The sequence below is a fragment of the Ceratotherium simum genome, chromosome X (genome assembly GCF_057802395.1).
Source record: "Ceratotherium simum simum isolate JZ-2026a chromosome X, ASM5780239v1, whole genome shotgun sequence".
Lineage (NCBI taxonomy): Eukaryota > Metazoa > Chordata > Mammalia > Perissodactyla > Rhinocerotidae > Ceratotherium > Ceratotherium simum.
In genome coordinates this window covers 59,002,454-59,074,542 of record NC_141940.1, presented here as the reverse complement: position 1 = coordinate 59,074,542, position 72,089 = coordinate 59,002,454, and the positions used below count along the sequence as shown (strand labels likewise).

The 72,089-nt window shown below is 35.6% G+C and overlaps 1 long non-coding RNA gene across 1 annotated transcript; it reads right to left on the bottom strand.

Moving 5' to 3' along the window:
• Positions 1 to 15,371: 15,371 nt before the first annotated feature.
• LOC147911864 (uncharacterized) lies at positions 15,372 to 70,970 on the bottom strand. The gene is made up of 3 exons (XR_015550369.1): positions 70,881 to 70,970; positions 21,423 to 21,474; positions 15,372 to 15,672 (listed from the first exon to the last, which is right to left on the bottom strand). It is a non-coding gene; the product is annotated as an uncharacterized LOC147911864 (long non-coding RNA).
• Positions 70,971 to 72,089: the final 1,119 nt, after the last annotated feature.

The window sequence follows — 72,089 nt, the reverse complement described above, 5'->3', positions numbered from 1 at the left end:
CCTGGAGCCTCTCATCTCAGGTGCCCATGTGATTCCTGGAATCGCAGGTCATAGTCATCACTGCCAGTTTGGGGCACCAGGGTCTTTGGTGCAGTCCCTGCTGCTGAGAGGGCTGGAGTGGGAGGTGCTGCCATTGGAGGAGGGGGAGGTGGCTGGGTCACAGGCACTGTCATGGTTCCTGGACCCTCAACTTGCAGGCCCAGCAGCAGTTCCTGGAGCTTCTGGGAGCATGGGCTGCCTTGTTTCATAGGGCCTCCATTTGAGAGCATTACCACAGTTCCTGGAGCCTCTGGCCACAGGTGTAGCCACAATTCCTTGAGCCTCCAGTCTCAGGATCTGCTGCCACTGCTCCCTGATTCCACTGACTCCATGAGGTCCAGTCCACCCAACTTCACATGTGTAGATGTATGGATCTCTCATGCACTCGAGTGGGCTGTGCAGAGAATCCATTGTTGGTCTATGGATATTTTACTGGTTGTAGATTAGAGGGGAGACACAAAGGGAGCAACTCACTCCATCATGATGCTGATGTTACTCCTTGAGATTACTTCTTACTGAAACTTATTGAAAACATTCACAGCTCATTGGAAACATTAACAGCTCTTCCAAGAAAAAAATCTATGCCTTAAATGACTATTATTGAGGAAGAAAGATGAAAAATAAAGAACTAAATGTGTTTTTCTCTTGTCTATGCATGTGATTTATGACTTGGTTAGTAGATATGCTGTGTTAGATTTCCCCCCAATAAAGCCATATGAACCAAAGAATATTTATGTGGCATCCATGGATCCATAAAATGGCCTTTGGGATTTTTGTAAACTCCATGAAAATGAATGCAATCTTTATTTTTCCTAAAAGAAGGTCCATTTTTCATCAGATTTAAAAGGAGTTCATTGTGTAATATTTTCATGGACATTTTGTTGTTGTTTTTGGATTCTTAACAATTAATTGAAATTATTATCCTATCCATGACTGATGTTGGCCCAAAAATAATGTGTAAAGATTTCCTTTGAATTATCTTACTGTATGCCTAGATGCAATTAGAATCATCTCTGATTTTCAGTGAAAAAACTAGTTGATTTAAATGTAGATTTTCTATTCATTGGCTGAAGCCTGAAAAGAATTGGGAGAATGGTAAAACTATGGACAAGATCAACTTTAACTTTAAATATTTTCTTCTCTAGTAGAATTTCTCATATTCAAGCACATTTCAAAAGTGCCAACCTCATATGTCTTCCTTAATTTCCTTATTGGCATTCAAGACCCTAAACCTCCAGATCAATAGTTAAATGCTGCCCAATTCTTCTTCCATACAAAGTGGACAGTGAGCTGTACCATTAATTTTATGCCAACTGGCAGCGTTTCCTTCCCCTGCTGTCCTTCAAAGATCACTCCAGAGTAGGACTGTAATGGCATAGCAATGTATCTTCTGATGTTTTAAGGCTGTTATTCATTGCCATTTATAAACCAGGCTTGAATGTTTGTCTCTGCATTCAATTAGTCCTTGGGAATTCTCTGTGAGGCCATTGAAGTAGGTTAAATGTATGGTGGCAATATAGTATGATTAGGCATATTGGGATACTACATACAAGTTTGAATTTTTCATATACCCGTGTTTTCAGAAACAACTTGGATATAGTCAGGTATGTACTACTTCCATTCGGAGTTCCTTATGGATGGCATGGATTAAATGGTCACCTGATGTTTGTTGTATGTCTAGGCATTCAGTCACTACCAGTGCCATGTAGCAAGACAAAAATTGATTCTCAAAAGGAAAATAGTTGCATGCTACATAGGATATGTTTTTTTTCCATAATACTCTGGGTACTTGAGCTGTAATTTTCCTATTGAGATATGCCACGTGCTTCATTCTGATTTGCCACAGACTGCTTATTTCCATTGGATCTGTTGGGCCATAAAGATTGGGTGCAGAGCTAGTTACTTACACTGCAATCTGGACCAGCTGGAAAGCTTTCTCTTGCTCTGTGCTCCAGCCAAAGTGGCTACCTTTAAGGTGGTATAGAATAGTGGTTCAGAGTGCAGTAACAGACTCCTTGAATTTGAATCCTAAATCAGTAAATTTCTAGATGTGTTAATTTGTGCAAGTTCCTTACTCTCTTTGTATCTCACTCCCTTTGACTTTTATGTAACGTGATTATGCCAAATATATCTATCCTAAATAAACACCATAGATGTGAGGAAATTACCATGGGATGGTTTTGAGATTACATTAAGCATGAGATGAGACTGATTCAGACCAGAACTCTATATATCACCTGACACCCTTCAGTAGAGTTTTGAATCCCAAAGAATTTTTATCAGCTCAGAGCCAATATCTAAAAATCCCCAAATGTATTGGTATTTTTTCCATACCTAGTGAAGATTAACTGATATCCTCATGTTCCTACAGAGAAGGCTAAGATGAAAGTTCTCAGTAGGTACTTGTAATGATGTTAGAAGCATGTCCGACACCTTCATTCAAAAGGCTATGTGTCTATGAAGTGACTTAGTTATTGGTTATGTGTGGGGGAAGCAAGATTTTATTTAGGTAGCTTAGCTTAGGCTTCTTTTCACCAGGAATGGAGGTTTTCCCATTTATATAAATAAAAGAATGCTTCAGTTGGATGCCTGTCTAATAAGATTCCATGGGTATCATGAACAATTTATCACCACCAAGCATCTCTCTGTGTCAAACCATTCTGACTATCATGCCAAACCCACTGCCTATCAGAGTAACCATACTCATTTTGACTCTAGGTCCTACTACTCAGCCTCTGCTACTCCATGATTCTCCAATAGCAATTGATCTACGGAGCCTATTTCAACTGTATATTCTCCCACTAACCATCAAAGTACTTTTCGAAGATGCTGATGTTTTCATTAACAAATTTTTTTCTCCAAGTCTCCTTGAAGGCAGGACCCTACAGATTTATGTCATAGGTAGAAAGTAGGTGGTCAGATCATACTTAATAAAAATGTTCTACCCTGTCTATAGTCCAGTGTTTTGGGAATCATTCATAAAAATTAAAAAGTAAAAATCACTCATAACATACTAAGGAAATTTGACATTTTAATGTTATTTAACAAGAGCCATCATTGAATCCAGGGTTCAGTCAAACAGCAGAGTAAATGATTAGAATCACTTTCTACTTTTACTTTTTGAGATAGCTACATTGCTTTCAGGAACTTTGGTAAGGGTATTGGTACTATTAAGTTTAGCCTTATATAAAAATATCTTCTTTTTTTGTTTGTGCTCCAGTCTATGAACATTCTCCAGATTTTGACCTATATGAATTGATAAAGTCCTGCAATTTTTTTTATAAACATTCTTATCCCAGATTTGACTGTATGATTTTGTCATTGAGCCATGATTGTTTGACTCTAGGCATAAGTCTAGATAATGCTCAAATGAAATGATTTCTTTTGCAAAGTAATTGACTCAGGTGAGAAAGTTAAAGACTTCAAACAAGAGAACAATCTCATCAGACAAAGGAGATGAGATTTCTTACACTAGCAAGAAAGCTCGATGAGGACTGGCAGTTAGGAGTACTCTACTTCTTCTGAATATATCCCTGTGGCCTCATTCTAGGTCATGAAATCATATTCTTCTTTCTAGCATTGTGGTAAGAACAGACAACATGAGATCTACCCTATTAACAAATTTTTAAGTATACAGTACAGTATTATTAACTATAGGCACTATGTTGTAAAATAGATCTTTAGAACTTATTTATCTTGAATAACTGAAACTTTTATCCTTTGAACAGCAACTCCTCATTTCTCCATCACCACAACCATGATTCTATTTTATGCTTCTATGAGTTTGACTATTTTAGATACCTCATATAAGTGGAACTGTGCAGTATTTGACCTTCTGTGACTCGCTAATTCTATTTAGCGTGATGTTCTCAAGGTTCATCCATTTTGTCACATATGGCAGGATTTCCTTCTTTTATGGCTGAATAATATTCGTTGTATGTATATACCACACTTTCTCTATCTATTCATCCATCAATGGACATTTAGGTTGTTTCCACATCCTGGCTATTATGAATAATGCTGCAATGAACATGGGGGTGCATATATCTCTTACAGATGATGATTTCATTTCTTTTGGATAAAGACCTAGAAGTGGGATTGTTAAATCATATGGTAAATCTGTTTTAAAAAATTTTAAAGATTATATTTTATAGCAGTTTCAGGTTTATAATAAAATTGAGAGGAAGATATAGAGATTTCTCATATACCACTTACCCCCACACACGAATAGACTCCCCCATTATCAGCATCACTGATCAGAATGATACATTTGCTACCAAGGGTGAACCTACACTGACACATCATAATCACTCCAAATCCATAGTTTACCTTAGGGTTCACCCTTGTTGTTGTACATTCTATGGGTTTGGACAAATGTATCAAAACATGTATCTATCACTGGAATATCATACAGAGTATTTTCACTGCCCTAAAAATGCTCTGTGCTCTGCCTATTCGTCTCTCTCTCCACTCACCTGCAAGCAATCGCTGGACTTGTTACTGTCTCTATAGTTTTGCCTTTTCCAGAATGTCATATAGTTGGAAATATACAATATGTAGCCTTCTCAGTTTGGCTTCTTTTACTTAACTACTACGCATTTAAGGTTCCCCCATGTCTTTTCATGATTTGATAGCTCATTTCTTTTTAGTGCTGATTAATATTCCATTGTCTGGATGTACTATGGTTTATTTACCCATTCACCTACTGAAGGACATCTTGGTTGCTTCCACATTTTGGTAATTATGAATAAAGCTGCTATAAACATCTGTGTGCAGGTGTTTTTGGATGTAAGTGTTCAACTCCTTTGGGTAAATACCAAGGAGTGTGAGCACTGGACCATATGGTAAGAATATGTTTAGTTTTATGTGAAACCGACAAACTGTCTTTCAAAGAGGCAGGACCATTTTACTTTCCCACCAGCAATGCATGAGAGCTCCTGTTGCTCCACATCCTCACAGCATTTGGTGTTGTAAATGTTCTAGATTTTGGACATCTAATAGGTGTTTAGTGATATCTCATTGTTGTTGTAATTTTCATTTCCCTAATGACATGTTTTAATTTCCATTTCCCTGATGAAAAGATATGGAGCATCTTTTCATATGCTTGTTTTCCATCTGTATATCTTCTCTGGTGAACTGTCAAGATCTTAGGCCCATTTTTTAATCAGGTTGCTTGTGTTTTTATTGTTGAATTTTAAGAGTTCTTTGAATATTTTGGATAACCATCCTTTATCAAATGTGTCTTTTGGAAATATTTTCTCCCAGTCTGTGAATTGTCTTCTACTTCTCTTAACATTGTCTTTCACAGGGCAGAAGTTTTTAATTTAATGAAGTACATCTTATTAACTATTTCTTTCATTAATCACATCTTTTATGTTGTATCTAAAAAGGTATCATCATACTCAAGGTCACCTAGGTTCTCCGTCTATGTTATCTTCTAGGAGTTTTATAGTTTTGCATTTTACATTTAGGTCTATGATTCATTTTGAGTTAATTTTTCTGAAGGATATAAAATCTATGTCTCCATTAATTTTTTTTTTCTGGCCTGTGGATATCAGTTGTTCCAGCACTAATTGTTAAAGAGACTATCTTTCCTCCATTGTATTGTCTTTGCTCTTTTGTCAAAGATCAGTTAACTATATATTTGGGGGTTTATTTCTGGGGTCTCTATTCTGTTTCATTGATATGTTTGTCTATTCTTGTGCTAATACCACACTGACTTGATTACCGTAGCTTTATAGTATGTCTTGAAGTCAGGTAGCATCAGTCCCACAATGTTGTTCTTCTCTTTCAATATTGCATTGGCTACTCTGAGTCTTTTGCCTCTCCGTATAAACTTTAGAATCAGTTTGTTGATATCCACAAAATACCTTACTGGGATTTTGATTGGGTTTTCATTTCATGAATCTACAGATCATGTTGGAAAGAACTGATATCTTGACAATATTGAGTCTTCCTATCCATGAACATGGAATATATTTCCATTTATTTAGTTCTTCTTTCATTTCATTCATCTGAGCTTTGTAGTTTTCCCCACATACATTTTGTATATATTTTGTTAGATTTATACCTAAGTATTCCTTTTATAGGGGGTGCTAATGTAAATGATATTGTGTTCTTAATTTCAAATTCAATTTCTTCCTTGTTGGTATGTAGAGCAACAATTGACTTTTGTATATTAACTTTGTATCCTGCATCCTTGCTATAATTGCTTATTAGTTGTGGCAGGGTTTTTTTTGGTTGATTCTTCTGGATTTTCTATGTAGATAACCATGTCATCTGTGAAAGACAGTTTTATGTCTTCCTTCCCAATCTGTAAAATTTTTATTACATTTTCTTACCTTATTGCCTTAGCAAGGATTTTCAGCATGATGTTGAAAAGGAGTTGTGAGGGGGACATCCTTGCCTTGTACCTGATCTTAATGAAGAAAGTTTTGAGTTTCTAACCACCAAATATGATATTAGCTGTAGTTTTGTTGATATATTTTAAATGTTTTGAGGAACCTCCATACAGTTTCCATAGTGGCTGCACCATTTTACATTCCCACCAGCAGTGTACAAGAGTTCCAATTTCTCCACATTCTAGCCAAAACTTGTTATCTTGTCTTTTTGATAACGGCGATCCTACCAGGTGTAAGATATCTCATTATGGTTTTGGTTTGCATTTCCCTGATTATTGGCAATGATTTCTTGGATATGACATCAAAATCACCAAGCAACAAAAGCAAAAATATACAAGTGGAACTTCATAAAAACTAAAAAGTTTCTGCACAGCAATGGAAACTATCAACAGAGTGAAAAAGCAACGTACAAAATGGGAGAAAATATTTGCAGACTATATATCTGATAACAGGTTAATATCCAAAATACATAACTCAACAGCAAAAACAAAAAAATACAAAAAACCAAAACAAACCCCATTAAAAAATGGGCAACAGACTTGAATAGACATTTCTCCGAAGAAGACATATAGAAGGTCAACAGTTATATTGAAAGATCATATTCTTTTCTGATCAATTACTTTTAACCTTAAATACCTAAAAGGCTGTGGATTCAGCTGATGTTATAATTTAGCAAAATGTGGAATTACACATTAAGTTTAGATTTTAGCAAACTTGGCCCTGAGCTGAAAGAGAAAGAATTCTTTTACCTTGGTCGTAAGAAGTCCCAGGGTTCCAATTCCTGCCTTGAACTGAGAATTTAATAATTTGAGCTTGTCATTTCTTTTCCTTTAAGCTGTGCAGTGTTGTCAAAAACAGCCACCCCAATCTATAATCCTTGAAGTTTCATCTCCTCCATAGTATTCTGTGGCACTGGAATAGTCTTGCATTCAGTGGACACTTTATTCCAGTTGAATATGGGTGATAAATTAACTACATCATCACTTTGTGCTGTGGTCTGAGGTGTTTTATACCTGAATACAAAATGATATTTTTACAGTCTTTATCTCTAGTGTAGTCACTTAACCAAGCCTCATTTCTCTATCATTTCCTCTCTGAGTGTCTATTGCCTGTAATCCACATCTGATACCTCCTTATGTATTAGTCATGTATTTTGGTTTAGACCACAGGAAAAAGAAATCAGCTAACTAGAGTGGAAAATTGATTTAAGTAGAGGGATAATTGAGAGCTCACATAATCTGTGAGAGATTAGAGAACTAGGTTCAGAAAATTGGCAGACAACAAAGGAGGCAAGGTTCAAGAAACAAAGTAATATTAGTCTTGTTAGAATAGTACCACCAAGAACACCACTGAACAACAAAAAAACAAACAACCCGATCAAAAAATGGGCAGAGGAAATGAACAGACACTTCTCCAAGGAAGATATACAGATGGCCAATAGGCACATGAAAAGATGCTCAACATCACTAATCATCAGGGAAATGCAAATCAAAACAACACTAAGATACCACCTCACGCCCGTTAGAATGGCTATAATCACCAAGACAAAAAACAACAAATGTTGGAGAGGATGTGGAGAAACAGGAACCCTCATACACAGCTGGTGGGAATGCAAATTGGTGCAGCCTCTATGGAAAACGGTATGGAGATTCCTCAAAGAATTAAAAATAGAGATGCCCTATGATCCAGCCATCCCACTACTGGGAATCTATCCAACGAACCTGAAATCAACAATCCAAAGAGGCTTATGCGCCCCTATGTTCATTGCAGCATTATTCACCATAGCCAAGAAGTGGAAGCAACTTAAGTGTCCCCCGACTGACGATTGGATTAAGAAAATGTGGTATATATATACAATGGAATACTACTCAGCCATAAAAAAAGACAAAATCGTCCCATTTGCAACAACATGGATGGGACTGGAGCGTATTATGTTAAGTGAAATAAGCCAGAAAGAGAAAGACAAACACTGTATGATCTCACTCATATGTGGAATATAAACCAACACATGGACAGAGAAAACTGGACTGTGGTTACCAGGGGCAGTGGGGCTGGGGGGTGGGCACAAGGGGTGAAGGGAGTCATACATATGGTGATGGACAAACAAAAATGTACAACCCAAAATTTCACAATGTTAGAAACCATTAAAACATCAAAAAAAAAAAAAAAAAGAATAGTACCACCATTCACTGAAAACTATAAAACATTGCTGAAAGAAATTGAAGAAGACACAAAGAAATGGAAAGATATTCTCTGCTCTTGGATTGGAAGAATTAACATAGTTAAGATGTGCATACTTCCTAAAGCAATCTATAGATTCAATGCAATCCCTATCAAAGTTCCAACAAGATTTTCCACAGAAATACAACAAAGAATCCTAAAATCTATATGGGACAACAAAAGACCCCGAATAGCTAAAGGAATCCTGAGAAAAAAGGCCAAAGCTGGAGGTATCACACTCCCTGATTTCAAAATATACTACAAAGCTATAGTAAGCAAAACAGCATGGTACTGACACAAAAACAGACACAGATCAAGGGAATAGAATTGAAAACCCAGAAATAAACCCACACATCTATGGACAGCTAATTTTCAACAAAGGAGCCAAGAACATACAATGGAGAAAGGAAAGTCTCTTCAACAAATGGTGTTGGGAAAACTGGACAGCCACATGTCAAAAAATGAAAGTAGACCATTACCTTACACCATACACAAAAATTAACTCAAAATGGATTAAAGACTTGAATGTAAGACCTGAAACCATGAAACTTATAGAAGAAAACATAGGCAGTATGCTCTTCGACATCAGTCTTAGCCACATATTTTCAACCACCATGTCTGACCGTGCAAGAGAAATGACAGAAAAAATAAACAAATGGGACTACTTCAAACTAAAAAGCTTCTGCACAGCGAAGGAAACCATCAACAAAACGAAAAGACAACCTAACAATTGGGAGAAGATATTTGCAAACCATACATCTGATAAGGGCTTAATCTCCAAAATATATAAAGAACTCATGCATCTCAACAACAAAAAAACTACCAATCCAATTAAAAAATGGGCAAAAGACCTGAACAGACATTTCTCCAAAGAAGATATACAGATGGCCAACAGGCACATGAAAAGATGTTCAACACCATTAATTATCAGGGAAATGCAAATCAAAACTACAATGAGGTATCACCTCACGCCCGTCAGAATGGCTATAATTATCAAGACAGGAAACTATAAGTGTTGGAGAGGATGTGGAAAGAAGGGAACTCTCATACACTGCTGGTGGGAGTGCAAACTGGTGCAGCCACCATGGAAAACAGTATGGAGATGCCTCAAAAAATTAAGGATAGAACTACCATATGATCCAGCTATTCCACTGCTGGGTATTTATCCCAAGAACGTGAAAACACCAATGCGTAAAGATACATGCACCCTTGTGTTCATTGCAGCATTATTCACAATAGCCAAGACATGGAAGCAACCTAAGTGCCAATCAAGGGACAAATGGATAAAGAAGATGTGGTATATATACACACTGGAATACTACTCAGCCATAAGAAACGATGAAATCCAGCCATTTGTGACAACATGGATGGACATTGAGGGTATTATGCAAAGTGAAATAAGTCAGAAGGAGAAGGTCAAATACCGCATGATCTCACTCATTTAGTAGTAGATAATAACAACAAACAAACACATACAGACAGAGATTGGATTGGTGGTTACCAAAGGGGAAGGGGGGAGGGAGGATGGTGAAAGGGATAATTAGGTACATGTGTGTGGTGATGGATTGTAATTAGTATTTGGGTGGTGAACATGAGAACATGATGTAATCCATGCAGAAACAGAAGTATAATGATGTACACCTGAAATTTATACAATGTTATAATCCAATGTTACCAAAATAAACCAAAAAAAAAAAAAAAGAATAGTACTACCATTGTTGGACACTGCTGCTCTGGACACACAAACTCACTGCCAATGAAATCTTAAGGCAATTTATGCCACTACAAACAATTTCTCAATTGATCATGCCTTTGCATCACCAACTAAAAACCGTACGGCCCAGATGGAAACATCCAGTCAGCTAAGCCTAGGAAACATGCCCATATGCTAGTCAAAAGTGATCAGAGTGACCCAGTTAGTTTCTGTCTTCAGAAGTGGGACCTGCCTCATACCAAGGATCACATAATGGGGAAGTCCCCAAAATTAGAAGTGAATTTGAATCCTGGATTTCCAAAAAAGCAAATTATAATAAATGCCCACCTCAACCAATCGCAGTCAGTCAATTAAATTAAACTAAAATAAATTAGGGTAGACTGAATAACAATTTCATAATGCTGTAATCATTTTTTACTGTTTATGCAAAATTCAGTTTCTCACATAACATTTCATCTTACAATTATGTACATTTTTCTTTAAATAATTTTACAATGAAAATAATTTTTCATAATTTAAAACCAAATGAAATGTTATTCTCTTTAATATAAAATATTGTCAGTTCAGGTGGGCAATGTGATTAAATTACTTAGTTGAATAAATGGACTTCATAATATTTTATAAAATAAATGCACATAAATTAATGTATATCATTCAGTTTATTGGATTTTACATATCTGGAAACTGGAGGCAAGGAGTAACAACAGAAATATCGTATGGTGACTATGGCTGACAATAAAACATCATTTGTTTATTTCCAAAAATATTGCAGCAGGAGACTTAGAGCTGTAAATTTGGTATCGGCAGACAGAGACACTAATAGGACATTAATGGCATTATAATTAAAACAATGTTTCCCTTGTGTGATAGCGCGTGTGTGTGTGTGTGCATGCGTACACACAAGTGCTGAAAGATAGATCTCCAAATGGGTAACAGGGAAAATACATTAAGCAATAAAGAAGCATGTAAGCTTAAAAATGCCAATTTTGGGAGGACCCAGCCTGGTTGCACAGTGGTTGAGTTCCCGCTCTCCACTTTTGCTGCTCGGGGTTCACAGATTCAGATCCCAGGTGCCGACCTATACACTGCTCATCAAGCCATGCTGTGGAGGCATCCCATATACAAAACAGAGGAAGATGGGCACGGATGTTAGCTCAGAGCTAATTTTTCTAGGCAAAAAGAGGAAGATTATCAACAGATGTTAGCTCAGGCCCAACCTTCCTCATCAAAAAGAAAAAAAAGCCAATTTTCATAAATCTCGAGAGATTTTCTTAAAGCTATGCTTTAAGACTTATGACTTATGACTTTTGACTTTATGACTTTTCAAGATTTTTTACTAAATTTACCCTAGAAAAATGATAAACTAAGGCCTATAATGGCCAGCGGATCAAGTTATCTCATTTCAATTCAAAAATAATACATGGTATTTACCTGGAGAAATTGAAAAAGAAAGGAGTTAATAAGGATAATTTAGGCTAATTATATTCTTTGAAATCCTGAATGGCTTTTAGTATATGTCTATAGTGTCCAAATTCACAAGACTCTTGGGACTTTCCTCTTACTTTTCTACTGTGTAGCCCTGGCCTAATTGGCTTATGTTAGTTTTAAAATAGAAAACAGTATAGAATATTTCTGAAAGGATTAAAACAAGAAAAATAGCTCCACAATTGTAATGCAACAGAACAGACTATGATAGCAAGGGCATTAAATCTATGGAAGGAAAATATTAACACACTGTAAATAGTTTAAATTAAATTACAAGAGCAATATAGCTTCTTGACAGGAAATAGCTGTACTGGTCATAAAAGGGGCTTGTTTCTGTACTATAAATTTTTCAAATGATGGTTATAATGAAGTAAATGCATAATTTTCTAGAAATAAACTGTTTTGTAGACAATATAGCAAATAACATTGGTTATTTAAGCTATAAACATGTTTACTCATAGTTTCATATAATTTTATTGTCTTTACTTTTTGAACTCATATACACTATGTCATTTCTAGAATAGGAATATTTGAAATTTCCCTATAATTGTGTTTGAATTTCAACTATCAGGAGTAATATCCACTCTTATAATGGTTTAAAACATTGAATCACTCAACTCGTGCATATATTTTCATTCAGTTTACAAATATTCATTGATCTCTATTATAATGCCATTTATTATTCTCTTCCATTGCTACCAATGAAATAATGTTGTATATTAAATTATGGATTAAGGATACTTTATATTATACTAGGAAATATATTTTCTTAGAATTGTGTGTTTCAAGACAAGATGCAAGGTCAGGTCTAGGCAATGTTTAAATTAGGGGAAGTCCTTGTACCATTTCTCCTCCCAGCAAGAACCCAGGGAGCTGCTTCTTATACGTGTGGGGTAATACCTTGACTTCTGAAACTTATTCTGCTTATAATTTTGAGCTAATATTTTCATCATTGATAAGAGAATCAAATTTTACAGAAATGATATTTACCGAGTCCAACGTCTTGTCTGATATTATTGACAAATAGTCATTATTCAGTTTGTGCTTAAACATCTTCAGTGACAGGAAACTAGTTATTCCATTCATTTTTTTCATAGAAGGGTTAATGTCAAAGTGAGAAGATATCTGCCTTCTTATATTTTTTTTCCTAGTTTTACTTGTTGGGAAAATATACTATAAGTTTTCTTTCTCATCAGTATGATAACTCACCAAATATTTGAAGAAAGTTTTATGTCTCTCCTGAGAAAATAACCTGTTTCTTTCATTGTTCCTGTGTAGCATGATTTCCAGACCCCTCACCATTCTAGTTATTCTTCTCTGGATCTTCTCTAGAATAGCAATGTCTACCTTAAAATGTTTAGTGTAAAACTTAATACAATTCTACAGATATCCTTTTGATGGGAAAACAAATTTCAACCTGAGTTCCTCAAAGGTGTCTTCTGGAATTAAGTCTGAAACAAAACTCATGACTTTAGTGGGTATATATTACCCTTGGAGCTAGTATATTTCAGTAATATGACATCACTTATATTATTAAAGAACCAAGAATGAACGGATGCTCTACTCTGTTTAACACTACTAAGTACTATAGGGGATAAATAATAAAGACAGCTACTTATTGTTTCCTATATACTAACACCTCTAAGGGGCTTTTCATATAGTGAGACATTAGTCTCCACAACAACACTTGAATATGTTATCATTCTCACTTTTTCAGATGAGGAAATTGAGATTCAGAAAAGTTAAATTATTTGCCCAAGCTTATGGACTTGAATTAAAATCTCACTTTAAAGTTTATGTTCTTTTTACTACTTCACATGATTATTTAGTAAGAAAATGCGATATATAATGACATACAATTAATTCTAGTTTTTGGTACAATCTAAAAATGCTATAGAAGGAGAAGATGAAGGAGAACCTGTGAAGTTAAGTAGGCTTTGTAGAGTGGCAAAACTTGAGTTGGATTTTGAATAATAAGTAGATTGAGAAAATAGAAGAAAGCATTTCATATAATGAGAATTAATATTTTTATAGAGCTAGGCATAATTGTTCTGGTATTTATTTCCTTTGTTTGACTTCATTATTTAGCTTTTTTTCCCCCTTAGTCTCTCCAGCCAGACAGTTCCCACCTGGTGCTGAAATGGTTCAGCCTGAACAAAATAGAAGTGAAATATGCTATACATAGATTTAAGTAGTCCTCAAATTTTAAGGTGACAAAAATGTAATGGAGTCTCATCTCACAAGAAATGGTTGCTTTGTAACTAATCAAAGACAAAGTGGTGGTGTCTACTAGTGGAATTTTGTTTGGGAGAAAGGAGAACTAGAATTTTAAAAACCTTGATAAGAATAAAATATTATTCTTAACTTCACAATGAATACTTTAATCCAAAAATAGTTATAATGGTAGAAAAAAGTTCATTCTTCTCAGATAAATGTGTACCTTCTATATCTGACCTCAACAATAATTAATCTCAGTGCAATTACCAATTAAAATTCCTCATTGGTTGGCTTTGGTAGTTTCGAGAATAAAAACATTGTGTAATTTTTCTTAGTATCTCGAACATAATAGTACCAATAAATGTTGCTTTGATGATAATTGTGCTCATTTTTTACTTTCATCTCGTGGAAGCATCATCAATAAACTAATTCATTTACTAGTAAAAACTGCCAGAGTGGCTACTAATTTTGAAACGATTATAAATGATCCAAACCTAAGATAAGATACCCCTGAGTATGAACAATTCTGTAGTTCTGTTTTTTATTACTACTAATGAGTCATTTTATACTCGTAGCTTTTAAAAGTTGAAAAACACACTTCAACATTATTTATAAATATTGATCTCCATTCAAATTTAGCATAAATTCAGATGTTGTTTTTGAATTGTAAGTGTACTATAATTTCAGAAATGTGTTTTATAAACTACTATTTATATTTTTTAGTTTCTGAAAGGACCAAAAAACAAAAGGAATAAAGAGACAAAAAAAAAATGTTTCCCCTTTTGACAAGGGAGAAACTTGTCAGCTTTCCAATTCTGAAGTTGACTTTGGTGATAAGAAATCTGTTGTTAATGAAACCTTTGAAGATAATTCAGCACAAAAAAAGTGATTTATGGTCTTCTAATATGATGCCAAGTTTTATTCTTTTTTGTGTGTTTCATAAAAAATCTGATTCCCTTAAAAAACCCCCACAGACAGTAGCTATGGAGGTCTGTATTTTTTAATCTAAAAATAAAAAAACAAAATAAACCAAGAAAAAGCTTTATTAAGTAGTTGGGGAAGACATTTCTCTTAACAATTTGGAGATGCCCAAGACGTAGAACTTAAACATAAATTTCCAATAAAAGGTTATCACATCCCAGATCCGAGAAACACCTAGCTAGAATTCTTATGAGGAAATTCTTTCATTTTTAATTCCCCTGCTCAGTAATAATAAGAATAATGTTGAGCTTGTGGTTTTGATACCAAACCAAGTGGGCTCACCTTCTGGTGAGTTAAATAAGACTCTACACCAGTGGAAGTTGTCTCACAAGTAAAGTGTATTTGCAGCAAATAGGAGGCCATGAGGAATCATTTCCAAAGTTATGGCGTCCCTGAACAAACGGAAGCAGGAAATTTTATTTGGTTGGGGAAGGAATATTCAACAGGCAGAGGTGGGTATTTGCTTGCACTGTCTCAGTTGGAGAACATGCTTCCACATAATGAGGCCTAAGCTCCTCCTGGAGAGACCTTTGCATTAAAAATAAGGCAAAGGTCATGGGTGTAGCTCTTGAGGTGAGGCTTGGTCAGTTTCAGGATGGCTGGTGGTTACATCTCCTTTACATAGAAAAGGAAAAGAAACAATTTGGAAAAACAGTTAATTGCTTCCAAACCCACCTCTGAGTTTCTCAAGTCCCCTAGTCTGTGACAGTTTGAACTCTGTATTTCTTTTGTACTGTAACTGAAAGTCAAATGGAACATATAAATATATATGTATACATATAATATCAATGTTATGTTCAAAAATAACCACTATAATTATTGTTGAATTGAACAATGGTCTTTTTGTCAAATTTGTAACTAATTCTCCTTACATAACTGAATTTTTTTTAAATGGAAATCTCTTCCACTCTTTGCTTACCTTAATCTTGCTCATCCTTCATCTTAGTTTGTCATTTTCTCTGATAGGCCTTCTACAACAACAAATCTAATTTTGCTGCCACCTAATATTCTCTAGTATCATCTTACTTTACTTTCTTGGGACTTACATAAACTTGTAAGTATAAATATTTTCATGTGATTGTTTTTTTAATGCCATCATACTAGACTGTCAGGCTTGGTTTGTTCACTCCTTTGTACTAGTGCTTAGTACAGTGATTGTCTCATAGTAGTCATTCAATAAGTATTTGCTGAATGAATGATTGATGGAGACACTACATTTGACTATGGTCTTTTTACCAACAGAACATCTGAATTCCGTCTTAGTTTAGAAAATGGTTTCTCCCTTTTAAATAATTACAAGGCACTGTTGGAAGTAAGACAGTGTTTGCGTAGTTAAGTTACACGATACTTTTAGCTTTGGCCTTGTTATTCAAAGCTTTAAAATACTGTAATTGACATGTCAGCTGTGCTCTCCTTTGAGATTTAGTTAAGAAATCTTCAAACCTTTAATTTGTAAACTGAAGAAGTCCGAAATCCTTCTCAAGATTGCTACAAATTCTTGATGGACTTACTTTCTCAGGATGGTCTCCAACTCAGAACTTATTTGTGTTTTAGTAGACTTACTGAGAATATGGAGAGAGATAAGAGAAAGGGATTTACATTATAGAGATATGAAAACATATCCCCTACTCTTTGTTCACTTCAACACCAGGAACTTTTTACTAGCCCACTTAAGCCTTCAAAGGCCCAAGTTTTAAACTATCTCGCCACTTTTCTCACTCCCATTCTGCTACTCACCAACTAATCCTGATTTATTTTACGTGCACAGCAATTGAGTTATTATCTTTATAGCCTTGGCTTCTGCCAATCCATGTCCTCAAAGTTTCACTATTCCTTAAATAAACATATAAAGGTATTTGTGAAACAAAGGCAATTCCTTCCCTGGGTGGAATTTTGGTGCCAATCGTTAAAATAATAGAATTTGCAACATTGTAAATTCTAGTTCCCAGTCCTAGACATCACACGAAATATCTAACCTACTCAGCCTATTCTGCATGTCTGAAAAAATGCCTGTTAGAATTTCAAGTCTTTTTTCCCCCTCACAGAAAAGATCTCATTTTACTGACCTTTAGATTCAAAGGATCAAAATTATTATGAATCCAGCTAATATGTATTTCTCTAAGTTTCTCAACAGAGACTGCTTTCCCTCTGCTCTCCTCTCCAACTGTTTCCAGGACGCTTTTTAAAATTGTTTCATAGGTTCAAATATTGACAGTATTAAAACTATCAATTTTACTATGATGACTCAGATATACAGAAAATTATCTTGTTTTTCAGATGCTAGTTATTCTATTTATGAGTTATTCATTCATAACATTTGGAATTTTCTCTTTTCTCAACAGGAAATAGAACTCATCTGACTGTGTATTGTCTTACTAACTTTAATAGAACAAACCACATTTTGATTTGGGAATTTTTGTTACGTTTTTTCTTCTTTCATTACTATTCTAAGTTAACCTATTATTTTTATGAATTTGATAAATGATCCCCCTTGTGCTGAAAATAATATAAGATGAAGAAAAATATAAATACTATGCTAGTCTTATTGGCTGAGAATCCTTTAACAGAAATGTGACAATAAATCTATGTTGCCATTATGTGATTATAGCAGAAAGAAAATTATATGAGTTCATTAAAATAATCTACACAAATATAGAAACTTAGGCATGGTGCAAATATATTTCAATATTGACCTATTGAACCTGCCCACTTAAACTCCAGCTGGCCAGTCCCACTTTCATAACCTTTTATTTTTAAAGATTAAATCAAAAGAGCAGAAGAATTATCCCTAATCTCTGGTATAAAGCAATCATTCTTTAGTAAACAACAACCATAACGACTTAAATTTGTTGTAAAGAGAGTAAAGATTTTATCACTGTACTGGAGTGGAAAATTTATGCTCATTAGCATTTTCTCAGGCACACTGAATGGTGTAGGTTTATATTAAGAAATCCTGATTATACACTCTAAAATATTTTTTGTTAAAATGAGACCTTAGTATCTTGGGTGACAGGTATGAGGGGTTTAAGAATTTACAATCCTATAATATTATGAAAACCTATTATAAAATACTTTGAGAGTAGGGAAAATATAGTCACTCCCAGATCAAAACTTTCCTAGTTTGTCACTCCCAGATCAAAACTTTCCTAGTTTGTCAGCAGTCCTTTTAATTTCTTTCATTTTATGTTTTGTTTGTATCAAATATACGCATATACAGATAATTTAATGAAATTTGTTACCAAGTACAACACCCCCTTCCTCCCCTTTCTTCCACTTCTCTTTCTTTAGAAGTTACACTTTTAACTCTTTTAGCCGATTGTTTTGTTACCTTCCTATACCTAAATAACATACATTTATAGCTAATTGTTAATTTTCTAGTTTTAAGTATTATCTAAATTGGCTTTACTCTATGGAAGACATGGATTTAGCTTTTTTCTTGCTCCATTCCCCAATACATATACCACTCTTCTGACATCTCCATCTTCCCATTATATTTATATCTTAATTTTTGTTAGATTAATATTCAATCTCTATATCATTATTATTATTATTATATAGAGGCTTCTCATAGCTGAATGTATAGTAAGCTAATTTCTGCATAATTTTAATTTCTCCTGGAGTTTGTAAATATTTTGTTTTTTGAATTTAATGTATTTATATATGTATATTTATTTTCACCCCAAACTTGCGTTCAGTGTCCTAAAACTGTTCTCAAGATATTCAGGCACTTCTGGCATTCTATCCGTTTCTTCTTTTAAGATAAATCTCTCCCAGTTTTCTGATGTGCTCCTATTTGGTTTGGTTGCAATATCATACTGGCCTCTCCCTTCGCAATCACTATGACAATCCCCTTTGCTTCCATCCTGTGGTGGATCTCCAGTTTCCTAAATTATATATCTTTCAATTTTTTTTCTTCATTTCTTTTGAGAATATGCTTCAGTTGCTCCCTTAGAAAAGACTGCATTTGAAGTGATCTCTTAAAGATCTTGCTTATCTGAAAATATCTTTAATCTACCCTCACACTTAATTGATAGTTTAGCTGTAAATAGAAATGTTGATGGGAAATAATATTCCTTTAGAAGAGTGAAAGTATTCCTCCGTTGTCTTCTAGAATTCCATTGTTGTTTTTGAGAAGTTCGAAAACTTCTAATCCTCGATTCTTTTATGTGAACTACGATTTTTTTTTGTTTTAATCTGGAAGTATGTGGGATATTCTTGTGTCTGAAATGGTGTGTCTTAGTCTTTGGACTATTTTCACCCATTGTGCTATACCTTTTCCATTTGAAGACCCAAGTGTTTCAGTTCTGGGAAATTTTCCTGAATAATTTTCTTAATTATTTCCTCCTTTCCATTGTTCCCTACAAGTTGTTTATTATTTTTCTCCATTTCTTTGTTTTGGTCTCTATGTTTTATGTTAGAAACCATCTTCATATGTCTAGAAATCCTTGATTCTGGCCATATATAACAGTGGGGGAATAAAAAGCTGATTAGAATCTCTGCGCACATGAGCATGGTTTCTTGATTGTGAACTTCACTGTATGGTGATCTTGCTAGGATGTTTTGTTGGGGAATCCATGATTTCAGTATCTGTGGCCTTTCTTCTTGGAGTGACAGGAAAGCTCATTTAATCTCCTGCCTGGCAGATGAAAGCATAGTTTCCAGTATTTGGGAAGAAGAAGAAGGCTGGGAATCTCAGTATTCAGGATGTACATGCTACTTATCACTACTTTTAATATGAGGATACTTTGCAGAAAATCAACCTCCAGTCTTTGTCATGGAGGAGAAAAGCAGTATTCTAACTGCTTAGAGTGGGGAAGGAGATGTGGGGATCAAACTGCTTCTTACTCAAGCCATGTTTTCCTTCAGCCCTACTCTCAGAGGTAACTGATGCTGCTAATTCCTGATTCTTTCGTGCTTCTGTGTTATGAAGCCAGAATGATTTTCACTTTCCCACTACTAGTTAAGGATTCAGGTCTTATGGGTCAGCAAATTATTTACAAGTCACCCATCTGCTTTCTTACTCCCCAAACTTTGTTTCTGTTTTATTCTCCCTTTGTAGGCTTATAATCTCAAAAATGTCTTTATGGCATTTTAGTGAGTTTTCAGCAGGGAGCAAAAATACGTGCATTTGATTAATCTGCCTTTTTTTTTTTTTTTTTTTACTGGAGGTGCCTGAATACTTTAGAACATTGTTTTCATCACACACCAACGAAGTATAGATGTGAGTCCCTCTTGGAGTTTATCAAAAGGAACCTGATCATTCAGTAGAATTAATGAAGAGTATAGAGACACAAGAAAGATTTTGTATCATGAATCCCACAATACAAAACTTTAATATCCCTGTTAGCTATGTCTATTCTCTCCAGAGTACTTTCTCCCCAGCAGTCTCCTTCCTGTCAATACTACTTGACTTTTGCTTATTCATTTCTCTTATTTACTAAAATTTTCCTGGAAATTTCTAATTCTTCTCCTTTTTATCAGGTAAAGTAGCTTTCTTTTTTTCTGATGCTAGTCCGTGGACACCTAAGGCTGCAATCATGGTGTTGGCCAAATATGAAATCATCTCATGGTTCAAATGGGAAAGATTTGCTTGCAAGCTCACTCACATGACTGTTTGAAGAACTCAGTACCTTGTAGCTTGTTGGACTGAAGGCCTCAGTTCCTTACCAGCTGTTGGCGAGAAGCTACCCTCAGTTCCCTGCCATGTGGGCCTCTCCACAGGGAAGCTTATAACATGGAAGCTTGCTCATCAGAGTGAGCAAGTGAGAAGAGACAGAAAAAAAGAAAGAGAGAAAGAGAGAGAGCAAGATGAAAGTAACAGTCTTTTGTTACCTAATCTTGGAAGTGATATCCCATCACTTCTGCTGTATTCTATTCATTACAAGCAAGTCATATGTTCCAGTGTACACTCAAGATGAGAGGATTACACAACAGAGTAAATAATAAGGCGTGAAAATCACTGAGAGACATTTTAGAAACTGTCTACCACAGTCTACCCTCTAGACAAAAATGATTCATGTCCCTCCCTCACACAAAATACATTCACCCCTTCCAGGGTCCCTAAAGTTCTGATTCCATTACAGAATGAGCTGAAAGTCAAAATTTCATCATCTAAATCAGATCTACGTGTGTATGAGGCTTCTAATTACTAGAATTCCTGAAAAGCAAGCAGATTAGAGATTTATTATTTGGGTTAAAAAGGAAAGACTGAGAACTAAGGAAATATGAATATAAATGTAAACATATAGTAAGGTTATATGTTTTTTTGCTGCTGTCATTTTTGAGGGTAGGTCGATGGTAAGATGGGTCAGAAAAGAGACCTAAGACTTAGAAGAAGCAATTTGAGGAAGCCCAAATAGACTTACAGTCAGTATCAGAGAAGATCACTGGCCAGCTCCAGGCAGATGTTTCAGAAACCTGAAAGAACATCAAATAAATCTGGTTGTAGACCACATTTGAAGATATGAACAGGTCAGTATCAGGGACGCTTAACATTAAGTAATGTATATTCAGCTGCAGGAATGGATTTTGGGGATAGGATTCCAGTCAAAAGAAGGACTACAGGGAACAAGTAAATAATCCAGTCTAACACAGAAAGGGTATTTGCCAGAAGATCAAGATCAAGGCTTAAAAATGGAAGTAAAATGACTGGGATCCAGTTGCTGGAACAAGAATTAGATGGTGGTTGGGTTTCAGGAAAAAGATAATAAGTACATCAAAGGACTACAAAGTCGTAGCAGGATCAGCAGCAATTCTAACTATGAGCTTTGGTTCCAGAGTTTTGTTTTGTTTTTACATTATCTTTGTCAGATTGTCAGCCTTATTATTCCCAGAGCCTGGGATAGTAGAGCAAATAGGAATAAATTGGAGAATTTGTGAGATAGAGAGCCAAAGAGCCTAGTGATTTGTCATGTCTCTCCTCTGTGTTTTCCACTGTTCTGCTTCTAATCCTAGAATCATTTATCATAAAATTCCTCAGATTTCCTTGTGATTTATTTTTCTCCTGATTAAGTCTTTACAACTTATCATAATCTCATCACTGACATTGCCCCATTTTTTACCATTCTCTTAGATTCCAAAAAAATCTGGTTATATTGAAGCTCCAGATGGAAAGGGTCTGGTTAGGGATGTTGGGGCCCAGGGCAGGCCACCCCAAAATATTCTGCAATAGCTTACTGATTATTTTGAATTGAAGTTACTTGAGAAGCAAAAAGGGGATTCTGATCCTCCTGTCTCTGTTCCCCGTGAAAGCAGGAAATAAATCTCCCATGTGAAAGGTGCCCTCCCTGCATTCTTATCACCAGAGGTAGGGAATTCAGGGCCAAGAAGCCTGGATAAACAAAACTTGCTAACTTACTACCTCAAGCCTAAACTCTGCTTAGATTCCTCACTAATTACGTACCTCAAATCTAAGTTTCTTTGTCTTGTCATTCCTCACAAATTTATTATTTCTTTGTATAAAAGCTATATATACTGCCTGCTTTGTTCACTCTCCAAGCATCATTTCTCTACGATCTCTAATACTAACGTATTAATCTGCATTTTTCTCTTGTTAATCTGGTCTTGCGTCAATTTTATTATTAGTCCAGCCATAAGAACACAAGAAGGATAGAAAGAGGATTTTCCCCCACCCCAATAGGGAAATTCTGGTGTTATCTCAAATTCTAGTGAAATTTGAACTTCAAGAGAAAATCTCCACTTGAATTCTCTGGATAATGATATGAAAATTGAAATATTTTTAGCATTTAAGTTAAGAAACCAAATATAATATAAAAGTAACATATGCAAATTAACATCTAGGATATTCTTTTAAATGTAATGGTCATAAAATTTAACAAACCAAGAATTAAGGGTGATTTGAGCCATCTTTAACACTCAGATCTTTAAATTACACAGGCATCTTCTAAAAATTTACTCTCTCTTTCAAAAGAGTATTGTTAAATAACTCCCAATTATACATTCTTTTGTTCAATAGAAAAACCATCAGTTGCTATAACAATAGCTATTAAACAGTTGTTTTTCCACCATTAAAGAAGAAAATTCATCATATTACAAGCATTTCCACTACTGTAATGCTTTAATTTCACTATAACAGGCTAGGAGGCTTGCTTATAATAAAATTGTTTTTGTTATAATTGTGGGGAACAATTTTCCTATTTATCTCCCTTTCTAATCATTAGCAGTTGATTTTTAGGCCTTTACTCATCATCCAATTTTGTGAGCCCATATAATTATTAATACCACTAATCTTCAAAGCAAGAAAGAAAAAGAGTTAATTCTATCAAATAGACAATATTCAATTAAAAATTTAATACAAAGAACATTTGCTTTTTAATTTTTTTATTGAGATATAATTGACATATAACATTATATTAGTTTTAAGTCTAAGACATAGTGATTCGATATTTGTATATATTGTGAAATGATCACCACATTTAAGTCTAATTAATATCCATCACCATACATAGTTACAAAAAAATATTTTTTCTTGTGATGAGGACTTTTAAGATCTACCCTCTTAGCAACTTTCAAATATGCAATACAGTATTATTAGCTATAGTCACCATGCTATACATTATGTTTCTGTGACTTGTATATTTTATAACTGAAAGTTTACACTTTTTGACTCCCTTTGCCCATTTCAACCACCATCCACCCCACCACCTCTGGCAACCACCAATTTTTTCTCTGTATCTATTAGCTTGGCTTTAAAAAAAAATATTTTTGTTGTTTTAGATTCCACATATAAGTGAGATCATATAGTATTTGTCTTTCTCTATCTGACTTATTTCACTTAGCATAATGCCCTCAAGGTCCATCCATATGGTTAAAAATGGGAAGATTTTATTCTTTTTTATGGGTGAATGGTATTCCATTGTATATATATATACCACATCTTCTTTATCCATTCATCCATCTATGGACACTTAGGTTGTTTGTTATTGTAAATCAAATTTTGGTTATTGTAAATAATGCTGCAGTGAACATGGGGGCACATATGTCTTTTCAAATTAGTGTTTTTGTTTTCTTCAGATAAATACCCAGAAGTAGAATCGTTGGATTACTTGATAGTTCTGTTTTTAATTTGTTGAGGAACCTCCATACTGTTTTCCATAATGGCTGCAACAATTTATATTCCCACTAACAGTGCACAAGGGTTCTCTTTTCTTTACATCCAGACCAGCACTTGTTATTTCTTGTTTTTTTCATATTGGCCAATCTAACAGGTGTGAGGTGATACCTCATTGTGATTTTTAAAAGAATTTTTTTTTATTTTTTAGTGAGGAAGATTGGCCCTGAGCTAACATCTGTTGTCAGTCTTCTTTTTGCTGAGGAAGATTGGCTCTGAGCTAACATCTGTGCCCATCTTCCTCTATTTTGTATGTGGGATGCCGCCACAGCATGTCTTGATGAGCAGTGCATTGGTCCGCACCTGGGATTCGAACCGGCAAAACCCGGGCCACTGAAATGGAGTGCTTGAACTTAACCACTACACTACCGGGCTGGCCCCTATATCATTGTGATTTTGATTTGTATTTCCCTGATGATTAGTGATGTTAAGCATCTTTTCATGTACCTATTGGCCATCTGTATGTCTTCTTTGGGAAAATGTCTATTCAGATCCTCTGCCCGTTTTTTAACTGGATTGTTTGTTTGCTATTGAGTTTTATGAGTTTTTTTACATATATTTTGGATATTAACCCCTTATCAGATATATGATTTGCAAATATTTTCTCCTTTTCAGTAAGTTGCCTTTTCATTTTGTTGATGATTTTCTTTGCTGTGCAGAAGCTTTTTAGTTAGATGTAGTCTCACTTGTTAATTTTTGTCTTTGTTGCCTTTGCTTTTGGAATCAGATCCAAGAAATCATCACCAAGACCAATGTCAAGGAACTTACTGCCTATGCTTTCTTCTAGGAGTTTTAAAGAACATTTGTATTTAATCATTTTGATTTGTACTAAAATAAGATATTAGAAATATTTTATAGTATTTGTTTCTGTTTTATATTTTAATGAATGTTTTTAATTAAGGAAGTTATTAATATTTAAAATATGCATTGTGTATTTCATAGAAATGTCTAAAGGTTGCTTACCTATAAAAAAAGACAGAAAAAAATCAGTTGGCCATAAATCTATCATTTTATTTCATTCACTAGGCAAAATGGTTGTCAGCGCAGTGCTTACTTCTTTCTGGAGCCTTGCTAACTTTGTTGCCAATATAAAGTATCCAGTACAATGCCCAAACATGTGAAAATGCAAATTTATTTATTATCCTATAACTGAAATTTTCTTTGCTTTCAGTTTTTTATTTTGGCCTTGCTACTTCTGGGTTGGCAACCTCTGCTGATGTAAGTTCTCATCTGACCGCATAGGCAATGCATGATGGATGTTTCAGGGGAGCTCAGGGATATTTTTCTTGCCAGCCTGGCACCTACTGTGGTTCTCACTTGCCTTGATAGTCTCCTTAGACTCAGACGCCTCCTCCATTTAGTGCCCATAATGAAATGTCGATTTAGAAGCCTTTGCTACTGGGTTCCCTCAACACACATTGTGATGACATCCTAATAGGCATACTTGCTCTCACTTCTTTCTAAACTTATATGTCCAACTTATGCACATAAGAACTTTTTGTATAGTCTGCACACAGCATGAGGACTAAGAAAGATTCTGGAATGGGAGAGTAAGGTCTATCTCAGACCCTGATCGTGTCACATTAGTATTTCTACTTTATAGCAGTTGCTTTGTTTTGGCATAGAGCACAACAGCAGATACTGCTACTTGACCACCCAGTGTCCATTGTTATCTTCTTCTTAACAGAACTGCTGGTTTTATTCAGAATGGTAAAGTATGCGGTGTTTTATAAAAGTATGCAGTTTTAAATAACTATCTATTTGTTTTTTAAAAACTATTTTCTTATTTTTTAAAAACTATGTATCAGGCTCTTATGTAGCTGGTGAATGTCATGTGATCTAGCTCTGATAAGCAGAATATAAATGAAAAGATGCTGGCAATTTCTTGGTAATTTTGCTGTGGTGGACACAAAGATGAAACACCCAGATTCCCCTTCAAAGAAAGATTTTTGCTCCAGCTTTCAGGAGACAACCTCTGGATGTCATCTCCATCAGGGTTTAACCTAGATCATGATTATTTCAAAAATGAAGGGAGCTGCTTTACCTAAACGCATTACTCTTATAAGACTGGCCCACAGCCAGTGACTAATCAAGGTGGCAGTATAAATGCCTGGCATTTTTCCTCATATGGATCAACTGATGGGTCATGTGCACTCCAGAGATCTCAGTGAGTTTTGCCAAGGCTTTATCAGGCTGGCATTGCGGTTCAACTTTTCTCTCTGCCCAATACTGAATTCTCCCTCTCCCTTACATAGGATTTTTATCTCTAATAAGGCTGTACATGCCAAATTCCATCTCAGCATCTATTTCCAGGGGACCCAACCTGTGACAGCAGATACCAGGAGTGGTCCAAATAAGCAGGTGATAAGATGGGATTTTGGAGATGGAGCACCTGCTGCACAGCTGACACTTGAAACAGAGGACCCCCTTGCGGGTGGCAGAGCATCAAGAACACCGGGCACTAACTCTCACCAGTGCTGAATTAGGATAATACGCTGGTGGAAGGGAATGTACTAGGTTGAGCAATTTATCAGACATTTGAAAAGTATGAGGAAATAGTAATCATATAAAACAACGTGTTCGGACGGCTATTGCTTATTTTCATTGATACTCCAGAAAAAGATAACAAAAAGCTGTGGTCAACAAACAGGCAATAGAAAACCAAATGTGAAACCAAAGAGCCTACCTGGTAGATTACAAAGAAGTTCTCAGTTCCTCTAGCAATACGGTAAAGAAAGATAACAACCAGGCCAAGGAATGAATAGAGTAGCTAAACTCCAGACAAAGGCAAACACACTACCCAGGCAGGTCTGTCATGCCAAGTAGTTCAAGGACCCGGATGGGAAAAATGGGACCCTGACACTTGATATGGGGGCATCTGGGAGAATGAACCTGAAGATATTTGAAAACCCAGAATCCTCTGAACCTTCTGAGTCTATACAAATGGCCCACCCCTCCCCTCCCCCATTAAGAGCAAGTATTCCTCTCTTCCTTACAGACAAAGCCACTTTTTCCATCTGACAACGTATGTTCCCCTCAGTATCTTCTCTCAGTTCCCTTCATAGTTATTAGGTTTACAACTAAGGCTAAGTTGTGGCATAACCCTATCAGAATTAGTTATATTGGACCTGAAGGGGAGGAAAGGGACTATATCCCAATGGAGCTGTAAGACCTAGTCAGCATATATCAGCAGAGTCTGGGGAATTATTCTTTGAGAGGATTTTTAAGGTGCTTGCTCAAGGTGGCCAGAATAATATATTGGATAAGCAGACATTCATTAATATGGGAACAATCTCCTCAGATACAAGATTTAACATCCTGGAAAGGATTCCGGGATGCTATGAATTTACCATTAGGATGGTTCCTAGTAGTGAGGCATAGAAAAATTAATGGTCCTCACTAAATGAATTTGACATGCCAGAACTTCCATTTCAGGTGTTGTAGGAAGGGATTGAAAGACTTAGAGATGGGGCATGCTGGAGTGGATATACTATTTAAAGCTGCAAAATGAACCAGACGATTACTTTCCATGGAAAGACCTAGATGATGCATCATTCATCTAGGCCATCAAGAATGTGACAACATGGGTGGACCTTGAGGGTATTATGCTAAGCGAAATAAGTCAGACAAAGACAAACACCACATGATTTCACTCATATGTGGAAGATAAACAAACACATAGATAAGGAGAACAGATTAGCAGTTACCAGAGGGAAAGGGGGTAGGGGAAGGGCTAAAGGAGTATAGGGGCACATATGTATGGTGACAGATAAAAATTAGACTATTGGTGGTAAACATGATGCAGTCTATACAGAAACTGAAATATAATAATGTACACCTGAAATTTACACAATGTTATAAGCCAATATAATCTCAATAAAATAATTTTAAAACAAAGAATGCACTGGTGACAGGGGCTCTAGATTCATTAAAAAGTTCAGCAGCGGCTTTCCTCTGGAGGGCAGGGCTCAGAGTAGAAGAGATTCTACCTGACTAGGTTCACTGATAGCAGTGAGGATGATAGGAACTCAAAACACTAGAGGGCAGGTAGCTAGAACCAGGTGGATGCAATTATTGTAATGAGTAGCATAGTCGGAGTGAAAACCAAGGAGGCCTTGACTATGGAAAACCATGGATATCATTAATAGAAAATGGCAATCCTAAGGGCAAAAAAGATAGGCAGGCAACTAGGGTACTACTTAGCTTCTACAACCAGAAAAAATCAAGTATGGATGACCAGGAAGCTGAGGGCAGCCATTCCAATAAAACAATTTCTATCCTTTGCTCTTTCTCTGGACTTGAAACCATTTTCAGATGCAGAACTCAGTGACTAAACAGGAGGGTTGGGACTCCAGGAGGTAGGGCCCTCCAACATCACGGCAATTATATACAACGATTCTCCCAGTCCTTCTCCAAAGTGAGCTACGACCACTTACTTATGTAATTATACACTGAGGAAAGAACACCCAAACATTTCAAGGACCATTGGTCATAGGGTCCAAAGTGACACTGAGACCCAGAGACTCAAAGAATGTTCACCAACCCCTGCTGTGAGAATAAGGGAATATGGGAGCTAGGTAGTAAGTAAATAAATAACTACTTTTGCCTTACCAAGGCTGAATTTAGTAATTGTGACAGAAATTGTATGGCCTATAAAGCCGAAAATGTTAACTATCTAGCCCTCTACAGATAAAGTTTGTGAACTGCTCATCTAAAGATGTGGGAGTGGTGGTCCCCATCATATCTCCATTTAATTTACCTGACTGATCCTTAGAGAAATCTGATAGATCCTAGACAATGACAGTAGAACTTTGGAAAAAAATCAACCAAGCAGTGGCTCCATTTCAATAGCTATGTTGGATATGCTAGTTTTGCTAGACTAGATTAACATGGCTCCAGGTACATGCTTATAAGCTATTGATTTGGTGAGTGCATTCTTTTCTCTTCTGATGACAACTGACAACAACATACATTTACAATTTTTCTGTTACATCCCTCTCCAAGGTACAAAAAAAACTATTGCGTCTTGTACTTGCTATCACAAATAAGGAAGCACAGTGCTTGGTATGTCTCTTCAGGTTCTGGAGGCAAAACATTCCACACCTAGGAATACTGTTCTGGCCCATATGTTACCTGATGTGGAAGGCTGCCAACTTCGAGTAGGAAAGAATAGGAAAGTGCTCTGCAGCAGGTCCAGGCTGTTGTACAAGCAGCCCTGCTGCTTGGGCATACTACCTGGCATGTCCTATAGTATTAGAGTTATCAGAGGTGGGAGAAGATGTCAACTGGAACTTATATCAAGCCCAATGGAATAATCACAGTGCAGGCCCCTAGGATTCTTCTGCAAGGTCATGCCATCTACAGAAGATAATTACGTGTCTTTTGAACAATAACTCCTAGTGTGCAACTGGGATATTACAGAGATGGAGACCCTAACAATGGGACACTACATGATCATGTATCTGGAACTGTCTGTCATGAGCTAGTTTCTGTCAGATTCATAAGGCCAGGTAGGCGCAGCTACAATTCATCATAAGGTGGAAATGCTAAATCCAGAATTGAGTACAAGAAAGATTAGAGGGAAGTATCAGGCTACACAAGCAGGGAGCACAGACTCTTACCCTATCAAACACTGTTGCGCCAGGGTCCTATAGTAATATGAGGGAATTTCTTATGATCAGATTATGAAAGAAGAAAAATACAGATATTAATTTATTAGTTTTTGAATCTGTGACTGGCTTGGTATGTGGATGCAAACTGAAAATGAGCAGCAGCTGCACTACAGCCTCACTCAGGAGTGTTCTTGAAAGACAATGACAAGGGGAAATCTCAAAGGGCAAAGCTTTGGTGATGGATCTGGTGATGCACTGTATGGAAGGAGAAGCAGCCTGACTTTATTTTACATATATGTATGTATGTGTATGTATATATATATACATACACATACATATACTCATGAACAGTGATGAATAGCCTGGCTGGATGCTCATGGGCTTGTAAGGAGAAAGATATTAAGAGTGGAGTCAACAAGGACTGGGGTAGAGACTTGTGAGTTGACACATGGGATTGGACACAAATTGTGAAGATCTTTGTATCATATGTTAATGCCCACGAGAGCTAATCACCATGGAAGTGGCATGGAGCCTCCGAGTAGACAGAATGACTTAGTCAGTTGACATTAATTAGCCTTTGCCATTGGATACTCTACTATTAGAAGGATAGATGCATTAATAGAGTCAGCATGAGAGGGAGAAGAAGGCTATTCATGGGTTTTACCGGATGGACTTCCACTTACCAAGGCTGATATAACTACTACTCCCTCTGAATATCTAATCTGTTGACCACAGAGACCAACACTGGGGCCTCAGATTGGCACTATTCCTCAAGGAGACCAATTGGCCACTTGGTGTCAAGTTGACTATAGTGGTTTCCTGTCCTAAAGGACCAGATTTTTCTAACAAGTATAAACACATACTTCAGATATAAATTTGTCTTTCATATTCTGAAAAGCCCTGCAGGGCCTCAACCAACAACACCATTTGAAGGCTTACATTGTATTTGATCTATTGGCATGATATTCCACATAGTACAGTCAGATCAAGGGACCTTCTTTGCAGCAAAGGAGAAATGGGAGTGGATTCATGACCATGGGATCCACTGGTTGTATCCCATGTCCAGAAGCTACTGGCCTGATAGAAAGTTGGAGTAGCAGTTGAAGTGCCAGCTCTGAAACAATTCTCAACAAGGATAGGGAGCCATCCTCCAAAATGTAGTATACACATTGAATGAAAGACCTTTATAGGATACTGCATTCCCAATAGGAAGAATACATGAATTCAGGAACCAAGGGATGGAAGCAGACTGGTCTTGTTTTCCATCACTCCTAAAAAACTTGGGAAATTTGTCCTTCCAATATCCACAACTCTAGGCTCTGCAAGATTGGAGATCTTGGTCCCCAAAGGGGGTACTTTTTCCAGAGGACACAGCAATAATACCATTGAATTACAACTATTGCTGTCACCTGGTCATGTTGAGTTCCTTATGTGCAGTGACCAGCAGTCAAGGAGAAGAGTCAATATATTGGCAGGGATAGTTTACCCTGATCATTAGGAAAGGATAGGTCTAATGTTAACAACGGGGACAGGAAGAACTATTTGTGATATACAAGTGATCTACTCAGGTGCTTCTTTGGTACTCTGTTGCCTAATTATGTCAATGAATGGACAAGTGGATCAATCCCAGCCTGAAAAAGGTATGACAACCAGAGGTTTGGATCCCTCAGGAATGAATGTCTGGATCATGCCATAAGATAAGCCACTGAGGTTATTGTAAGCGTCAGATGAAGTTAAAGGGAATCTAGAATGGATAGTGGCAGAGAGAAACAATGAGAATCAGTTGTGGCCTTGGGACTTGTTGAAACAGTGAGGGTTGAAATTTATCCTATTAAACTTTTCCTTACAAGATTTCCCCAGGAAGAGAGGACCACAAGAGTCCCAGAGACACTCTTTCCTGAAAAGACATGAAGAAGTGGGTCCAAGTGGTACAAGGGAGGTCTATAATAGACACAGAGATGCACCACTCAGATCCCATTTAGGGGAAGCAATTGTTGCTCCAGCTGTCAAGAGACAGCTTCTACCTGCCAACTCTTTCATAGATTGTGTGTGCAGAGAGCTGCCTTGTCCAAGGACCTGCCTTTCCTAGGAAGGTCCACAACCAATGACTGATCGAGGCTTGACTAATTTAGCCCAGCGTGGAACACCTCTAATGGACAACGAACACCCCAATGAACACTGGATTGGCCAAGTCTTCATTTGGCCCATATCCCATTTTACATGCCTGTACCTGAACCTGCTTCCTCCTCTGCCTTTCCATAGGTGTTGTTCTCTAAATAAATACCTTAAAATTGAAACTCTGTCTCAGTGTTGACTTCTGGAAACCTTGACCTCAACCATTTGATTTCTTGACATAAGTCTTCCTACTTGTTGCTTTCTTCTTCATCTTGGTGCCTAGAAAGTGGTGGTAAGCTTATTACCATGAAGTGATCATGAGTATGAAATACATATACTAAGGATTATAGTTATGGCAGATAGAAGACTTCTGGAATTTTTATGACATTTTGGAGCTGCTGCATCAGCCCAGGATGGGCTTTTTTTTTTCAGATTTCTTGGTACATAAGCAAAATAAACATCTATTTTGTTAAGCTACTATAGTTGAGTTACTTTTTCATACAGTTGAATGCAGTCCCAAACTAATACAATAGCCCTGAAAAGCTATCTCTTCCTCGAGTTACTGTTGTGAAGTGGGACCCAAGTATCTTCTGGTTTGAATGTTACAAGCCCATCTGGTGTTTTCATCCTCTTGGACAGCCAAGATTTTAACCTGAAGAGTGTGCCAGAGAGCAGGGTCCAGCTGTAACATCCAAGTTTAGCTGTCTTTTCCTTTCCCAATTGCCTCAAAGCCCCCATTTCTTCAGCCCTATAGAGTAATAAGAACATGGACTTTACATCATACTGAATTCCTACCCATTTGATCATTATAGTATAAATTTTATGCTCTGAGTGTTCCAGCCTTTGGCTCTTGAAATTTGAAGTCAAGTGTTTGGATTTCAAAACCGTTTCCTCTCTTTGATATATGGCTTTTGCAATTGAAGACCATAGCTTTCAAGGTGATGGTCTCTGACATAAATTGACACAATTCTACCTAGGAGTTCAAAATTTTTTGACTCAATGCACTTTTTTTCAGTAATATGCCTACCTTTTCGCCTGGATGATGGGAGAAGGGTTCTGAGAAATACCGGAATGGAGTGTGAATGAGATTTTCTTTAATACTGTCATTTTTATTATAAATGCTATATGGTGCAAACACATTCTTTGAAAATCCAAATGATGCACTGAAATCTAACTGTACCTCATTCTCAATTTCATTTGTTGTTATAGATGTTTTAATACAACATTGAATTATCTTGTCCTGGTGAATGTGTACAGAGAGCAGGCTAAGAAAAACCAAGAAAGCTCCTTGCCGACATATGTGATGATAGTCAAGGGGAGCTATGCCAAGTAAATATATATGGAATAATTTTAATGTTATTTTGGGGAAAATATGAATAACAAAAGTACAAAGGTAGAAAGTCAGAGGATTTCCAGTAAAGGATTATGTATGAATTAAATCTAGGTCTATTCTCCTATTTTTGTTCATGGCCCAGGCAAGAAGCTCACTAATTGGACTCCCTTTAACTCTGTCCTCAAGAAGCAGAGGACTGAAGGCATGAAGCTCTAAATTCAAGGAGAAATAATCAATGCCATTTTACTTGCTGACTCTTATTAGTGTGAAAGCCTCTACGTCAAAGTTTTTTCCACTCTTCCATGCCTTATCTGAGACATTCAGTGTAAGGATTCAGTAATGGCAAAGCATCAAGGTAAATACAGAAAAAAGCACCTGCCATTTTTTGTTTTTGGCAATAGAGATCTCTATACCATATGAAATATCCTATCCTTGGATAAACAAGTGTGAAATTGAACAGGTGGAGTATATGTCACATTTCCTTTCTGACCACTTAATCCATAGAAATTTGTTAATATTTTGGAATCCTAAATTTCAAATGTTAATTCAAATGACCCACGAAGTGTGCTAGTGTGGTTTGGCATAAACTGTTACTACTGATAATTAGTCCATCTCATTGTGCTCTCTCTCAGATTCTAGATAGAATTTGTGGTTAGATGCCCCTAGGAGTATGGAACCACAAAAAATTTAAGCCCAACTTCAAATTGTTTTCCACAGGAGGAAACCCAGAACTTCCGGAGGCAAGGGTTTTAGTACCTAGGATGCAGTTATTAAACCAAGGCTATATTCTTCATAGGAGGCAAAATAGAAAGACTTTTTGAATCCCTCATATGTATGGTTTTACAAACTGTTGAGGAGTTATCTATATCAACTTGTACTCTAAAGAACCAACTTTTTCTAACTCCACATTTAGTTATTCTTATCATTCCAGAATGAAGATCTTCCAAAATGAAGACATTAATGTTCATTATAATCAAAAATATAAATCTTCTGTTCTCCTTTAATTTTTCCAGATACTATTATTAAAACTACACAAAATAAGACTATGTAATTATCAAGTCATCTTATCATGACTGATACTTGAAATCTAAATGTCTAGGTTAATTCTCCTTTACCAATTGTTAGCTTTGTGACTTCGGGCAAGTTACTTAACCTCTATGTATAATAACACTTTAGAAGAAGTTAACCCAATGTCTGATAAATAGTAAATCTTCAACTTATGTTGTTTCTACTATTAATGCTAACAAATACTTGGTAATAGAAACATTAGTTCATGATATCTGCCTAGAGTTTTGTTTCAAAAATATTTAAAAGTGAAGCTCTGATAAACTCTAAGCACCTCTGAAAACTGTGCAGCTGCATTGATTTTACTACCCATCTCCACAATGTATTAGCTGTGGAACTTTGGACAAATTATCTTATCTGTGGCTCAATTCCGTCATCTCTAAAATAGGAATAGTACTTAACAAATGAACTTAACTAATGGGATTGTATTAAGAAATAAGGATGATAATACACATAAAATTCTCAGTATAACACCCAGCACCTTGTACATGCTAAATAAAAATTAGCAATAATAATAATAATGAAACAAAGGGGGAGCAGTAGGAGAAGGGGGAGGTGGAGGGAGAAAAGAAAGAAGGGGATGAGAAAGGAAAAGGAGGGGGACGGCGCCATGGCTTAGCGGTTAAGTGCGCACGCTCCACTACTGGCGGCCCGGGTTCAGATCCCGGGTGCGCACCGACGCACCGCTTGTCCGGCCATGCTGAGGCCACGTCCCACATACGGCAACTAGAAGGATGTGCAGCTGTGACATACAACTATCTACTGGGGCTTTGGGGGGAAAGTAAATAAATAAATAAAATCTTTAAAAAAAAAAAAGAAAGGAAAAGGAGGAAAATGAGGATGAGAAAAAAGGAGGAAGAAGAGGAAGAAGGAAAATGGGGATAAGAATTAATAATGTTCCCACTGTTTAGTTAGAATGATAGTTGCAATTAAATTGTAGGTAAAAAATAGTTTCTTTAAAATGATATTAGGGAAACAATTGGGAATAGTGATTTCACACCACACTAAAACACCCAAATAAAGAAAAATAACACTAACTTAAAATATGATGTTTTGTTTCTCAGATGAAAATTTTTTGCAAGTTATGTATAGAATTATTATTGCCTCTGTAGATATGCATATATGTATATACTCTCAACTGAAATGAGGCCCATAACTACATAGTATCGGGGCATAAGAAAAATTTCTTTACACACTGAAAATAAAAGAAGAGAGAGAGCTCTGTTGCATTCTCTTATGGTCAAGACCAATTCTCTTGTTTTTATCTCAGTAATTTACCTCATATATTTTTCCTGCACCTAAGAACTGACAATTTGATACATTAAATTATTTTAAAAGCACACACACATATATATGTATTCAGTTGCATTTTAGTATAAAATTATAATTATTCCTTATTGAAGGATTAAGAACTAGCTTTAGACAGTTTGATTAATGAAAGGAACTATTCTGATTCAGTGTGGATTACTCCTTGTGTAGTCCAGCTTTTGTTCATTGCCTTATATGTGGTCTTACATAATATTGTCTATAATGGGAGAGTCAAGTATGTCTAGAACTATCTTATTATTTGCAGAAAATCCCTTCTTTATACTTGCAAATACTTAGGGTTCAATCTAAGTGACTGTCCTTATTTATAAGTAATTTTTCTTTTTTTTCCCCTTATCTAACACACCCTAAAAATACTGGCTTGCTTGACTTACTCCCTGAAAATAGATTTGTCTGTTTGCTTCTCTCTCTCTTTCTCGCTCTATTTTTCAACTGGACATTCTTTATTTTTTTTCATATATCTGCATTTTCTCTCATGATAATTTTATGGTGAACAGTGGTGACATGATAGTATTTTAAATGACTCTTGAAAAGCCAATTCTTGATAAAAGTCTAATCTAGAAGCAGAAAGATAGATGTCAGGAAACTTTAACACCATTAACTATTTCTACCACCCAATCCCTCACTTACAATTTCCCTCACTGGCTTAGAATGCATTTCTATTTAATTATGCTATATCCCCAAATCATCATGCAACTTTCACCCTAATGAATATTGTAAATTATTCTCAGCGAGTTTTCATGTTTAAGTATTTAAATCATCTTTATCATGAAGATTGTGATTAACATGTCATCTCTTCTATTCATTACTCTCAATTCTCTGATCAATGCACTTTCATGTTTTCTAAATTTCTATACACAACAATATACAACAGTTCAAGAGGTGTCTCAACTAGCAATTAGGGAAGAAACGGAGAGGAGTAGTAAGGAAGCTTACCATAAATGATTTGAAACAATTTAGGAGCACATGACATTAAATATTCCTTCAGCAATAAAATAACAAAATAAATTTTGATTAAAATATATTAGCATCGGGCCGGCCCCGTGGCTTAGTGGTTAAGTGCACGCGCTCCGCTGCTGGCTGCCCGGGTTCGGATCCCGGGCGTGCACCGACGCACCACTTGTCTGGCCATGCTGAGGCCGCGTCCCACATACAGCAACTAGAAGGCTGTGCAGCTATGACATACAACTATCTACTGGGGCTTTGGGGGAAAAATAAATAAATAAATAAAATTATAAAAAAATATATATATATTAGCATGAAATTTCCACTGTATGAGATTGTTTAGAAATATTGATAATACCCATTGTGGTTAGTGGTCTGCAAAACAAGATGAAAAACTATCAGTTATGCATATTTCAAAACAAAAATGAATTAGTATGCCCTGTTAAATCAAAATGGGATAATGCTGTTTTGAATGATGCTTCTTAGAAATAAAAAGTTATGAAATTTAGTGTTTTTAAAAGAATTTCATTATTATTTCCTTGTTATTCACCTATAATCAACTAGCAGCATAAATTCCAAAAGATATTGGTGAAATGTTTTTTCTTTCATTTAATGAAAAGAAAAAAAGAAGTTATTTGTAGTATGGAGAAATTGTGTTTAATTTTCTTTAAAAATTTAATATCTAATAGTAACCTCTCTATACCCTAAGGTGTTTGCACTCCAGTTTCTTTAGAAATGAAAATTAGATTCACTTGGTGATAGATTGCTATAACCTCACCCATACACATTATTATAATGATATCATCTCAAATTAAATACCTGTATACACAACACTGGTTTACTTGTATCATGTAATGAAACATGGTTTCCCTATTCAGTACCAGAAGACTTTAATTTGACAAAGGCAGTGGCCTCAAAAGCTTGGCAAATATACACAAAATATTCAAATTTATGAATAGCAAAGTTGGTAGCTAATAGAGAACAATATATTTGCTTAATCAATTTAAGTACAGTGGCACGTATTTGACATGTCTCTTTTTGTATAGATTGTCATTAGAACTATATCTTTCTAGTAATGAAGGAATGAATGAGATGTACACAAAGAGAGGTATTTTCTATTCCATATATAACTGCACGAAGATATATAAGAGCTCTTCATGTGTATGTAATAGTGTAGGCTGCGCTCTTTACATGAGAAACTAAGAAAAGGCAATAGTAGACTAAATATTTTAAGAACTTTCATGATAAGGTCTTATATCTAATTTTATAAATAGCAAAATTAAAATTCCAACCTCATTAATTACCAGTTATGTATGAATATCTTAGCCTTTCTTTAAAAAAAGCATTGTTTTTACCAAATAAATGTTTTCTATTAGCCTAACAGTAAATTTCAGCGGTATGATATCACCAAGTCATCACATTTCACGTATGGATACAGGAAATGGTAATAAGAGCTAAAGGTTATGGTTTCAGTGTCTGTCTTAAAAATGACTTTCCTGATGAAGTACACATTTCTACCAAAGAAAGCAAACAAACTATATCTCTGACAGAAAAGCAGAAAATTAAATAGTGGTCATCGTAATAAAACAAATATTGGGATTCAGTTTGGCTTTGGGTTGTAAAATTATTTAATATAGGAAATGGTCTGTCTCTCCTTTGTATTAATAATCTCCTTTTGATGAAGTTAGGAGAGCCCAATCATAAACATTTATTTAATCATAAATATGCCTTGATGACAGATAGTGGAAAAACGGGTAATAACCCTATGATTCTAAAGTTTGATTCAACTCAGCTAATATGTACCTACTATTTTCCAGGACTCTCACATTGCAATTTTCACTAATATAGCTTTGCTCATGTGTACACAAATTGAAATCTAGTAAAAGGAATTTCCTGCAGCTTAAAAAGTGCACTGAGAGGATTTCTCTCCAGTATGAACCCAGTTGATGTCATAACACATTTGAGCTCTCAAACTCCCTGCTACATTCTATATATACGTGAGCTCTGGGACTGTTGGTGTGCAGACGTTTTCTCAAGGTAGAACTATCCCTTCAATACATTTGTTTGCACTTTTTGAGAGCAAGATATTGTTCTTGGATCATAAACTTCTTTAATTTTTATTAGCTTTATTTCAGCAGATTCTGTCCGCTGTTTGTGATCTCTGAAATCAATGCCAGGTATTCTCCAGGAGACAGTTTCTTTCCTGTCATGTACTCTTGATTTCTAGAAGTGATTTCTCTCCAATAATCTGTTCTTCAACCATTGTGTCATAATCCATATGTTTTTTTTTGTTTACCCCAAGACCATATGGTGAGAGAAAACTAGTCCTTCAGGCTCTCTATCTGCATCTGAGAGCCCTGTTTTAAATATCTCTGTAAGCAGACATGACTATGCTCAGATCTTTCAGAAGGACTCCTTTGTTTAGACCTCTGGTTCTGTATCTTTTTTACCTTCATTGGAGGATAATTCTGGATTAATCCATTTGAGGATCTCCTCCTAGGCTCAAAATTCTGAAACTGGCCAAAACTTAACTAGAGTAAATCTATCACAAGTGATCAACATACTTCCGAGATAATGTTATTTGAAGGATGTAGCCATACAGTGCCAGTCTTTTGTGTTGCAGATACTTTCAGCCTTTAGCGGAAGCTTCTCAAATCTCTACTTCAGTACTGAGATATTAGGAGACTTTGCAAAGTTTTATGGCTTATTTTTCTTCTTTGCCTCTACCTCTAACTCCCTTATACTTATTACTCCAACATGAACACTATTATGTTCTCAGGAGGCCAAGAAAAGGAACTAGAAAAAAACACAGTTGCTTTCTAAAATTGAATGAAATTACTATTCATTGCATACATATATCGCAGTCCATTTAAGTGGGAGGTTCAATAAATGTTACTTAACTCTATAAATCTTGTCCCCATTTCAGAAGCTGGCTTAAAATATCTTGCTTGTGCCCAACCACTATCTAATTTTATATGCTGAGTCTCTGTCAAAAAGTCTGTTCTAGGTTCAAAATGGTTGTCATAAAAATTCACCTTTTATTACTCCTTCATATATAATCCCAGTGGAGGAGTGATGGACATTTGAGGAATAAGATACATAGGCATCTGAGACATTGTAAGCCTGAGAATGTAAGATTTTAAGGCTCATAGGCTTTAGAAACCTACCTCAAAAAGTGAGTATTACCCTTTAAATTAGATTCTTTTTCTAGCCCTGTACATGTAAAAGAGAAAGTTTCATTCAAAAAAGAAATTCAATCAATTCATGCTTTATATTCTTTGGGGAGATTAGTCATAATAGTAATAGTTAATACGTTTAATTCAGAACATTGTACTAAGATCTATGGAAAAAAATGAAATAGAAGACACTGTTCCTTCAAATGGATTATAGGCTACTAAATGAGAAGAATAGTTTCACTGGGGCAAAACAAAACATGTGATCTATAATAAAGCAGCATAATAACAAGTTTAAAATGAAATTGAATAATTTATGTAGGAATACTGAGGAGATCAAGAATTCAAAAGTGGTCAGAAGGAAGAAATAGTTCATTTGGAAAATGACATTTACATTGTACCATTAAAAATTTACTGGCTATGAATTAGCAGATAAAAGAAATAAAGGTACTTCAAGTGGTGGGAATAGCAATATCAAAATTATGGATTTAAGGTCTGTGGAGCCATATGTGGGAAACAGCAAGCAGATTGCTTTCTGAAGGGAGGAAAAATGATGCTTGAAAAACAAACACAAGATATATTTCCATTCATTTGGCTTTCTTCAAATTCTTTCAATAATGTTTTATAGTTTTCAGTGTACAGATCTCTAACCTCCTTGGTTAAATTTATTTTTAAGTATTTTATTTTTAGATGCTATTGAAAACAGGTTTATAGCATTCAGAATTGTTAAAATGTCAATATTACCCAAAGCAATTTACAGATTCAGTGCAATCCCTATCAAAACATACACCTGAACAACCAATGGGTCAAAGAATAAACTAAAAGGAAAATCAAAAATGTCTTGAAAGAAATGAAAATGGAAAGACAACCAAAACTCAAGGGATGATGCAAAAGCAGTTTTAAGAGGGAAGTTTATAGTAATAAACACCTATATTAAGAAAAAAGAAAAATATCAAATAAACAACCTAACTTTGCACCTCAAGAAATTAGAAAAGAAGAAGAACTTAAGCCCAAAGTTAGCAGAGAAAGGAAATAACAAACATCAGAACAGAAATAAATGAAATAAAGAACAGAAAAGCAGTAGAAATGAAATTAAAAGTTGGTTTTTTTGAAAAGAAAAACAAAATTGAAAAAAATTTAGCTAGACTAAGGAAAAAACAGAAAAGAATCAAATAAATAAAATCATAAATGAAAAAGGAGATATTACAACTGATACCTCAGAAATATATAGGATCATAACACTACTATAAATAATTATATGTCAACAAATTGGAGAAGCTAAAAGAAATGAATAAATTCCTAGAAACATACAACTTACCAAGATTGAATCATGAAGACATAGAAAATCTGAACAGACCAATGATGAATATGCATTCTACCAAACCTTTAAATAAGAATTAATGATAATCCTCAAACTGTTCCAAAAAATTGAACAGGAGCAAATACTCCCAAACTCCTTTTACGGGTCCAGCATTACTCTGATAACAAAGGACAATAAGGACACTACAAGAAAAGAAAACTACACAGCAATATGTCGGATAAATATACATGCAAAAATTCTCAAAAAAATATTAGCAAATTGAATTCAACAGCACATTAAAAGGATCATACACCATGATCAAGCAGGATTTATTCCTGGATGCAAGGATGGTTCAACAAACACAAATCAGTCAATGTGATACACCACATTAACAGAATGAAAGAAAAATAATATGATCATCTCAATGGATGCAGAAAAAGCATTTGACAAAATATAACATCGTTCCGTGATAAAAACTCTCAACAAGTTGGGTAGAGAAGGGATATATCTCAACATAATTAAGTTAATACATGAAAACCCACATCTAACATCAACGGTAAAAGTTTGAAAGCTTCTCCTCTGAGATCAGGAACAAGACAAGGGTGCCAATTCTCTTCATTCTTTTTTCAACATAGCAGTGGAAGGTCTAGCCAGAGCAACAAGGGAAGACAGAGAAATACAAGGCAACCGAATCAGAAAGGAAGAAGTAAAATTATAACGATTTGCTGATGATGTGATCTTATTGTTTTTTAATTTTTTGTTTATTGCAGTAACATTGGTTTATAACATTCTATAAATTTCAGGTGTACATCATTATACTTCTATTTCTGCATAGATTACATCATGATCACCACCCAAATACTAATTACAACCCATCACCACACACATGTGCCGAATTATCCCTTTCGCCCTCCTCCCTCCCTCCTTCCCCTCTGGTAACCACCAATCCAATCTCTGTCTCTATGTGTTTGTTTGTTGTTATTATCTACTACTTAATGAGGGAGGTCATGCGGTATTTGACCTTCTCTCTCTGACTTATTTCACTTTGCATAATACCCTCAATGTCCATCCATGTTGTCACAAATGGCTGGATTTCATCGTTTCTTACGGCTGAGTAGTATTCCATTGTGTATATATACCACAGCTTCCTTATCCATTCGTCCCTTGATGGACACTTAGGTTGCTTCCAAGTCTTGGCTATAGTGAAAAATGCTGCAATGAAGAGTGGGGTGTGTGTATCTTTACGCATTGGTGTTTTCAAGTTCTTTGGCTAAATACCCAGCAGTGGAATAGCTGGATCATATGGGAGTTCTATCCTTAATTTTTTGAGGAATCTCCATACTGTTTTCCATAGTGGCTGCACCAGTTTGCACTCCCGCCAGCAGTGTATGAGACTTCCCTTCTCTCCACATCCTCTCCAACACATGTTGTTTCCTGTCTCGTTAATTATAGCCATTCTGACGGGTGTGAGGTGATATCTCATTGTAGTTTTGATTTGCATTTCCCTGATAGTTAATGACATTGAACATCTTTTCATGTGTCTGTTGGCCATCTGTATATCTTCTTTGGAGAAATGTCTGTTCAGGTCTTTAGCCCATTTTCAAATTGGGTTGTTAGTTTTTTTGTTGTTGAGATGCATGAGTTCTGTATGTACGTTGGAGATTAACCCCTTATCAGATGTATGGCTTGCAAATATCTTCTCCCAATTGTTAGGTTTTCTTTTCGTTGGGTTGATGGTTTCCTTTGCCGTGCAGAAGATTGTTAGTTTGATGTAGTCCCATTTGTTTATTTTATCTATTGTTTCTCTTGCCCAGTCCCACATGGTGCTTGAAAATATGTTAAGACTGATGTGGAAGAGAGCACTGCCTAAGTTTTCTTCTAGAAGTTTCATAGTTTCAGGTCTTAATTAAAGTCTTTAATCCATTTTGAGTTCATTTTTGTTTATGGTGTAAGGTAAGGGTCTACTTTCATTTTTTTGCATATGACTATCCAGTTTTCGCAACACCATTTGTTGAAGAGACTTTCTTTTCTCCATTGTATGCTCTTGGCTCCTTTGTCGAAGATTAACTGTCCATATGTGTGTGGATTTATTTCTGGGCTTTCAATTCTATTCCATTGATCTGTGTGTCTGTTTTTGTGCCAGTACCATGCTGTTTTTGTTACTATAGCTTTGTAGTATATTTTGAAATCAGGGAGTTGATACCTCCAGCTTTGTTCTTTTTTCTCAGCATCCCCTTAACTATTCGGGGTCTTTTGTTGTTTCATATAAATTTTAGGATTCTTTGTTCTATGTCTGTGAAAAATGTTGTTGGAACTTTGATAGGGATTGCATTGAATCTATAGATTGCTTTAGGAAGTATGCACATCTTAACTATGTTAATTCTTCCAATCCAAGAGCACGGAATATCTTTCCATTTCTTTGTGTCTTCTTCAATTTCTTTCAGCAACGTTTTATAGTTTTCCGTGTACAGATGTTTCACCTCTTTCTTTAAGTTTATTCCTAGGTATTTTATTCTTTTTGTTGCAATTGTAAATGGGATTGTATTCTTAATTTCTCTTTCTGCTACTTCGTTGTTAGTGTATAGAAATGCAACTGATGTTTGTATGTTGATTTTGTATCCTGCAACTTTACTATGTCAGTTTATTACCTCTAAAAGATTTAGGTGGATTCTTTAGTGTTTTCTAAATATAAAATTACATCATCTGCAAATAATGAGAGTTTCACTTCTTCCTTTCCAATCAGAATCCCTTTTATTTCTTTTTCTTGCCTGATTGCTCTTGCTAGGACTTCCAGTACTATGTTAAATAGGAGTGGTGAGAGTGAGCATCCTTGTCTGGTTCCTGTTCTTAGATGGATAGCTTTCAGTTTTTCACCGTTGAGGATGATATTAGCTGTGGGTTTGTCATATATGGCCTTAATTATGTTGAGGTATTTTCCTTCTAAACCCATTTTATTCAGAGTTTTTATCATAAATGGATGCTGTATCTTTTCAAATGCTTTCTCTGCATCTATTGAGATGATCTTGTGATTTTTATTCTTCATTTTATTAATATGGTGTATTACGTTGATTGATTTGCGAATGTAGAACCATCCCTGCATACCTGGAATAAATCCCACTTGATCATGGTGTATAATCTTTTTAATGTATTGTTGTATGCGATTTGCTAGTATTTTGTTGAGGATTTTGGCATCAATGTTCATCAGTGATATTGGCCTGTAATTTTCTTTTTTTGTGTTGTCCTTGTCTGGTTTTGGTGTCAGGGTAATGTCGGCTTCGTAGAATGAGTTAGGGAGCTTTCCCCCCTCCTCAATTTTTTGGAAGAGTTTAAGAAGGATAGCTATTCAGTCTTCTTTGAATGTTTGGTAGAATTCACCAGGGAAGCCGTCTGGTCCTGGATTTTTATTTTTGGGGAGGTTTTTGATTACTGTTTCGATCTCCTTACTGGTGATTGGTCTATTCAAATTCTCTACTTCTTCTTGATCCAGTTTTGGAAGGTTGTATGATTCTAAGAATTTATCCATTTCTTCCAGATTGTCGAATTGGTTGACATATAGCTTTTCATAGTATTCTCTTACAATCTTTTGTATTTTTGAGGTGTCTGTTGTAATTTCTCCTCTTTCATTTCTGATTTTACTTACCTGTGCCTTCTCTCTTTTTTTCTTGGTGAGTCTAGCTAAAGGTTTGTCAATTTTGTTGATCTTTTCAAAGAACTGGCTCTTGGTTTTAATAATTTTTTTCTATTTTTTTTAATCTCTATTTCATTTATTTCTGCTTTGATTTTTATGATTTCTCCTCTTCTATTGATTTGGGACTTTGTTTTTTCTTCTTTTTCCAGTTCCTTTAGGAGCACTGTTAGATTGTTTATTTGAGATTTTTCTTGTTTGTTGAGATAGGCCTGTATTGCTATAAACTTCCCTCTTAGAACCGCTTTTGCTGTGTCTCATAAATTCTGGCATGTCGTATTTTCATTTTCATTTGTCTCCAGATATTTTTTACTTTCTCCTTTGATTTCTCTGGTGACCCAGTCGTTCTTCAGAAGCATTTTCTTTACTCTCCACGTATTTGTGGCTTTTCTGATTTTCTTCCTATAGTTGATTTCTGGTTTCATACCGCTGTGGTCAGAAAAGATGCTTGGTATTATTTCAATCTTCTTACATTTATGGAGACTTGTTTTGTGGCCTAATATGTGATCAATCCTGGAGAATGTTCCATGTGCATTTGAAAAGAACGTGTATTCTTTGGTTTTTGGATGGAATGCTTTGTATATATCTACTGGGTCCATCTGTTGTAGTGTGTCATTTAAAGCCAATGTTTCCTTATTGATCTTCTGTTTGGATAGATCATCATAATAGTCCCCTACTATTATTGTGTTACAGTCTATTTCTCTTTTTATGTCTCTTAATAATTGCTTTATATATATATAGGTGAACCTACATCGGCTGTGTAGATATTTACAAGTGTTATATCCTATTGTTGGATTGTTCCCTTGATCATTAGGCAATGCCCTTCTTTGTCTCTTTTTACAGTTTTTGTTTTAAAGTCTATTTTCTCTGATATGAGTATTGCTACCCCAGCTTTCTTTTCATTGCCATTTGCGTGGAGTATCTTTTTCCATCCCTACACTTTCAGTATGTGAGTTTCTTTAGGTCTGAAGTGTGTCTCTTCTATGGAGCATATATATGGGTCTTGTTTTTTTATCCAGTCAGTCACCTTATGACTTTTAATTGGAGCATTTAGTCCATTGACATTTAAAGTAGCTATTGATAAGTATGTACTTACTGCTATTTTTTTACTTTTTTTTCTCAGTGTTTTAGTAGTCCTTGTAAGTTCCTTTCTTCTTCTATACAGAATTGATGGTCTCTTTAGTTTGACCTCTGTCTGAATGCTCTCCTCTTTAACTCCTCTCCTCCGTCATTTTATGTTTTTCATGTCATATCTAACCTCTTTTTTGTGCATTTGTATTCATTGCCCTCTTATCATGGAAATAGATAATTTTTTCCTATTTGTGGTCTTCTCTTTTCCCCTTAAATCAGTCCCTTTAACATTTCTTGTAGCACTGGTTTCTTGGTGACAAACTCCTTTAATTTTTGCTTGTTTGGGAAATTTTTGATCTCTCCTTCCATTTTGAATGATAACCTTGCCGTGTAGAGTATTCTTGGCTGTAAGTTTTTTCCTTTTAGCACTTTACATATATCGTGCCACTCTCTTCTAGCCTGTAATGTTTCTGCTGAGAAGTCAGCTGATAGCCTTATGGGGTTTCCTTTGTATGTAACTTGTCTTTCTCTTGCGCGTTTTAGGATTCTCTCTTTATATTTAATTCTGGACATTTTGATTATGATGTGTCTTGGTGCGGGCCTCTTTGGGTTTATCTTATTTGGTGCTCTCTGTGCTTCCTGTACCTGGATGTCTATTTCCTTCCTTAGGTTAGGAAAGTTCTCAGCTATTATTTCTTCAAATAGATTCTCTGCCCCTTTGTCTTGCTCTTCTCCTTCTGGGACATCTATAACACTAATGTTAATGTGCTTAATGTTGTCCCAGTGGTCCCTTAGACTGTCCTCACTCTTTTTAATTCTTTTTTCTTTTACCTGTTCAGCTTGGGTAATTTCTTCTAGTCTTTCATCCAGCTCGCAGATCCGTTCTTCTGTATCCTCCACTCTGCTTTTGAGTCCCTCTAGTGAATTTTTCATTTCCAGTATTGTATTCTTCATTTCTGATTGGTTCTTTTTATATCTTCCATTTCTTTGTTGACATTCTCACTGAGTTCATCTATTCTTCTCCCCAGATCAGTAAGCATCCTTTTCACTCTTTGTTTAAACTCTCTGTCGGGTAGGTTGCTCATTTCTGTTTCACTTAGTTCCTTTTCTGGGGTTTTGTCCTGTTGCTTTACTTGGAATGTATTCCTTTGCCTCCTCACTTTGTCTCTTTCCCTGTGCTTGTGTCTACGTATTAGGTAGGTCAGCTTCGTCTCCTACTCTTGGATGGGTGACCTTATATAAGCGATGCCTTAGGAGGCCTGCAGTGTGCTTCCCTCAGTTCTCAATGTTCCAGGGGTGACCCTTATGTGGGCTATGTGTGTCCTTCTGTTGTGGCCTGTTTGCTCTCCCTGTAGGCACCCACGGAGGCTATGTTATGCTCCTGGCCAGCTGTTGTAATGCTCAGCTGCTTGTAGTTGTTGTAGGCCTTTCAGTCTCTTTATCAGGTGTGGGATCCCCAGCACAGTTGGCTGCAAGTACTAATACCACATTTGTGTTGCAGTATTTCTTTTAAGTTAGTAGGCCCCAGTGTGGCAGGTTATTAGGCTCAGGGTCTTACAATTGCTATAAGCCTCCAGCCTTTAGGTCTCTTGTCAGCTCTCTGAGGATTGCATCTGGGTGGGGCTGGCCTCAGGCACAGGAGCACCCAATTGTTTCAGGCTTTGGAAGGTGGGGCAAACCCCCTATGTGGGTCTTTGAGAAGCACAAGTCTTCTGCATCTGTCAAGCCCTGCTGCCCACAGGTCCACACACATAGTCAACACAGTCCTGCCCCATGTGTGCGCTCCTACCTCCCAATGCGGACCCAGTCTCTCCACGGCGGGAGCCCCACACACTCCACGACCACCCCACACTCTCCATCTGCTCCTTGTGCATGCTCTGCCCCACTGAAGTGGGCTCAGTTGCCTGGCTGTAGAGAATCCAGTCACCAATCTGTGCAGGCCCACGAGTTGCCTGAGGGCTTGTTGTTGGGTAGGGCCAGTCTCTAGGGTGGGCTGCCTGCCCTGGCTCAGCTGGATTAAATCAGTGCTCTAGTGGGTTGGGCAGACCTGGGCTAGCAGGCCCCAGGGAGAACTCCAATGGCATCTGTGTCAGCATGCCCACACCAGGCCACAACAATGGCCGCCGCCAATGTCCCAGTCCCAGGAGAGGTCTCACATCTCACTGCAATGCACTCAGATTCTATCAGGTGAGTCTCTTTTCACCAAAGCACTGTGCACCTTTCTTTCTGGTCATTTTTGGTTGCTTTCTGAAACGAGTGAGTTTGCACATGTGCCCTTTAATAGCCTGTTTTAATTTCTTTGTGAACCAGCATTTCTGGGGGTACTCCCCAATGTTTTAGTAGCAGGCAAAGTCAGATATTATGCCACTTGTTTTACTTGTGCTGGGTCTACACAATGCCCCCAGTGGGAGCGCTCCCCGGCTCAGGGCCCCGCTCCTCCAGGGAGGGCTGCATACCTTTGGCCTGCTCCTGGGCATCTGTGAGGCGTTGTGGCTTGTGAAGGTGGGGTTTTTTTCTCTTCAGAAGGGAGTTTCTGCCTCTTCTACCTCAATTAGCATTGTCCTTTGTTGCAGAAGTTCCTCTTATCCACTTTTCAGTTCTCTCTCATGGGTAATTTTTCCACGAGTAGTTGTAAATTGGTTGTGTCGCGGGAGGAGGTGAGTTCAGAGTCTGCTTACACCGCCATCTTGACTTCTCCTCTGATGATGTGATCTTATATATTGAAGATCCCAAAGATTCAACTGGAAAACTGTTAGAATTAATCAATGAATTCAGTAAATTTGCAGGATACAAAATCAATGTATGGAAATCAATTGCATTTCTGTACATTAATAACAAAATAACTGAAAGAGAAATAAAGAAACCAATACTGCTCACAATAGCACCAAAACAATAAAACATTTATGAATAAATTTACCCAAGGAAGTAAAAGATCTGGTACACTAAAAACTATATGACTTGAATGAAAAGAATTGAAGGAGACACAAACAAATGGAAAGATATACTGCATTCTTGGATTGGAAGATTTAACACTGTTAAAATGTCCATACTACTTAAAGTCATCTATAGATTCAATGCAATCCCTATCGAAATCCCAATGATATTTTTCACAGTAATAGAAAAAAGGATCCTAAATTTTGTATGGATCCACAAAGGACACTGAATAACCAAAGCAATCCTGATGAAGAATAAAGATGGAGGCATCACACTTTCTGGTTTCAAACTATACTGCAAAACTATAGTAATCAAAATCATGTAGTTATGACATAAAAATAGGCACACAAATCAATGGGACAGAATAGGGAGCCCAGAAATAAATCCCCACATATACAGTCAACTAATATTTGACAAAGGAGCTAAGAACACTCAATGGAGAAAGGGAAGATCCTTCAATAAATGGTGTTATATCACTCACAAAAATTATCTAGAAATGGGTTAAAAACCTAAACACAAGACCTGAAAATCATAACACTCCTAGAAGAAAACACAGGAAAAATCTCCTTGACATTGATCTTGGTAAGAATTTTTTGGATATGACACCAAAAGCACAAGCAACAAAAGCAAAAATCAATAAGTGGTACTACTTCAAGCTGAAAAGCTTCTGCACAGCAAAAGAAATAATCAACCAAATGAAAAGGCAACCTGTGAAATGGGAGAAAATATCTGCAAATCATATATTTGATAAGGGGTTAGTACCCAAAATATGTAAAGAACTCATACAACTCAATGGCAAAAATTGGGCAGAGGATATGAATAGATATTTTTCCAAAGAAGACATACAGATGGCCAATAGGTAAATGAAATGATGCTCAACATCACTAATCATCAAGGAAATGCAAATCAAAACCACAATGAGATATGACCTCACACCTGTTAGAATGGCTATTATCAAAAACACAAGAAATAACAAGTGTTGGCGAGGATGTGGAGAAAAGAGGACCCTTGTGCACTGTTCGTGGGAATATATATTTGTGCAGCCACTATGGAAAACATTATGGAGGTTCTTCACAAAATTAAAAATAGCACTACCATATCATCCAGCCATTCCACTTCTGGGTTTTTACTTGAACAAAATAAAAACACTAATTCAAAAAGATATATGCACCCCCACGTTCAGTTCACTGAAACATTATTTAGAATAGCCAAGATGTGGAAACAACCTAAGTGTCCATCAATGTACAAGTGGATAAAGAAAATGCACATGGAATACTATTCAGCCATAAAAAAGAATGAAATCTTGCCATTTGTGACAACATGAATGGACCTTGAGCGCCTTATGCTAAGTGAAGTAAGTCAGACAGAGAGACACAAATCTGTATGATCTCACTTATATGTGGAATTAAAGAAAAAACACATTTTAAAAAATCGAGCACATAGATACAGAGAATAGATTGGTGGTTGCCAGAGGCAGGGGCTGGGGAGTGGGTGAAATGAGTGAATGAGGTCAAAAGATACAAACTTCCAGTTATAAAGTAAATAAGTAATGGGGATGTAATGTACGGCATGGTGACTATAGTTAACAATACTGTATCATATATTTGAAAGTTACTAAGAGAGTAAATCTTAAAAGTCCTCATCACAGGAAAAGAAACTTTATTTTTTGTAACTGTGTATGGTGACAGATGTTAACTATACTTATTGTGGTGATCATTTTGCAATATATACAAATATCAAATCATTATGTTGCACTCCTGACTAATATAATGTTATATGTCAATTATACCTCAAATGAACAAATTAAAAGAAGACCTCTGCTAAACATATTCATATAGACTTACCTTCAGACATGTCACTAATGTTAGAATTTATTTACTTAGGCAGCACAGACTTCTTTTTTCAAGAGGAATATTGTATAACTCGCAGGACGTTAATATCAAGTCTATGAAATGGGAGGTCCTTGTTGGTTTTTGATTCCTTCTCGTGCCCCCTAATTATTCTGAACTCCATTGTAAAATGCAACTGCATTGTAAAATGGACTAGTGATAGCTGCCTGCAGTTTGATTGCCTCCTATTTAAAGATTTTACATGAATGCATAGACAAATTATAAGTAAGGCTGACTTGTTATTTTCCATGAGCCAATAAACACCATTTTGTCTGCCCAAATGAACTATTCTTGTTATTCAATGGATTAATTCATTTAACCAGGTTTACATAGTAATATGATTAATTATTGTGATAAAGTTGTTATTTTGATGTTTCTTAATCTTGGGTTGCATTCTTTTCTGCTTGTCTTCATGCTCAACCAATGTCACACTTCCTTTATCAATTAAGGATGCATTGTATTAATATTCTCTCCTACTTAATTGTAAATATTCCCAAAATGTGCTATTATTTTATCTTTTTTTCAAACATCTTTCACTTGTCTCATACTTCTCTACATATTTTCTATAGTAGACTTTGCATTCTAAAAGCAGATTCTTATTGATGTACATGATCTTCTGCTTATTGCAGGCATTGATATGGTTGCTACCATTTAGGTACTAGGCAGATATTCCAAAGAAAATATTTCTGTCGTCTTAACCCATAGAATAATCAAGATGCACGAGATAATGATAGCATTCAGGATTTTTTTTCCAGGTGTTATGGGAGAACTGTTAGTCGCGTTTTGGGGTGTGCCTATTAACTATGATTCACTTATCTTTAAGAATGGATAGAAACCAGTTTTGTACAAAATTAACCATTGAGTGGGTAGTGAAATAGGAATATCTTGAAACTAAATATGAATAATATGTCCCTAATGCAAAGGATGGTTGAAAGTCAATGAAGGATTGGAAGAGAGTGTGAAAAAGATTACTTTATCGGTGGTATTTTGAACTAATTAAAATAAAGTGGTTATAGGTAGATTCAGTTGTGAATCTCAGTCTTAGGTATTTTTATATTAATGCTTGGGGATGACTGTAGATACATACCTAAAATATGAATTTGTGCTACTAATCAAGGTATATCAGAAAAATATTTCACTCACAGAATGGGATCTCTTCCACAAAACACAGAGTCAGTTTTAATGAGAAGAGTTAGAATGAAAGGTATTTAGTGACACTTTGGACGAAAGACAGGAGAAAATGAAAAGAGAAGAAAAGATAGGAGCAACTAAAAATATAGAGACAGAAAACCCACATATATGACATCCTACAAAAAGTTAATGCTTTTAGAAGTATTATAGTTTAACTACTTTGGAGACAAACTAATGTTCAAAGGGAAGATGATCAGTGTTCAGAGTTCATTACCTTGAGATTTTTCTAATATATTTTAGCTACATTTTCAAAGTAGTTAAAAAAATCTGGCCTTCTAAGTTTTCCTTTTAAATTATATTTATATTTTATTTTTAAAGATGAGTATCTGCAATCTTACAACACAAATCTGAAAGAATATTACATATTGTAGTTTACTATCGCAAGTCCATCAAAGTGAGGATAAATAAAAACAAAGTGAACTGTTTATTAGGAGAACAACACTTAGCTTTAGGTCACAATATTATTTGAAAAGATTAGAGCTATACAATCTCAATCTTCCCAGTCCAAAGGGAAAAGCAAAACTACCTCTGAAAAAAAGAATACAGTGAACCTTCTTTTACTTGGCACAAAATTAACTCAATGTCAACATCTCCTCAACATGATTTAGAGTAATATGGAAGAACACCAAAATAAGAGTATTTTCTATTAAGTAAAATAGAATAAATTCCATTAGGTAGGTTGTTGGACACGGGTACTACCAAGAAATATTATTTCTATTCTTAATAAAAGAAAATCATTAATTTAACCAAACTATAACTGTTTTGTTAAGACATAGCATATGAGACTAAATCATAAAAAATTAGTTTTTTTTCTCTTCATTATAAATGTACTAGAAATATGCATGGAAAAGAAAAGTTATGATATAGAAATTATAAAGTAAACATTCTCATCAGTGAATTTAAACAGACAGTACCTTTCCATCCATTTTCAGTCCAAGTACACTGTATTTGACCAGAAAGTCAGCAACCTGTTTTAGAAGGTTTTAATTTGCAAATGCAGTAGTTTAAGAAAATTTCAAAAAATTGTATGGTTTGAGTGGTTTGTCTATCCTTGTTTTGTCAGAGATGATGATATTCCTTATTTGAAGAGTATTTTAATGCCCACACTATTTTTTTTGACTTGAAAATATTTCTCCCTTTATCTGATAATAATGAAAACTTACCCAAAAGAGATTGATTTGTTTTGCGAACCCTATTATCAATTTTAAATGAGAAGACATTAAAGGTACTATCTAAATGACAATATAGTAAAAGAAAAACCTTAGAGCTATAAAGCTTAAATAATTTGTGTAAAGTCTTACAGACAGTTATATCATGGCCAGAGATAGCACACACTATTTTCTCTCAGCTTTATTGAAGTATAATTCACATAAAATAAAATTCACTTATTTCCAGTGTTCAGTATAATGCACTTTAACAAAAGTTTACCGTTATTTAAACACCACAAAGTGTTTGACTTTGCCAAACTGTTTTTCAAAGTAGTATTACCATTTTATATTCCCGCCACCAATGTATGAGAGCTCCACTTGCTTCCCAAATGTTTCACACTTTTGTCAATTAAAACATATCAGCCATGCTAGTGGGCATGTAGTAGTATCTCATGACTGTTTTTAAAAGATTAAGACATTGTTTTTATTTGGAAGGATAATTTTAAACATCTCTTGAAAAATATACTGGACATACTTACAGATAATGCATATGGTCAGTTATGATCATACTTTAGTAAAAATTTTCCCTTATAACTAGTGTAAGAGGAAAACCTAAAATTTTATCTTGTTTTATTCCCATTTCTTAGAATGAAATGCATTTTATTCTGTGTGCTAGAAGAGGAGATGAAGTCCAATGAAAGATGATGTTCCTTTGATGGAGATGCAGTCTGAATTGTATATTACTACCATAATTCAGATGGTCACTTTCATCTCATAGATGGAGATAAGATAGCAGTGCTAATTAGCAGTTTCCTTAAAGAGCTCCTGTTGGAAGTATGGTGGGCATTGTGATATCTTAAAGTAAACTTTTTTTTGAAGTATAACATATATACAGAAAAGTTTACGAATAATAAGTGTATAAACTGATGAATATTCACAAAGTGGATACCCTTAGATAACCATTACATACATTAAGAAATAGAACATTTCTAGCTGTCCAAAAGTCCCTGTTCCTCCTCCGAATTACTGCACTCCTGAAAGTTAAATATCTAGAATTTTAACATTTCTATATTTGTTTTGCTTGTTTTGAACTTTATATCACTGGAATCATACAGTATATATATGTCTGTTTTATTCCTTTGACATTGCGCTTATGATATTCAGTAGTTCATTAATTAGAGTAATAATATTCTATTTTTTAAAAATGTACCACAAGTTACTTATCCATTCCTCTGTTGATGAATATTAGAGTTCTTTCTAATTTTGGTCTATTATTAATAATGTTGCCATAACTATTCTTTTATGTGTCTTTCGGTAAATTCATTTCCAGTAGGTATGTTCTTAAGAGTGGAATTGCTGAGACACATGGTATGTATACATTGCTACGGACTGAATTGTGTACCCGCAAATTCACATTTTGAAGTCCTAACCCCAATGTGACTATATTTGGAGATAGTGCCTGTGAGGAGGTGATAAAGGTTAGATGAGGTCATAAGGGTGGGGCCCTAATCTGATAGGACTGATACCCTTATATCCAAGCTCCGTCTCTCCGAGTGTGTATAAAGAGGTCATGTGAGCACACAGTGAGATGGTGGCAGCTTGCAAGCAAAGATAAGAGGCCTCAGAAAGAAATCTATATTGCCAACACCTTGATCTTGGACTTACCAGCCTCCAGAACTGTGAGAAACAAATTTCTGTTGTTTAAGCTACACAGTCTGTGATATTTAGTTATGGCAGCTCAAGCTGACTAATACATACGATCAGCATTAGTAGACATTACTGAAGTTTTTGAAGTGTTTGTACAGTTATACTCCTCATCTGCAGTGTCTAAAAGTTCTGGTTACACATCCTTGTCAAAACTACATTTTGTCAGTTTTAATTTTTGCCGTTCTGGTACGTATGTACTGGCGTCTTGTGATTTTAATATGCGTTCTCTGATGACGAACTGGGTGAATACTTTTTCATTTTTTTGTTAGCTATTTGGATATCCTCTTTTGTGATGTGCCTGTTGCCCATTTTTTTAAAGCTGGGATTCTGTCTTTTCCCTAGTGAGTCGAGGGAGTTCTTTATATCTTCCTCATATAAATCCTTTGTCGAATATTCGACAAACTTATATAAGTTTTGGAAATATCTTCCTCCCATTTTGCGGTTTTTCTTTCCACCACTTGATGTCTTTTGCTGGATAGAAGTTCTTCTTATTGTAGTCCAATCTATTAATTTTTACCTTATGGTTAATGATTGTGTGTCCCCTTTAAAAGATCATAGCCTAGCCAAGTCATGAATATATTATTTTTATAACAAGTACTTTTATAGTAAGTATTGATAGCTCACAGACTTTTTCAAAGCTATGTATATTTACTCTTTCCCTTTCCTCACCTCTCACCCAAACTTTTTCAATCTACTGTTCCCACCACTGTGTGCAAAATGCTCTTGTCCAGATCACTAGTGATCTCCAGTTGGTGCTAAACCCAGTAGATCTTTTTTCAGTTTTCAGCTACCTTCGCTTTTTAGCAACATTTAGCATAGTTGCCCATTCCTTTCACTTGAAACACTATCTTTCTTGATACTATACTTTCCTGGTTTTCCTCCCAACTCTCTGAACACTTCCTCTAAGAGTTCTTGGCTGATGTAGTCTGCTATATCTGATTTTTAAATGTTGCTGTTCTTCAGGGCTCAGTCTTGAAATCAGACAATGTTAAGTGCTTCACGCTTGTTCTTCTTTCTTTAGATTATTTTGACTATTCTATGTCCATTGTTTTTCTATATAAATACTAGGATCATCTTGTCAGTTTCTTCCAAAAACCATGCTAGGATTTTGATTGGGAATGCATTGAATCAATATATCAATATATCAGTTTGGAAATGCCAACATTATAAAAATATCCAGGCATCCAATATGTGGACATAGCATATCTCTTCAATTATTTTGGTCTTCTCTAATTTTATCAGCAATTATTTTTAGTTTATATTATACAGATTTTGCACATTTTCTTGAAAATTATTTCTAAATTTTAAAATATTTTATGCTGTTGAAAATGGAATTTTAAAATTTCATTTCTAACTGCTTGTTGCTGGAATATACAAATATAATTGTTTTTTACATTTACCTTGTAAACTGTTACTTTGTTACATTTACTTATTAATTCTAGTAGCTTTTTAATAGATTGCATACCACCTTCTATATTTATAATCACGTCTTATCCAAATAAAAACAGATTACTTCTTCCTATCCAATCTGTATGTATTTTATTTCTTTTTATTCCTTTCTTGCACTGGCTAAGACCTTAGAAACAATGTAGACTAGAAATGGTGCTTTTCTCCCTATCTTATGGGAAAAGCATTCAGTCTTCATCACGAGATGTAATGTTAGCTGTAGGTTTTCCTTCCATGCTCCTTATCAGGTTGAAGGATTTCCATGCTATTTTTAGTTTTTGGAAAGTTTTTATTTGAATTTAATTTTTTCAATCTTGAATATTTATTAAAACAATAGTATGCTTTTTGTCCTTTATTCTAATAATATGGTGGAATATTTGACTGATTTTTAGTTGATAATCCATCTTTGCATTCCTCAATTAAACCTCACTTGCTTTGTTCCACTCATTAATATTATGTTACAGATTTATGCATCATGAGGTTGTTGTTCTTTAGTTGTCTTTTCTTGAAATGTCATTACCTAGTTCTAGTGTCTAGACAACACTGGCCTCATAATATATGTTAAAGAGTATTCTCTCCTCCTCTGTTTCCTCAAAGAGTTTCCCTAAGATTGACTTTATTTCTTCCTTAAGTGTTTGATACTTTTCACCATTGAAGCCATCTGGAAGAGAAGTTTTTTTCTTTTTCTTATTTTTTAAAGGTTTTTAATAAAAAAAGTATTTATTTGAAATAAGGCTGATATTTTTAAAATTTGTCGTTGGATTGGATTTGGTAACTTCTATTTTTGAAGAAATTTTAATGTAATTTTTAAGTTGTATAGAAATTTAGTTTCTATGTTGTCAAATATACTTTCATACAGTTTTTCATAATGTTTCCCTATTACGTTAATATATGTAGAAATTTTAGTAATGTCCTTTCTTTGATTCATGGCACTGGTAATCCATGATGTGTCCTTTTCTTTTTTTTTCCCACTAAGTCTAGATAGAGAGTTATCAGTTGTATTGACCCTTCCAAAGAACAAATGTCGGTTTCATTGATTTTCTTTATTTTTGTACATTATCCATATCTTTGATTTCTGCTCTTTATTATTTCCTTGTACTTATTTGGAGTTTTATTTGCTTTTTTCCCCTTTTTTTCCTAGTTTAATAAGGTAGAAATGTAGATAATTTATTTTGTATCTTTATTCTTTTCTACTATAAGTATTAAACCATAAATTTCCATCTAAGGACTGCTTTTTCTGTATCCCATAAAGGATAGGTTGCATTTTATTATCATTCATTTAAATATTTCTAATTTACCTTGTTCCCTTGAGATTTCTTTATTAACTATTCACAAGTTCATTTTTTTAATGTCTAAATATCTGGGACTTCCTAAATATTTTATTGTTATTGATTTCTTATGTAATTCTGATTTAATCATAATTTTATTCCTTTGTAGTTAGAAAACATACACTTTTTAGTTTTTAGTTTATGCAATCTTAATTTTACTTTATCTGAAAATGTCTTCATCTATAAAGAATATTTTTGCTGGTTCTAGTATTCTGGGATTCACTGTTTTCCTCTTTAACACTTTAAAGATATTGTTTCTTTGTCTTCCGAGCTCCATTGTTTCTGATAAAAAGTCAGTGACATTTCAAATTATTGTTTCCTTTATGTGATATGTTGTTTGGGTGTTTTTCCTCTCTGCTTTCAAAATATTTTCCTTATCTTTGATTTTCAGCAGTTTGATTGTGATTTGTCAAGGCATTATTTCTTTGTGTTAATCCTGATTGGGGTTCACCAGGATTTTTGAATATACACATTTATGTTTTCACCAAATTTTTGGTATCTTAGCCATTTTTTCTTTCAAATATGTATTTCTCCTCATTCTTTACTTATTCTGAAATTACAATTACACAGATGTTAGATTTTTTTGATATTTTCTCACAAGTCCCTAAGTCTCTATTTTTTTAACAATCTTTTTCTATAACATCTTCAAATTTGATAATTTCCTTTAATCTATTTTTATTCATATCTCTATTCAGATGTTAAGTCTATTCAGTGAATTTTTGATTTCAGATATTTTATCTTTCAGTGTGAGAACTTCTATTTGGTTCTTTTTATGGTTTTATTTTTTTCTGCTTAGAGGTCCTATTTTTATTTACTCAGTACATTCACCTTAACTTTGTTTAGTGTTGATAAAATAGCTTCTGTAAAATATTTGTCTGCTAATTGCAAATTATGAGTCATCCTGGGTTAGTCTTGGTTGACTATTTTTACTATTGAGACCAGGTAACCATTTCCTGATTCTCTGTATGCTAAGTAATTTTGGATTATTTCCTGAACATTGAGAATCTTAGGCTGTGGAGACCCTATATTCTGTTACATTCCCCCAAAAGTATTGATATTCCTATTTGAGAATATTGATATTAGCTTGATTGGACTCAAACTACAAACTCTGTTTCTTGGGTATCATCTCAAATCTTAGTTCAGTTCTTTTACTTTTAGCTTCATTGCTTTGAGCCTGCCTTTAGAATTCATTTTTTAGTGGCAGGCCAGAGATTTGAGCAGAAGTTATACAAACTATTTGGGAATCCTTCTCTCTGGCCCTCTACACTCTAGGATTCCCTCTCAAGTTCACATGTCAGTGGTTGTTCCAAATTCAGGCATTTTTTTCTTAGGTCAAAAAGATTATGGGCTTTCTATTGGGGCTTTAATTGCCCTATGGGCTTGTCCTTAAGCTAAGAGCCATAAGAAATAGGAATCTCATCACATGCCATTTTCTTCTTCCAAGTGCTGACTCTTCTCAAGGATTTGTCTGCTTTTGTTTGCTTTTCAGATCCTTCAGTTCGAGTTTTTAAAATTTCTATATGGATTTTATAGTTCTTATCTGCAAGAGGATTCACCAGTAGGAGATTACTGAGCCATACCAATAGAAGAACTCCTAAAATATACTTTTAAGAAAAATAACATGTTTTATTTAAAAAAGAGCATTATCACAATTTCATAATTAAAATGATTTTAATATAATAATATCTAACATTCCTTGAGCTTTTGCTATGTACCTGAATTTTTGATAAGTGCATTACATGCATTGTCTTATTCATCCCTCATAACCACCATATGAGGAAACTCTCTTGATTTTGTAGATAAGGAAAAATGTCTTAGATAAATTTAGTTGTCCAAATTAATTCATCTAGTAAATGGCAGAACTAGAATTTCAAGTGTAGTTTTTGACTCAAAAAGTAAATGCTTATACATACTGTGCAACACCAGCCTCATAAGTTCTACATAGTTTTAATAAATATCCTTGGAAAAATACTGGAAATCTATATAAAAGTTTTTCTATAAGATTGTCAGAATAATAAGTGATTTTTCTCTTCTTTATAATATTTTATATATTTTCTACAATGAGTATATGTGGCTTTCATAATTGAAAAGAAAACACTTTTTTTTGTAATAGAGTCGATCTATTAATATTTATTTAAATTAGCTTTTTTTACATGAGATATTTTAACAGAATGTTTTAAATCATAGTTAAAGAACACAGTTTTAATTTAAACCTCGAGACTAACAACTTATGATAGATTGCTTAAATTACTGGACAAGTTTTCTGAGAGGAGAATAATTCCTTAGGAAGCTCACTCCTCGGTAGAACCACAATGGAGTAGTAGCTCTGGCACAGCTTAGCTACTCTTGGAACTGTGTCTAAAAATCCAAATTTCTTGGTTATATTATCTTATATGTATATCCACACAACCTTAAGAGGTTTGTACTAGTCATGGACAGAGCAGGCTATGATGTTACCAATATACCTATCCATTGCATTCTTCTTTAATATACAGTGTTGTATTAATAGTCAATATTTATGTTATAAATTTATTTTAAATCTCTTGAATTGTCTACATGAAAACACTCTTTTGTCATTTTGACACTTGATTTAGTAAAAATGAAATCTTAGCTCATTTCTTCATATAATCAATTTCAGTATTGAAATGTCTTTCTCAATAGCTACATAATTCCTTTATCATATTTATGGGCTTACTTCATTTATATATTTGTAGTTATTTGTGATTTCATCTTCAAGTAATTTGTTTCTTTTAGGTACCACACTTAGAGCTTTCTTGGTTTGGTTCTGGGATTAAAAATCAGTAGCTATTTATTGGAGAGCACAGCAGAGCTGAGCAAACTCTTACAAAGTGTAAGAGTTCTACCCCACCACAAAATATCAGAGTGCTCCTTTTTGCTCATATCTAGAAAACACAATTACACACACATACACACATATGTGTGCACACCTCTATCTCACCCTCTGGTCTATAGGCACTCTCCTGTGTATGTGTATGTCTCTCCTCTGTGTGTGTGTGTGTGTGTGTGTGTGTATACATACACGTATATACACATACACATAGAGATAAACATATATTAGTGGCAGGAAAATAACATATTTGTTCCTGTGAAGCTAACCGCTATCTTTAAAATTGTACAGCTTCATTTAGTTTTGGCACTTTCATATCTTGAAATAGGAGTGGGAGAGGATGTGTGGTGAACTGAGGGAATACAGATCTTCATTAATAAACTACCTCTCTGTAGTGGAAGCCCCAAAGGAGAGCAGAAAACAGTCTACCCAAATAATTGGGCCCCAGCTAATTACCTGTGATTGAAATATCAAGGCGAATTTTTACTTTCGTTCCATACTTAGACCCCCGTCTTGTTGAGACCCGATAAATATAAGCCAATTATATTATTTGTGTTCAATTGATGTAGACTACTTTAAAATCGGCCAGCTGGCTCATAAAAGTAGGCATACTGGTCACAAGAGGATCAGAGAAGAGAGTTGATAGATCAGTTCAAATCATCTTGAATAGTGGATAAAAACCAACTAATGCTGAATAAATTGCTTCATTTTTGTTTATGAAAAATATTATGTGAAAATGATTAGTTGCTGAAAAATATGACCTAGAGTTCCTTAGAAGTATTTTTGTCTTTCCATGGAGAACTCTCCAATTTGTAATGCAGCATTAAAAATACCATTTTACAATAAAACAGCAAAATAATTGCTAAAATTTAGTAATGTTAATAATGAGAAAAAATCCATTAACTCTAGCATTTTTATTTTTAGGGGTTAAGCATAATCGGAAAGGTTTCCATTTCCATAATACACATACCAAATAAGTGTGCCTTATAAAACCTCTGTTCACAGTTTTTAAAAAATATTTTAAACCCATTCTGCTGTTCAATTATGTACCTTTGTTTAATACGTGACTTCTAACAACACACTAACATAGGCCTGCTTATTTTCTTCTTCTCTGTTGGTGCCTTGTTTTCACTCAGTGCCTATTTTTCTTGTTTTAAATTGAGCTGATGATCATTTAGCATGCCCAGCTGTAGAAATCCAACTTCTCGACACAGTCAGATGTTCTCATCAATTTAGCTAATTGACAGTGGCTTAATAAATTCCTTAATTACAGCTGCAAACATGTTACAGGAAACAAACCAAATAGGAAAGCAATTTTTTAAAAAAATTATCGTTTTAAAAGGTTGTAAATGCCTTTAAGGGTAGAAAATCTGATAATTTTGATACTATACTATTACACTATTTTTATAACAGCAGTTGAATAAGGTATATTAGAGATGTGAACAAACAATTAAAATGTTCAATGAGTAAAATAACATTTGCTTTAAAAACTATATTGTTTTAAATTCTCTGATGACTTAGTTGTCCATTGAAACAATGGGAAATTAGCATGTATTATATATGTGTGGTCTACCTTCGTAATAACTACAAAAATTTGCAGAAAATATACTTATTTGTTTATATATTATCAATAAGATATTTTTAACTTTTTCTCAAGTGGAAATTAGCTTAAACTTTTTAAAAAGGGCTTCCAGATATTTTTGTGGAAATTATTTGGTGATGAGTTAGCTAAGAATAACACTTGATAGAGTTGCAGCATATCAAGTCTATGCCTCACTTTCTGACATTAACTATTCTTTATCTCCCCCATTCAGTGGGAAATGTGGAAATTAAATAGAATTTTCCTTGAAGTTAATAGTTTACTCTATGAACCTGAAAACATTCTATATTATGCTTACTGTTTTTATATGACTTCCTTCAAATAATATTATTTGTATATATAATTCTGCAATAAAGGAAAACAGGATTGATGACAAAAGGAAATGAACTTTCAGAACTTGCCATAAAATTAATCTAACATTTCACCATAAAAAGCATAAAAATGCAATTTCTCAGTTACAGGTAGAAAAAGGAAAATGTTGATTAAATTCATAAAAAATAAAAATAAGAATGAAAAGCTTTATTGCTGTGGTGTAAACTAATGAATATTAAATTGATATTCAGAATCCTTTGCAAAGGCTATTTTTTTAACTATTTGCCAAATTTCCATTTTGTTTCTATACCATCAAAAATATTGAGGGTAGCATAAATTCTGGGATGTTGTAAAGACATTTATAATTCTTTATAGTAACATATTAAATTTATCTTTGCATGCTAATTTTCATTATTCCTGTACTATATTTTAAAAGGGTAACTATTTTCCACCCAAAAAGTAATGAAGTAGGTATTATGTTACTGTGTTAGAGAGAGAAAAATATGAAAATTGCTTTTCTGAAACTTTTGATACTAAAAGTATGAAAAAGAGTGATATATATATGTGTATATATATATATCTTATTAAACAAAAATACAATCAAAATTTCTGAAATATCTGATTACTATTGATATTATTTGATTATGGAAGCATCAAATATTACGTATTGTTATAAAATGTATTAAATGTCTACATGATTATTGTTCATAAGAAATGAAATATCCATCTCAACTACTAATCAATGGAATAAAGAGATATGAGACCTCGTTTTGTTATACCCTAACATGTCTTTCTATAGTTCAAGGATTTAATGACATTTTTCCAAAAATAAAGACATTTATTTTTAAATAATTATTTTATATACAAGAAAGCAGTTTATGAAAAAGAGAGTATAAGAACTAAAAATGAAAGAAATTAATAGGGAGAAAAATGTTTTCAAAAATATGTGTTATTTTAATTACTTTCTCTACCTCACTCAGGGAAGGTATGCATAACTGAAACTAGGAGGAAAGTTAAGTTTTGTGCTTGAATTACTAGGACTCCTGTGAGAAAGGGATATCATTTTTGTCTTAAGTATGTTTTTGCTTGACTCCTTTTAGCTGGCTACCCTCCCCTCTAGCCTCTTTCTTCAAAGGTTTATGGAAAAGTACCTATAGAGCCTACCTAGCTCAATGGATTTCTAATTTAGGTAAAATTGGAAAAATTGTTCTCAGAGCTAGAGACCATGTTAGCAGCTGCTTTTGTATTTACATTCACATAGCTTAGAACATTGCTCATAATTGTTGGGTTTGTTATTCAGTGTAGTCACCAACACCATAATTTAGTGGACTTTTTCTCCAGGTTTGGTAGTGGAACACTTGCGACAGACTCACATGGGGATACTTAAAAATCAGATCCCTGGGCACTACCATCATCTGCTGAATGAAAATCTCTAGATGGTGCTTCTCAGTAATGTGCAATTTTAAAAAACTTCCTGGGTAAGTATAATGTATAGTAAAAATTGAGACCCAGTCAAACAGTGTTTGATAACTCAGCCTATAGAAACAAAGAGACTTTCAGTTCTATATTTACTATGTGTGAGGTCTTTTTTCATGCTCATAGTTTCTAATGTTTTGCTAAAAGAGAATAAAATTACATCCAATGTTTCTCAAAGAGTGGTCCATTGACCCTTTGAACAGAATAGTGTTCAGCACTGTGCTAGGTTGGAATCTCTTTCTTTAAAGAACTTAAAATCTAGTAGAAGAGCTAAGACTAACATAAATTAACCTATAAAGGATAGTAAAAGGTGGTAAGGGTTGCATTATATGGTGTAAAACACAAATATTGTGTATATTTCAGAGAAGAAGGAAATTAATAAATGGAAATAGAACATGGATAGTATTTGCATAGGGAGAAAAGAGAGTATTTTTGTCAAAATGAAACCATAAACTAAGAGATGATTTTTAAACAATGATAAAGCCATCTTTGTAGGACATCAAGGTCAGCTTAACTAGAAGCAAAATAAGTATACAGATAAAAGATAAGGAATCTGATGGCTAGGTAGATGGGGTCAGATAACAGATCCAGAAAATACAAGAAGATCCAGCTCGATGTTGTAAGCAAATATGTATTTTTAACAGACAAATGTGAAAGCAAATATGGACTTTTCAAGTATGTGTTTGAAATTTCAAGATTAATTGGATGGGATCAATTTGGGTCAGATACACAAAAAAGGCAATACCATGACTTGAGTTTTAAAAGATAATGTAACAGAATTTAAAGAGATTTCCATTTCTGGCCATGATAGAATAGCTGATGCTAGACTTGCCATACCAGTTAAAATGGCCATAGAACTGGGCAAAAATTATGAGGCACTAAACCACAGGTAGCACAAGACTGCAATCTTTTAGAAAAAGAAAATTCATTATGTGAGTCTCATATTGACAACAGCTCTCTGACTGGGGACAATTTTCAGACTGCAGTACTTGGAACTGGAACATCATAAGCAGAACTTAGTAGTGTTGCTGAGCTCAGAAGGCAGAGATCAGAGGTCCTGGCAGCTCAAGTGGCAGCGTGGTGCAACACAATAGGGAAGGGATCTACATAAGATTGCAAAAGTCTTTTGGAGGTTCCACACTAGTCTTTGGTGAAGGAGTGTGCTGTGAATGTTTAGGGTGATACTATGTGAAGACGATAAGAGAGGAGGTGCTAATCAGCTGAGAGTGAAAGAGACATTAAGCAGTTTGAGAAGACATTGGTGTTCTATCCCAGCCACAGTGAAGACATCTTAATAATACCCAGGTCATTCAGCTGAGATAGCACAAAGGCCTTGCTTAAGGAGTAAGAATGATACCTTACAGGAAGGCTTATTTTGGACTTGCCTTACAAAAGCATAAAATAAAGCTATGCCAGGATCCCTGGGGCAGAGAAATGTTTGAGGTTGAGTCTTGTCAAATTAGAAGGGTGTTGGAAGCATCTTGATATTCCAAAAGGTGCAATGAAAATGTAAAATGAAGCCTAAATAAATTCAAGTAGAAAACCATTAATTGAGCTGAGCACTAAAACAAAAACCAATGCTCTTTAGAGGAAAAGAATTGAGACCAGAATCTTTACAGTGGACCATTTCATATATCCAAAATGAAATAAAAATTTACCAAACGTGATTCCATATTCATGGATAGGAATACTCATTATAGTTAAGATGTCAGTTTTTCCCAACTTGGTCTATAGATTGACACATCCCAATCAAAATCCTAGAAAGTTACTTTATGGATATTGACAAACTGATTCTAAAAGTTATATGGAAAGACAAAAGACCCAGAATAGCCAGCACAGTTGAATGAGAAAAAATTTGGAGAACTGTACTACCTGACTTTGAGACTTATTATAAAGCTACAATAATCAAGACAGTGCTGTATTGGCAAAAGCATAGACAAATAGCTCAATAGAATAGAATTAAAAGCCCATAAATAGACCTATTGAATATAGTCAAATTAATTGATAAAGGAGCAAAGGCAATACAATGGAGCAAAGATAGTATTTCAACAAATGTTGCTGGAGCAACTAAACATCCATAACCAAAAAAACCAAACCAAACCAAAACAATGTAGACACAGACCTACACTTTTCCCAAAAATTAATTAAAAATGGGTCACTGACCTAAATATAAAATGAGAAACTATAAAATTCCTAGAAGATAACATAGGAGAAAATATGGGTGATCTTGGATTTGGTGATGACTTTGTAGGTACAACATTAAAAGCACAATACATGAAAGAAAAAATTGGTAAATTGGACTTCATTAAAATAAAACATTTCTTCTCTGTTAAAGACACTGTTATGAGAATGAGAAAACAAACCAAAGACTGGGAGAAAATCTTTGCAAATACATATCTGATAAATAATTGTTCTTTAAAATATATAAAGAACTATTAAAACACAACAATAATAAACAACCCAATTTTTAAAAATAGACAAAAAGAAGTGATGTCAGCAAACGGTAGACAAGGAGGGCCTAAACACTTGTTCCCCCTATGGATACAATGATTCTACAAAAAAATACAGAACAATTCCTTTTGTGAGAAATCCAGAAACTAATTGAAAGGCTCCTGCGTCCTGGCAAGTTTGAAACAAGCCATAGTGAAACAGGTAGGAGATGCTCTCTCACCAAAGGCCCTACCCCTGGTGCAACACCACATGATCAGGAGGAAACCTCCAGCTCTCAGCTTTTCTCTGGAGAGGGAAGGAAGGGATGAAACTATACATCCAACACTTTGATTTTTCTGAGGCCTGCCTGAAGCACTGGCTTCTCTCTCATCTGCCTTGGAAGGCTGATGAGACTGACATACTAGAGCTGCACAGGTATATGACTACTTAGAACCAAGATTACAATTAGAAATAGCAAGATAACACACAGCACAGCTCCTCTCTCCACCTCAGTGCAAAATGAGTGAGTAGAATAAATTCCAGCTCCTGTCTTCACCCTGGGAAGGGAAGAAAAGGTTCAAACCATATATCCAATGCTCTGATTTTGAGGGTAGGCTGGTCTAGGCACTGGCTAGTCTCTCTTAACTTGGATTACTGACAGAACATGGCATACCATAGCTGCCTGGGGATACTGAGAATAAAGAATGTGATTTGAGAAGGCAAGCTACACCCATCTCAGCCATACCCTACAGGTTCAATTCAGTGAGTGGGCAGAAAAAACTCAAGTCTCCGCTTCTCCCTGGTGAATGCAGGAAAGAACTGGAACTTACATCCAATGGTCTGATTGTGCTGGCAGCTGCCCACGGCACTAGCAATTGTTTTATCTGTCTCAGAGCACTGACAGGACCTGGCATACTCTAGAAGCCTGGGGGCCACTGAGAGCAAAGTTGGTGGTTTGATCTAGCACAAAGATTTGAGGGGTCCCAAGATTCTCTGGCCAGGCTGATTGGTAAAGATACTCTCCCGTATGAGTCCTCTCCATGGAGACTGAGAGAGGTATCTGTTTTTTCTAATGCAGAGACACCAATGCAAAGAGTCAAGGAGAATGAAGAAACAGAAAAATATGTTCCAAACAAAGGAACAAGATAAATCTTCAAACAATGACCCCAAAGAAATGGAGATGTATAGTTTAATTCAGAGAGGATTTGAAACAACCATCATGAATTTGTTCAATGAGGTCAGGAGAACAATACATGAACAAGTGAGAATTTCAACAAAGAGAAAATATAAAATTTATCAAACAAATCATAGAGCTGAAGAGCAAAATAAATGAACTAAAAAATTGACTAGATGGATTCAACATCAGACAAGATCAAACATGAGAAAGAATCAGTGAACTCAAAGACAGGTTATTGGAAATCATCCAGTCAGAGGAGCAAAGAGAAAAAAGAATGGAAAAGAATGATGAATGTATAAGAGACTTATAGAACACCAGCAAGCAGACCAATATTCACAGTCCTGGAAGGAAAAGTAAGATAGAAAGGGGAAGAAGCCTTATTGAAAGAAATATTGGATGAAAACTTCCAAAATCTGGGGAAGGAAATGAATACCCAGATCCAAGAAGCTCAACGAAGTTTCTTCCTGTCCTCTTTATTTATTGTTACTATTTCGAGCAATTTTTTTTTTTTTTTTTGCTGAGGAATATTCACCCTGAGCTAACATCCCTTGCCAATCTTCCTCTTTTTTAGCTTGAGGAAGATTAGCCCTGAGCTAACATCTGTGCCAATCTTCCTCTATTTTGTATGGGGGACACCACCACAGCATGGCTGGTGAGTGGAGTAGGTCTGCGCCTGGGATCTGAACCCACAAACCCAGGCAACCGAAGCAGGGCACACAGAACATTAACCACTCAGCTATGGGCCTAGGCCAGAATAAATATTTTTGAATGGATGAAAAAGTATTACTTCAAATAAACTTTTCTTTTTTAATTTTTAAATGTATTACATACTCATTTTTTAATGCAGAAAATACAGAAAGCTATAACAGAGTAAAAACATCTCGTAATACTATCACCGAGAGTTACAACTATTAATATTTTGGAATATATGAAATATGTTTATTCTACACATACTATTTTGAAACTACTCATTTCACCTAGAAATTTATTATTCACACATTTCTATATTAAAAAAACCCAGATTTTAAAGATATTTTGTCTGTGTAATATTCCATTTTTATAGATGCAATCATAATTTATCTAACCACCACCTCCTTTGAGTTTTATTTCTACTATTTGCTATTATAAACATGCAGAGACTAGCAACAGTGGAAACTTGTACTATCCCTACAACTGAAGGAGCAGGTGGAAAAAATAACATTAGAGTCCATGTAAGCTGGCATGAGGGATGAGGGGCCATTCATTAGCATTGTAGTCGTGGAAAAACATAGCTAATGTTAATGATATGGCTCTGAAGCAAGAAGGGAGCAGGAGAGAAATACCCAGTCCCTTGTTTCCTCTCATCTTTTGATATCCTACCGGTGCCTAATATTTGCCAAACACAACTGAAATCCAACCAGCAAGGAATCCTAGGTGATAATCTAGAATCAACCTCCCAGGGCATAAGTAAAGTGGAAAATATTGGATAATAGATCTGAAGGAGCCAATAGAAAAAAACCAAGACAGTTCATTCCTTTTGACATTTAGCATCCATTATTGCTTTTTATTCAGTTGTAGAAACTCTAATCCCACAGAGGGGTAACATGGTGAGCTGGTCTCAATTCAATCATCTTCCTGCTTGTAACCTAAATTGTAACTTTAGCCACCACCAATAGCAAATGGTAATATGGAATGAGGAAAATAATTATTTATAATATTAGCTTAACATAAGCTTAACATAAGATATTATGTTTAGCTACTGTTGTGATGGCCTCTGAAGCTGATTATGAGGCTGAAGTTGAAAATGTTACCTTCCTTCTTCTACCACCTATTCTTGATTCCTTTTACTCTCTGATAGTACATCAGCTAGATAAATTTCTTAACCTTAGAGTTTGTCAAAACTTCATTTCCAAAGTATCTGAATCCTTAGTGATTCCATTCATTGAGTTTCGGCAGTTTTTCATGACAACGGCTACCATTATGATTGGTTAAAAGATGACTAGAAGGAACTCCAATGAAGCTATTGGGGTCCAGACATCGTTCTTGAACATATCTGTAGCCGCAACTTAATTTCTCTTTAGTACTCTAGGTCAATTGACACAAACAGTACAGTAACCTCATTTTCATCCTTTTACATAAGTGGCATGAGGAACTCAAATGAGCCGAATGTTAGTATCAGCCGCCAAATTAATGGTTTCTTTGCTGTGTTCCCAGGTGGAAGCATTCCTCCCTTGCAAACTAGGACATCCAAACACACTGAACTCATGGTTGAAAGACAAAAAGTAGAGTCTCTAAATCAGTTATTACACACAATAGTGAGAGGATCCACTCCCCTCTTTATTCCTTGATTCTTGGACCCATGAATTATAGCACCACATATTGGTTCTTGATTTAAAATATATACTACCTCCTGTAATACTGTACCCCAAGCATTCCAAGGTGTGATTTATTAGCTGTTGAAGTAACCAAGTCTTGAGTTTGCATTTTGCCATTTTATTAGACCAACTGATTCTGGAGGATGAGGTGTGTTGTCAGATCAGCAGGTTCAATGGGCATGAGTTCAGGTGATTCAGTCCTCAAAGGTCAGACTTCCAGAATACACAACAGAGCAGAGGGAGTATATAATGGATTTGAGAGGGGTTAATGAGTAGAGAAAAATCAGAACACTTCATTTGGCATGAAGTCTTAAAAAGCTGGGAAGACAGAGATGATTCAGAAGATGAATCACATAAAGAAACCATGTTTGCAGGAAGCAACCAGCTGGTGATTTGAGAAGAGAAATTGCATTGTAAGAAGCCCTACTTTACCAGTCTCAATAGATTTGGGGGCAGAAAAGGCAAAGTAAACCTTGTGCCATAAGGATAAAAATAGGTTCCCTGGGAATATATATACATATATATTCCAGGACAGATTCGACTCATTCAAAGATAAATACTAATAAAAAGTGAAGCAGAGCGGAATCAATACAAAGATACTACATTGAAAAAAGAGGAGAGGAGCAAAAAAAAAAAAAAAAGGGAGGTGAAATGATTTAATTGAGAAAATAAAAATTATAACAAAACATTGCCATGACTTTAAAAATATAATAAAGTGGTGACAAGTCAAGATGGCAGTGTAGGCAGACTTTGAACTCACCTCCTCCCGCAGACACAGCCAACTTACAACTACTCGTGGAAAAATTACCCCTGAGACAGAACTGAAAACTGGATAAGAGGAACTCCTGCAACAAAGGACAATCCTAATTGAGGTGGAAGAGGAAGAAACTCCCTTCTGGAGAGAAAAAAAGCAGCCTGCACAACCCGCCAGCTTCACGGCCGCCAAGGAGCAGCCCAAAGATACGCAGCCTCCCTGGAGGCGTGGGGCCCTGAGCCGGGGAGCACCCCTGCTGTAGGCATTTTGTGGACCCAGCATAATCAAGACCAGTGGCATAATATCTGACTTTGCCTGCTACTAAAACATTGAGGAGTACTGCCAGAAAACCTGGTTCACAAAGAAATTAAAACTGGCTCTTAAGGGGCCCACGCGCAAACGCACCCATTTCAGAAAGCATCCTAAAATCACCAGAAAGAAAGGTGCATAGTGCTTTGGTGAAAAGAGACTCACCTGATAGGCCCTGAGTGCATCTCGGTGAGAGGTGAGACCTCTCCAGGGACTGGGATATTGGCGGCGGCCATTGTTGTGGCCTGGTGTGGGCGTGCTGACACAGAGCCATTGGAGTTCTCCCTGGGGTCTGCTAGCCCAACTCTGCCCCACCCACTAGAGCACTGATTTAATCCAGCTCAGCCAGGGCGGACAGCCCACCCTAGAGACTGGCCCCACCCAACAACAAGCCCTCAGGCAACTAGTGGGCCTGCATAGATTGGTGACTGGATTCTCTGCAGCCTGGCAACTGAGCCCACCTCAGTGGGCAGGGCATGCACAAGGAGCAGGTGGAGAGTGTGGGGCAGTGGTGGAGTGTGTGGGGCTCCCGCCATGGAGAGACTAGGTCCAAATTGGGAGGTCGGGGTGCACACATGGGGCAGGACTGTGTTGACTATGTGTGTGGACCTGTGGGCAGCAGGGCTTGACAGATGCAGAAGACTTGTGCTTCTCAAAGACCCACATAGGGGGTTTGCCCCACCTTCCAAAGTCTGAAACAATTGGGTGCTCCTGTGCCTGAGGCCAGCCCCACCCAGCTGCAATCCTCAGAGAGCTGACAAGAGACCTAAAGGCTGGAGGCTTATATCAATTGTAAGGCCCTGAGCCTAACAACCCACCACACTGGGGGCCTACTCACTTAAAAGAAATACTGCAACACAAATGTGGTATTAGAACTTGCAGCCAACTGTGCTGGGGCTCCCCACACCTGATAAAGAGACTGAAGGGCCCACAACAACTACAAATAGCTGAGCATTACAAAGCTGACCAGAAGCATAACTCGGCCTACCTGGGCACAGAGAGGGAGAACAAACAGGCCACAACAGACGGACACACGTAGCCCACATGGGGGTCACTCCTGAAACACTGAGAACTGAGGGAATCACACTGCAGGACTCCTAAGGCATCACTTGTATAAGGTCACCTATCCAAGAGCAGGAGACGAAGCTGACTGACCTAATATGTAGGCACAAGCACAGGGAAAGAGGCAAAATGAGGAGGCAAGGGAATACCTTCCAAGATAGGGAACAGGACAAAACCCCAGAAAAGGAACTAAGTGAAACAGAAATGAGCAACCTACCCGACAGAGAGTTCAAACTAAGAGTGTTAAGGATGCTCACTGATGTGGGGAGAAGAATAGATGAACTCAGTGAGAATGTCAACAAAGAAATGGAA